This window comes from Malus domestica, chromosome 15 (genome assembly GCF_042453785.1).
Source record: "Malus domestica chromosome 15, GDT2T_hap1".
Classification (NCBI taxonomy): domain Eukaryota; kingdom Viridiplantae; phylum Streptophyta; class Magnoliopsida; order Rosales; family Rosaceae; genus Malus; species Malus domestica.
The window spans coordinates 15392431-15453378 of NC_091675.1; the positions used below are offsets into that span (position 1 = coordinate 15392431).

At 35.1% G+C, this 60948-nt stretch overlaps 4 protein-coding genes across 8 annotated transcripts; all 4 read left to right on the plus strand.

The window, feature by feature from the left end:
- Positions 1-5176: 5176 nt before the first annotated feature.
- On the plus strand, positions 5177-5809 carry LOC103415848 (uncharacterized). Its single transcript, XM_008354132.3, has one exon. It carries the CDS (start codon positions 5177-5179, stop codon positions 5807-5809), a length of 633 nt encoding a protein of 210 aa, XP_008352354.1.
- A 15929-nt stretch (positions 5810-21738) lies between these two features.
- Positions 21739-27894, plus strand: LOC103400709 (golgin candidate 1-like). Of its 4 annotated transcripts, none has more exons than XM_008339373.4 (21): positions 21739-22089; positions 22821-22898; positions 23139-23191; positions 23287-23928; positions 24043-24105; positions 24343-24420; positions 24525-24728; positions 24924-24980; positions 25088-25162; positions 25259-25330; positions 25690-25752; positions 25852-25950; positions 26135-26212; positions 26322-26390; positions 26493-26540; positions 26619-26714; positions 26838-26914; positions 27044-27089; positions 27164-27262; positions 27366-27410; positions 27514-27894. In XM_008339373.4, the coding sequence occupies exons 1-21, from the start codon at positions 22062-22064 to the stop codon at positions 27583-27585; spliced, it is 2142 nt and encodes a 713-aa protein (XP_008337595.3). In that variant the 5' UTR covers positions 21739-22061; the 3' UTR covers positions 27586-27894. The 4 variants fall into 4 exon arrangements, with proteins under 4 accessions (XP_008337595.3, XP_028950097.2, XP_070669669.1 ...); XM_029094264.2 differs by having other exon boundaries at positions 21768-22089; positions 26472-26540; XM_070813568.1 differs by having other exon boundaries at positions 21768-22089; positions 26141-26212; positions 26472-26540.
- A 9630-nt stretch (positions 27895-37524) lies between these two features.
- Positions 37525-44030, plus strand: LOC103400708 (uncharacterized). The gene is made up of 4 exons (XM_070814917.1): positions 37525-38189; positions 38530-38652; positions 38765-38798; positions 43688-44030. Exons 1-4 carry the CDS (start codon positions 37673-37675, stop codon positions 43818-43820), a joined length of 807 nt encoding a protein of 268 aa, XP_070671018.1. The 5' UTR covers positions 37525-37672; the 3' UTR covers positions 43821-44030.
- Positions 43688-55737, plus strand: LOC139187730 (probable RNA-dependent RNA polymerase 5). Of its 2 annotated transcripts, XM_070814915.1 has the most exons (18): positions 43688-44032; positions 44147-44276; positions 44548-44622; positions 45137-45326; positions 45721-45919; positions 46017-46110; positions 46190-46329; positions 46441-46512; positions 46707-46813; positions 46982-47130; positions 47300-47525; positions 47848-48073; positions 48219-48373; positions 48741-48897; positions 49179-49227; positions 54767-54856; positions 54959-55128; positions 55219-55737. In XM_070814915.1, exons 8-18 carry the CDS (start codon positions 46450-46452, stop codon positions 55450-55452), a joined length of 1626 nt encoding a protein of 541 aa, XP_070671016.1. In that variant the 5' UTR covers positions 43688-44032; positions 44147-44276; positions 44548-44622; positions 45137-45326; positions 45721-45919; positions 46017-46110; positions 46190-46329; positions 46441-46449; the 3' UTR covers positions 55453-55737. The 2 variants fall into 2 exon arrangements, with proteins under 2 accessions (XP_070671016.1, XP_070671017.1); XM_070814916.1 differs by lacking the exons at positions 43688-44032; positions 44147-44276; positions 44548-44622; ... (2 more) ...; positions 46017-46110; positions 46190-46329 and having other exon boundaries at positions 46494-46512; positions 46707-46833.
- The last annotated feature ends 5211 nt before the right edge of the window (positions 55738-60948 follow it).

A 60948-nucleotide genomic window follows, 5' to 3' on the forward strand; every position in this document is an offset into this window, starting at 1 on the left:
AACCTTTTGACCAACTAAAAAGAAGAAAATATCTTGACCTTCTATTATCCGATGCATACCAAATGTTGGAATATGATAAAATTTTTGCAATATATACTCTCAAAAGTAAATAAAATAATTTTAGTAAAGTGCAATATCCTTCAAACGATAAAAAAAAAAATTAATGGAAACTTAATTATACAAGTTACATCCACGACTAATTCAACTTAAATTGTATGAGGCCAAAAGGGAATTTCGAACTTAAAAACTGACAATATAAGTCGCGCGAAATATACTAGAGATGAAAATAGTTTGCTTCAAACATCCCCATGAATATGACATTGACCCCCAAACCCCACAAAAAAATATCAAAACAAAACACTGCATCAATGAGCACGTCGGCACGATGATCATAAAAAGCCTTCCAATCAAATTAAACAACCAATAGTACCAGTAGTTGACAGATGGCATTAGCAATCAGGTCCACGCGGTTTAGGATTCCTTCATTGTTACTTGCTACTGTTGATTGGTGTGATTCAAGGGGGAAAACAAGGGTTTTGAAAAAGCTTTTGTGTTAGTCGGTCGTGGTGTAACCAGAAAAGAAACTTCACTGAGGGCCATAAAAATTAATTTTTCATGTTAATTCTTTTCTAAAGTCATACAGCCTTTCTTTTCTTACTTTTTTCTTTTGAATGTAAAGTTATATATACGTTAGATGAGTCGGAGTAAGAATGTGGATCAATCGTGACCACAAATCACAACCGATTATGGCTTATAGTTCTAGAAGCTATGCATATCCATGTCATTGTTTTTGTTTTAAGCAAACGTGTTTGTGTTTGCGATCACGTTGTGTAGATGGTTTGATGTGTGTTTATTATCGGTCTGGACATATTTATTGATGCATTTCTTTTGGTATGATATCTGTATAGGGGTTTAATTATCTTTGTTGTTTGTGCGAATTTATTTTTAGATTAAGAATTTAGTCACTAATTAAAAATGAAAGATTAGAACTCGAAACCTTAAATTTATGAATAAATACTCAATACACTGAGTTAGAAGCTCATGCTTCCATATTATTGGTTCGAATCAATATTTTTGTGTCATCTGCTTTTCCTTTGCATGCATATATATGTAGAATTCGGCTGGGTCCAATCATTTTCAAAAATACAAATTCCTGAAAGAGAAAGAAGTTGTGCGATGAAAACCAGTAATAAAGGGTGTGTATAATGAGCTTCACTTCAAAGAAGGGAGATTATATTCACACACTTTAAATTATTTATTTCATTTTTTTTACTTTTTAATGTTTTCCTATCAAGTGTTAGTGGTATGTAGAAAATATTAAAAAATTAAAAAGTTATGGGAGAAGTAATTTGGGATGTGTGAATATAATATCTCTCAAAGAACTAGGGAAAATACATATGCCCAAATTGCATTTAATCACTAAACATAATTAACACATGCTTAATCTGCATTAAAACGATGAGGGTAAATCTTAAAGATTTAATGTGGAGCCTAAAATAATCCCAAAAATTCTAGAGGCAACACGTGGACTTTTGCCTTAGAAATACAAGATTGCTTTCAATAAATGGGCGGCTGCTCAGATACTCCTACGTGCAGCTCACACGCTTGAAGGTCCCAGCAACTGAATACGACTGCCCACGATTCACATGCCCTTAACAAGGAAATGTCAAAGCATTAAAGATAAAAATTAATTATCCAAATCATATCTTTAATACATTCCCAATTGAAGATTGATTTCATTCAAGTAAGTAATCCCAATTTATAAATTAGGGATAATTACTCCATTATCTCAAGATATTATTTCATATTTAATATCTTGAGAATATTTCTTCATAAACATTTGTCAATAGGATGCTACCACGTGTAGGGTAAAACCCTAACACTATGGCTGGTCCTTTCCTCCTATATATACCCCATATTCTACCAAATTTCAAAGGTTCTTGCTAACCTAAAAAGCCCTAAACACTTTACTCTCCTTAGAGAAACTAACTTAGGCATCGAAGATTCATTGTCCTAACCCCCCCCCCCCACCTCGTGTGCGCGTGAGGCTTAGGTCTTTGATCAAAAGTGTTTATTGTTTTGCATGTGCATTTTCGTCAAGACTGAACGATGGAATTTGCATCGACATTTAACACATCATCGTGTGTTATACAATTGATTAATATCGTTGATGAGTATGAGTCAATCACACAATAATTCTCTTACACGTATAGTCTGTAGTCATCTACCTACATGTAAATAATTGTCTATTACAATATGTATATCTTATTACACACATAAACAACTTATAACTAGTTTTTTTTTTTTTAGTACATCGATATTTTTACACTGAGAGGAATGAGAGTTCGGCAAAGTCACACAATGGACAGTCTAATTTGGTATCGAATTCGTCATCCATAAGATTTGAACCTAAAACCTCTCACTTCTAAATAAAGAAGAATATTACTATATCGTAGTACTGAATAACAACTCATAACTAGTTACAGTCGAACATTTATTTATGCAAATCTCGCAACGAGTCTTGCACAAATCAACAACTGAAAGTCGTCCACCTTGAAAGCAAACCTCAAAACATGGTACGCGAGCACACAAACCAAAGTAGTTTTGCACAAGTGCATTTCCTAGCAGTTTGGTTGGTGGTGGTCGATCGTGAAAGGAAAAGCATAATGTTTGGAGTTGAAAAAAGGAAAAGCATTTCCTAGCAATATGGGGGCCGGCTACTATTATGCTTTTCTTGATCAGGTTGGACAATGTGTTATTAAGCATTTTCATCATGAAGACATGTATATTTTAATAGGTTAGCTACTTCAGGTGGGTATAAAAGGATCTAATTTATTGACCAAACCAATCTCCTTAGAGGAGAAGGAAAATAAAAATACAACAATAAAATTTGACCAAAAACAAAATACAACAATAAAAATAAAATTTGATTAGGGTTTAGAGGTCCCCAGAGTGTATTGCTTTGTTTATCTGAACGTCCAATTTTAGGGTTTTCGTATATGCGTGTACGGTGAAAGATTCATTTGGGGCCTTAAATCAGATGGCCACGTGTTCAGAGTAGGTGCCTCTTATTCAATCCTGTCAACCTTGTCAGGCTGGCTTGGTTCCACCCAGTCTCTCTCATGAGAGCTGTAGCAACCAAGATTTTCCACGCCATTGTCCAATGTCTGCTGCTTGAAATTGAAAGAACAAGGAAAAACCATTCAGTTTAGAGAGATCCGATGTTAATTGGATAAATTAGAATTGACATTAACAATTAACAACTAATCATAATTGAGTAAAGATTTGACATATATAATAATTAACAACTAATCATAATCGAGTATAGAAGGTAGCATTTTTACTTTGACTCATTAATTAAACAATAACGCTTTTAAGATTGTTGATCATCAAATCACTAAAGATTGATCGAGTCAAGAAATTTTTTAGAAAACTATACACCACCACATTGTATTATTAGCAGTCATGTTATGAATGTGAAACCCTTGTATTATTAGCATAGTCATTCTATGAATGTGAAACTCTTAGCTACTCATCAGATTATAAAATTTGAAAATTTTCTCTGCAAAGTGAGTTGTGCAGTCAAGTTTCTTTTACTCTTCTGCTTAAAATAAAGCGTACCTTACCTGAATTGTAATGGCAATGTCAACATGGAGTCAAATTGACCTTAACTTCATGCATGTTAATTAGGGAACTCAATTAATTTTAAAAGAAAGGAACTCAATTATTTCATGTTACCCCTACAACATTGATTAACTTATAGTACAAACTTGATTAGACTTGCTAACTAAGAATTATACTTTGGGTAAAATAACAAGTCAAATTTTGATCGAGCTCACAAACGGCATTTTACCACAATGATAGAAAGCAATTATATCTATATATTCTAATACGGGTTAGATATCCACTGATTTTCCTTCCCGCTAACAACTAACTATTTAACTTACTAATCAAATAAACTCCATCGAGTTGACTACTGACAACCGGCCTGTAAAGCATAGCAAACATTGGGAGAGAGTCTTCAAGTCTATAGCCTAATATGCATACAATTTTGATCTGCTAGCCACCTCTTTAATGTCCTCAACTTGATATTTGCGCACGTTGTAATCAAAGACTAGTTGGTTTTCGTAATTTCATTTTTTATTTTTAGAGTTATTCATTGAGAAATTAAAGAAGGAAGAAATCATGATTTACCTTTATCGTCTTGAACCATTTAATCATATGCTCAATTGGCCTGACTTTCGGGTGTGTTGAAGGATGTTTTTGAAAATGTCATAGTTGCTTTTGTCTAAAGAGAGCTTTATTCAAGTACTGGATATTTAAGCAGTACTCCATATATCATAATTCAAGTGGAAGAAATGATATATTTTTTCTTATCTTTCCCTTTGTTTTATAACACGTATAGCACCCACTTTAATACTGGACACTTAGAAAAAACTCTTTTCTCTATTTAAATTTTGTGCATGCGATAAAAACACACTTAAACAAACCATTACTAGCTATGATCACTATGATCATTTCAAGGATATGACGGATCTTGCACATCTCCTAAGCAAATTTGATCTTTCTATAAGTCATCGTTTAGTTTGGTTTGAGAATCCTTGTAATATTATATAGAATGTACTCAATGAGGACTATATTTGAATTCCTTTTAATCAATGATAATGCAATTGGTTTCTATCAAAGGGACCTTTTAGTAATCTGCAGAAGCCAATCATATAAACCATGAAACAAAAAAAAAACAAAAAAATCATATAAAAGCACTAACAAAAAAAAAAATCAATCAAACAACAAATAATTAGAAATTCTCACCAATTCCTATCCCTTTGGAAATGCCATCCAAACCGCGTGAAACAAACTCTCCCACTTTATTTTGCATTTCTTGACCTTTCTCTTAAGATTGTAACACTCACTCGACATAGAAGAGAATGATATAAATCTCTACCACTTTATAATTATCAACTTAATCTTTATTATTAAATATTAATTTCCAACCCCTTTATATACCTCCTTCCCCTTCCCCTCATAGGCTCGAACCAACAAAAACAAATCTTCTAAATTTCAATCATCTCTCTCTCTCTCTCTCTCTCTCTCTCTCACACACACACACAGCCAAAAAAACCTCTCTCTCTCTAGACAAAAAAACCCTATCTTTCTCTATCATCCAATTATACAAATGGAAGTAGAACCAAGCCCGCCAGTTGTGGCAAAGAAATTGTGGAACTTAGTACGCATAATGTTCTTCATGTTGCGCAAAGGCTTATCCAAGAGCAAGCTTATTGTCGACCTCCATTTGATGCTCAAACGTGGCAAGCTAGCAAGCAAGGCAATAGCCAACAACCTCATGCTCCACCACACCTCCGCCTTCAGCTGCCGCTCAAACGACGCTGTCTCCTTCGTCACTCCCCGAGAGTATGAGTTCAGCTGCAGCAACAGCCCCGCCATTTACAACCCTTTTCATTTCAACAAGCGCAACAAACACCACCACCACTATTTTCCCAAATCAACCAGTGCGTACCAATACGACGACGTTAGCACTATGAGTGCAGTTCAGAAGGTGCTTGAGATGTTGAACAATGAGATGGCGGTGGAGGCCTCGCCGCTTGTGACATTGCCAGGGTTTGGGAAGAGCCCTATGGTGAGGCAGCTGAGGATAACGGACTCCCCGTTTCCGTTAAAGGACGAAGGTGATAGCCAGGTGGACAAGGAAGCTGAGGAGTTTATTAAGAGATTTTACAAGGATCTCAAGTTGCAAAAACGATCGGCTGCCCTCGAATCTCCGTCATACCGTGCCATGCGCGGTCGATGAGAGAATGGACACAAAATTTAATTTCAACTCGGTTAATTAATTCCCTTGAGTACTGCATGGTTAATTTGTTTTTGAGCTATCAGCTTTGTCATTTGCACATAAAGGGTAATATTTCCACACATACACACACTGAATTTTTGTATATGTGCCGGTTATTATGTAACATCGCTCAATTTATACATGTATGACTGAAGTCTGAATGCATATCGTGGGGAAGAAGTTTTATATATCACGGGTGCATATTATTATATAAGTTTCACACACGCTAAGTATCAACTTTTTTTTATTTTTTATGAAGGCTTTTTAGTCAAAATGGTTCCTGAGATTTGCATAAAACATCACTTTGGTCCCTGAGATTGAAAATCAATAGAAATGGTCCCTGAGTTTGTCCACCATCCATTATTTTGGTCATTCTATTAAAAACTCCGTTAAGTGTCCCCGAGCTCTTGGCAGGAAGTTTGGGCAATTTTCAAAACTTCGTAACTTAATTGTTTCTTAACCAAATTCGACCCATAATATATCAAAATGAAGATAGGAGAGTGTAGAACAAGATTATACCTATTTGGAAGCCCATTGGTTGCCGAAGATGATCGGAAAATAGCATAAAAGGTGTCTGGTCCGCAGGAAAACTGGAAAACTCGCCGGAAACTGGGTAAACTTTAAACGTTCATAACTTCTTCAATACTCAACGAAATCGAGTGATTCAAAAAATAAAAATCATACTTCTTGATGAGACAAAGAGAATGGTACCTTTCTCAACAGCTTACTTACCGTGGTTTGGCCGGAAAATTGGTCGGAAGTGGCTAACTCAACTACCAAGACAGCTACTTTCAAGACATTTTCCGGCCAAACCACGACAGGTTAGCCTTCGAGAAAGGTACCATTCTCTTGTTCTCGTTGAGAAGTATGATTTTCGTTATTGAATCACTCGATTTTGTTGAGTATTGAAGAAGTTATGAATGTTTAAACTTTACCCTGTTTCCGACGAGTTTTTCAGTTTTCAAGCTGACCAGTCACTTTTCAGGCTATTTTCCAGCCATCTCTGGCAACCATTGGGCTTCCAAATAGGTATAATCTTGTTCTACACTTTCCTATCTTCATTTTGATATATTATGGGTCGAATTTGGTTAAGAATGATCGAAGCTTTGAAAATTGCCCAAACTTCCGGCCAAAAGCTCCGGGACACTTAACGGAGTTTTTAACATAATGACCAAAATAATGGATGATGGACAATCTTAGGGATCATTTCTATTGATTTTCAATCTCAATGATCAAAGTGATGTGTTATGCAAATCTCAAGGACCATTTTAAGATAAAAAACCTTTTATGAAAAACATATAATTATTGGGAAATTGGGTGTTAGTTTGCTTTACGTGGATATGTACTGGTTGCTTTTGGACTTTTAGATTTAGATGAAACCAAGGCTCTCCCTTTGGAGAGCAATAATTTTGATTCTTGTATTTTCCGTCCCACCATGTATCCTTTTACGCTTTTTGTTGTCAACGTGTTTGCTTGTAATAAAAGAGAAAAAGCAAAAGGGTGCATATACACATACATAGGTGATACCAGAGAGATTATTTTTTAATCATATTTTGTAGATCATATGATATGAAAGTTAATGATTGAATTTATTCTTTAAATCATTAAAAAAGAAATTCAATTATCAATCATCATATCATATTGTTTACAAAATATGATCTAAAAGAACGGTGTCCCTAACATTTTTCATATGCATATGTGCGTGTGTGAATCTCTCTCTTCTTTTTGCAAAACTATGGCCTTGTACCTATTGCGACCAGTTGCATGGTAAAGAAGCTTTAAAAAGAGCGTTATGTTTGTCATGGTCTCTCGTGTGTGTGGGGATTTTTCAGGTTGGTGAGTAGGAGCTTTGGATTTATAAGGGTTTAGGGTTTTTGTCTGTCTAGTCCTCTGCTTGTGATGGTGACACTAGTGGTTGATCTGGTCCAAATTTTGGTTACGTGGTTAGAAGGTCACTGCCAATTTGCCATGAACTGAAAATTAAAGATAGCCACAAATTTTCAGATCTAGCTACACTACCATTTCGATCAGTTTGTCCAGATTTTTGGTTATATACTTTTGTATATTTTAGCTCCTTGTTCTTTTCGTTTTTAGGTTAGTGAATGATTCGAGGGAGAGCTATATTGGTTAATAAAATTATGGCTGTGGTTTTAATTAGAAATATTGAAGCTGACAGCAACGTCTTTGTCGTTAATTACGCTCAGCGAATACTATGAGCTCTTGTGATAGATTTTCAGTCCACAAGTTGGGGCAGGTTAGTGGTAATTATGACATATGGGGCATCAGTAGATCGACATCTTCCTTCATTTAAAGGAAACAAGTACAATAATTTTGAGAGAGAAGAAAATTATTAAATAGGCAAAGCTATTGTGATGGGACCATGGGAAGGAACGTTGTAATCATCGATTTTATTGTGTGTTATATAAATAATCAAAAGCTGTAACCATTATATATTGCGTACATATGATATGAAAGACGGGGCCTATGGTTCAAAATAAGCTCAAATTGTAACAAATATAATGCTTGAAACCAAGTTGGTAAGACCATCTCCAACCGAAATGCTAAATATAGTCCCATCCAAAATTAAAGTTCTGCAAAAAATTATTTTTAAATGAACTGTGTCAGACTATACTCATATACCATCTCCAACCGAAATGAGCTAAATATAGTTCCCTCAATAACTTTTTAATTTTAAGTTTATACTTTAAATTTATTGGTTATTTTAGTTAAACTACATTTGGATGTTTTCAAATATAATCGTTGAATTTGAATCAATCATTGCAACTGAAGAGCTGGGCTAAAAAACAAAAAGCTACGAGAGGGGCAGCATTTGGCCAGCCTAGTGCCCCTTTGAACAAATAATGGTCTGGTGGGCTCCATAGAATTATAGCCTAACTACTGGTTGGAGATGAATTTTTTAACAAATCAGATCATTTTTTTTTGCTTTTGGACCTTTAGCTCTCTCCATTTGCAATATATGAAGTAGCCACTACTTATAAGCACATGCAAGAACTCTTTTTTCTTCAATGTGGATTCATAATCTCAATATTGTGAGGATGTAAAGATAAAAAAGTCTTACATTGGTAAAAGGAAAAACCTTGTAAGGGCTTATAAAAGGTTGGGCTAGCTACTCCTCATATTACTAATTGGTTTTATGGTAGAATCTCAACTTTCTTCATAGTATTAGAGCAAGTTAACCCACATGTGAAGCCCAACGACCATATATGCATGCTCCACATCACCCAATTCGTGTTGTCCACATGTTTGGCTTGAAAATTTGTCACACATGAGGGGGTGTGTGAGGATGTAAAGGTAAAAGAGTCTCACATTTGTAAAAGTATAAACCTTGCAATAGCTAATAAGAGGTTGGGCTACTCCCATGTTACTAATTAGTTTTATGGTGGACTCTTAATTTTTTTTGAGGTTTCTCATATCACTGATGTTAGACTCTTTTACATTCACATCCTCACAAACATGTGCCTTCACTTATGACGAATTTTTGAACCTAACACGTGGGCAACAAGAATGACTCACATGTGGTCGTTGGGCATCACATGTGAGATAATCTGGTTGTGATACCACGAAAAAATAAAAGTTCTGCCATAAAACCAATTGGTAACTGCTTATAAACACATTCAAAGTCCTTTTTCTGATACAGGGGATCCAAACTCTACCGTGCAATTTAATTGATTTTAGGCATATTAATATTGGACTTTTTAATTAAAATGGTCCCTGTGATTTGCATAACTTCTCACTTTAGTCCCTGAGATTTGAAATTAATAAAGTAGTCCCTGAGTTTATCAACCATCACATTTTGGTCATTCCATGAACAATTTCCATTAAATAAGGCTAAAATGATAAAAATACCATCAATATTTGTCAATTCATTTGGCCCATTGTTTATTAAATTGATAGTGGTCCTTATTTAATATAAATTTTCCTTGAATGACGAAAATAATTGATAGTAGACAAACTCAGGGACCACTTCTATTGATTTCAAATCTTAAAGACTAAAGTAATGTGTTATGCAAATCTCAATGATCATTTTGGCTAAAAAGCCTTAATATTTTGATATAAAGTCATTGCTTTACCATACCATGGTTTGTGGTAAACTTATAAGTGATGAATAATGATGGAAGCTTGCACTAACATGCACATAGTACTCTTTTAATCATCACTTTATGCACACTAAATAATATATTTATGTATTTGTGTATGTATCATTGTATGCTTAATAATCGACTTCAATGATCGACTCTGATTCTAACTTTTCTTTTCCTTCCCAATATATATTCTCCTTTATTTATTTCAGCTATATTTAATTTGTCTGGTAGAAGCTGAAGTGTCCATCTCACTTTTTCTTTAATTGCAGGTTTTGATCACTTCTCCTGTAAACCATCTGAGGTTATTGAAGGAAAGAATTATACAGAAGCAAGAAGGAAGAAAGAGATAGAAAGAGAAGAAGAATATCGAAGATATTAGAGAGAGAAAACTATTGAGAACTGCTGTTTCTTTTCTTATTAGTTACAATGAATTGTTACAAGCTTTATATTCTAACACTTTGTAGCTTACACTCTAAGTAACAATATAACCACCTTAACTATCTTCATGATCTTTTGACACTTGTCCATTTCCTACCCATTGGATCTTAATACTCCTAACATCCCCCCCCCTCCCACAAGCTCAGGGGCAAAGAATGTGAGCATGAGATTGGCACAATGAGTCTGAAAGAGAGGAGAAGATAAGCCTTTGGTAAGTATATCAGCAAACTGCTCGGTGGAAGAGACAAAATGCACATGCAGTTGCTGTTTTGCTACTCGCTCGCGAACAAAATGCACATCAACCTCTATGTGTTTTGTACGTTGATGCTAAATAGGATTTAAGGTCAGTGTTATAGCAGATAAGTTGTCACATAAGAGAATTGGCTTTTCGATAATTGGAACCTGCAGAAAATGTAACAATTGTTGAATCCAATCAAGTTCAGCAGTTGTAGTAGATAAAGCCTGATACTCAGCTTCTGTGGATGAGTGAGAAACAATTTGTTACTTCTTAGATGACCATGAAATAGGATTAGATCCAAAAAATACAACCATTCTAGTAGTCGATCTCCTATCATTAGGATCCTCAACCCAATCTGTATCACTATATGCAGTAATATCCAGTGAACTCTTGACATAATGAATGTGAGCATGAGATTGGCACAATGAGTCTGAAAAGAGAGGAGAAGATAAGCCTTTGGTAAGTATATCAGCAAACTGCTCGGTGGAAGAGACAAAATGCACATGCAGTTGCTGTTTTGCTACTCGCTCGCGAACAAAATGCACATCAACCTCTATGTGTTTTGTACGTTGATGCTAAATAGGATTTAAGGTCAGTGTTATAGCAGATAAGTTGTCACATAAGAGAATTGGCTTTTCGACAATTGGAACCTGCAGAAAATGTAACAATTGTTGAATCCAATCAAGTTCAGCAGTTGTAGTAGATAAAGCCTGATACTCAACTTCTGTGGATGAGTGAGAAACAGTTTGTTACTTCTTAGATGACCATGAAATAGGATTAGATCCCAAAAATACAACCATTCTAGTAGTCGATCTCCTATCATTAGGATCCCCAACCCAATCTGTATCACTATATGCAGTAATATCCAGTGAACTCTTGACATAATGAATGCCACAGCCTTGAGTAGCTTTTATGTACCTAAGAATTCGTTTCACTGCCATGAAATGTGACTCCATAGGATTTTGCATAAACTGACAAACCTGATGCACTGCAAAAGCAATGTCAGGTCGAGTGAATGTTAAGTACTGTAATGCGCTAACTAAACTCCGATAAAGGGCAGGATTATTATAAGGTTTGCCATCATCTTTGAGCAACATGTTGTATGGCAAACAGGGAGTTGCACATGGTTTAGACAGTAGCATATCAGCCTTAGTTAGCAAATCTGTAACATACTTGTGTTGAAAGAGAAATAAACCATCATTCTTCTGCAAAATCTGAATCCCCAGGAAATAGTGGAGGGGTCCCAAATCTTTGATATCAAACTCTCGTGTAAGGGAATGAATGACCTTAGTAATTGCTTGTGTGCCACTGCCAGTAATAATAATGTCATCCACATATAAGAGTAAAATCACCACAGAGCTGTCAACAACTTTTACAAATAGTGAAGAATCTGCATATGTGGATTTGAATCCCAAGGATGGTAGAAATCAAGTAAACCTCTCATTCCAGGCCCTTGGTGCCTATTTTAATCCATATAACGATTTATGCAACCTACACACATAATCTTCATGCTTTAAATCAACAAATCCAGGTGGTTGAGTCATGTATACTTCCTCTTGCAAGATACCGTCGAGAAAAGCATTTTTCACATCTAATTGCCGCAATGGCCAACCAAAATATGCAAATAGAGCTAGAATTAGTTTTACTGTTGTAGGCTTCATAACCGGACTAAAGGTTTCCCCAAAATCAATACCTTCTTCTTGATTAAACCCTTTAGCTACGAGGCGAGCCTTTTACGTCCTAATAGAACCATCAGCATTATTTTTTATCTTAAAGAGCCATTTACAGCCTACTAAGTTTTTATGTCTTGGTAGAGGTACCAGAGACCATGTACCTTGATGATGCAATGCTGAAATCTCATCTTTCATAGCCTCATGTCATGTCGGGAACTTTAATGCAAACTTATATGTGGCAGACTCAACTTGATTCAGATCAACCCCTCCATGTTCATGTATAGCAGCTAAAAAAGCAATTTTGTTAAAGATACCACTCTTTGACCGTGTCTACATAGGGTGAAGATTCATTGGTGGGATAGATAGAACCACTTGTAGGTGTTCAGGTTGGAATTCAGGGACCACGGGAAGTGTAGGAGGCAAGGGCTGTGTAATTACTGCACCAATGGATTGATTAGAGACTGATTCTGCTGAGTGTGAACTTGTATTTGCAGCTGGATGGAATGGAGCTCAGGAGAGACTTGATGCATATCAGTATTTGACAGATGACTTATTGTAGCATTGGAACTTGGGTATGGAGAATCAAGGGATGGACCAAAGGTGGATGGATTCTGAGTAGGTGGTAAAACAAGAACACTATTTTGATCAGGTATTGGAATAGTTGATGGGATGAGTGATGGTGGTGTAGAAGTAACCAATTTATATTTGAGAACCAAAGATTTGTAACGAAACTCAGTTTCATCAAAAATTACATGTCTTGACACATAAACTTTCTTTCTAGACACATCATAGCAGAGATACCCTTTATACTTATAAGCATAGCTCAAGAAGGCACATTTTGTTGTTCTAGGTTCTAATTTTGTGCTAGTGTATGGTCTTAACCAAGGATAGCAGGAACACCCAAAAACTTTCAAGTGTTGGATCTCAGGGAAAGTATGATGCAGCAACTCAAATGGTGATTTATGATCTAATGTGGATTAAGGCATTCTATTAATCAAATATACTGATGTTTGACAGGCAAATGACCAAAACAGGGATGGTAATGAAGCAGTTTGTAACAAGGTAGTGGATGTTTCAATTATGTGTCTATGTTTTCTCTCTGCAACGCCATTTTGTTCTGGTGTATGAGGGCAAGACATCTGGTGACTTACTCCTTTATCAAGAAGAAACTTTTGAAATGCCTTACTTATATGCTCGCCACCACCATCACTTTGAAGAACTTTTATGGATGTATGAAACTGATTGAAAATAAAATTGTAGAATGACACAAAAGTTGGGAAGACATCACTTTTATTGCAGATTGGAAAAAGCCAACAACACTTGGTACAATGATCAATGAAAGTCACATAATACTTGAATCCCTCTAAAGACACATAAGGAGCAGGGCCCCACACATCACTATGAACAATATCAAATGGGTTTACAGACTTTGGAACTAAATGAGAGAATGGTAGTTTACTAAACTTACCCTCTAGACAAGTTTGACACAGGGAAGGAATACTATCAGCAACACAAGAAATTTTGGAATTGCTTAACATCTGAGAAACTATTGTATTTGAAGGGTGACCGAGCCTCTTATGCCAAATACTGACAGTGACTTGTTTGCCAAGAAATGCTACAGGTTGTCCTTTATTGTTGACTGGAAGGGAGCACGATGAGATGATGGGATACAATCCATTGTTACACGGCCTTTTGTAGAAAGTCCTCCCTATGGCTTTGTCCCGAATCCAAAATGAAAATGCATCGAAAATCAACCAACAGTTATTATCCAAACAGATTCCATGTACAGACAGCAAGTTTTGTGATAGTTTCGGAACATATAAAACAGAATTGAGCTTTATTGGCTGCATTGGAGTTGTTAAGAGAGAGAGGAACCAATGTGAGAGATAGCTAAACCTTCACCATTAGCGGTCTGGATTACTTCATTTGCAGGATATGTGGTAGCTAAAGAAAGATTGCTCAACTCGGAAGTTATATGATTATTTGCACCTGAATCAGTAAGTCAAACTTGTTGCTGTGTAGGTGCAGATGGCACTGAAAATGGAGAACTAGCAGCATGCATTGCATTCATTTGTGAGTTAGAATTCTTCTGAAAACAAGTTTCTGCACTATGATGAGGATTGCCACAAATCTGACAGCTTGAAGAAGCAACTACATTCCTATATCTGCAGGTATCAGCAAAGTGATTGTTTTTACCACAAATTTGACAACCTTGAAATGTGGTTGTATTCCTAAACCGACAAGTAGAAGCCAAATGATTATTCTTCCCACAAATCTGACATGGTTGATTTTGAACACCATTGTTTTGAGCCCTTGGTGGAGATGTACCAAGAATTCCAAGGGCATAGTTTGGATGAAAAGTTTTGTTGTTGCCAAAATTCGGAGTAAAGTTGGAATTGAACCAATTTCTACCCTTATTGTTGTAGTTGAATGCCTTGTAGCCAGTAGAATTAGAACTACTATGATTAGTACCAGAACCAGAGAAAGACTTATTCTTGGAAGGAAAACTATTGCTTTATGCCATGAATACAGATAACACAGGTGAATTAGAGCCATTCTCAAGTAAATTTTCTTCAGCAAGTAATTGAGATCGAAGATCTTTCAATGATATCACAGTTTCACGGCCCCTAATCACAGAACTTATGGTATTGAATTCAGCAAGTAGCCCATTTAATGTAAGAATCACAATGTCATCATCATCAAAAAATACACCAGCAGCAGACAATAAATCTCTTGCTTCTTTAATTTTCTGCAAATATAATGTAACAGAATCATTACCCTTCTTAATTGTCTGAAGCTCAAATTTGAGTTGAAAGATACTTGCTCCTGTGACTGTAGAAAATTGGTCTTTGAGGCGATTCCACAGTTCTTTAGAGCTAGTACTTCCAATTACACAAGAAACTGCAGCATGAGACAAGGTTGCAGTAATTAATTGCATTAAAGCTTTATCATGCATCTTCCATATCTTGTAATCATCAATTGGAACCCTTGTAGAAGAATCACCAGACAAAATTGCTGAACCATCAGAGGAATCTTGACTGAATTGAGCAGGACAGAGCATTGAACCATCAACAAAACCAATTATGCTATGACCTTCAAGAAGGAGCTACATTTGAAAATGCCAAGCTAAATAGTTCGTCTCATCCAATTTCACATTGACCGAACTTGAAACAGATGAAATCAAAGAAGTAATCGGAGATTGTAAGATCTGTAACTGAGCAGTTGTCACCATTGTTGCAAATTGTAGAGAAATCACACGAAATCTTGACAGAAACCAAACCACAAACAGTTGGTAGGCACGTTTTGAAGATTGGAGAACCAGACTGAGAAGTGCACAGAAAATACCCCAAATATCATAAAAGAATCAAAGCCCATCAAAATATACTAATATACCAGAAACCAATCACAATAGCGGAAGCAATCATAACCAAGATCAACAAATCCGTCAAGCGTTTATGCTTGTTCCGGCAATGATACCATGTAAACCATCTAAGGTTATTGAAGGAAAGAATTATAAAGAAGCGAGAAGGAAGAAAGAGATAGAGAGAGAAGAAGAATATCAAAGATATTAGAGAGAGAAAACTGTTGAGAACTGTTGTTTCTTTTCTTATTAGTTACAATGAATTGTTACAAGCTATATATTCTAACACTTTATAGCTTACACTCTAAGTAACAATATAACCACCTTAACTATCTTCATGATCTTTTGACACTTGTCCATTTCCTACCCATTGGATCTTAATACTCCGAACATCTCCAATGCAAATCTTACCAAAGAAAAATCCGAAAAAGTTACCTTTGCAATACATAGAGAACATAGTAGGTATTCTTGAAAAGAAAACACAAAAGTAGCTTTAGTCCGCTGAAGATAATTAATTAGGTGACTACATGCAAAAATATTTATTATATACCCAGTTTCTACTTATGATGAACTAACTAATCCGCTGAACAAATTAACTACCGTTTACTATTCAATAAACTCGTCTATACATATCATTACTATTAGTATTATTACATTTTGAAAAACTGAAATAACATTACAAATAGGATGCCTCCACGGATCCTAAAAGCATACAAATTAAACTTTAACTTAAGCAAAATTACATTTGGAAGGTTATCAAATTAGATACGTAGTTATGACCTAAAGAAGCAAACTCATATGCTATTATATTAGCTTCTTAATAAATATGATTAAGGGTATAATTTAGAATTTGCTAAAGTTGTCAAATATCTTGTAAAATATACATATGATTCTATTTATAATTGACATGTAATCACAAAAATTCATTAAAAAATATGCATATTTATATCCAAAATGATACTCTTGCTATCTATTTTTTCATTTCTATTAGAAAAATGGTACAAATAGATAGTAAGAACAACACTACTCTATTTATATCCGATTAAAGTTTCTCCAAAGTATATAAAGTTCCATACTTTTCAAACTATATGTACAGAGCTACTTAAGTGAGAGATTGTCGGCTTTATAGATATTGAGGAAGAAAAAATGGGACTAACGGAAAGCTTCTGGTACTGTTTATTTTAACAAAAAACCACATTTTTACACTAAAAAGTCAATCTTGATACTATTTATTTTATCCTTTATTTTGTTTTTATTGTTAAAACTTAAAATTTTCAAACGTTTTTCATTAGTTTTCCTTAGAAAAAAATGGTAAAAAAAAAAAGAAGGGGAGAAAACGACTAAATTATATGGTGGGTGAAAGATTGCGATGTATGGTTGCATGATTGAAGAAAAGTCTCTCTCAAGCAGTAAAGAGCCTCCTTCTTTGTCTTGAATCGATGCTTTCATTCCATGGTCATCTTCCAATTGCATACAACTATATTGGTTCATCATCATAATATATTATCAATATTCACGGCTACAGCTTTTTTTTTTTGGTTTAATAGCTGAAATTCTGAACGGTTAATGCCACGGGAGATTTTTTAATGTGATCGGTACATTAGGTGATACACCATGTATTACTATACAAATTATGGGATATATGTGCTAAAAAGTTAATAACTTAAAAAATAAAATTTCTCACCACTTCTATTAAAACATATGGTGTACCATTTGTATTCCTGTCACAATAAAAAAATTTTCCAATTCCACAGCCCCCCTTGTAGACGCGTGCCATGCGTGCATGCATGATTATTTGATATGGACTTTGATTTAGACAAATTAAATTTTAAGCACTTTCTCTTTCAATCTTCATATTTGATCTAACCTGTAATTAATTAATGTCGGTTGATCTTGATCAATCAGCAAAGTTTTCATAATGGCTTTTGATTTAAGCAATTTTGTTTGGGTTTCTTCTATATGTAGGAACACTATTGTACTCATAAGCGCTTTTGTTAAACCTGAAATTATTATTATTAGGCTTTTTTTATTAGCATCTTAAACAATGTTGAATACACCCCACATTTTAAATAACTTATAAATCCTAATATGTAATGACAATTTTGACCTAATTAAATATACAAATAGAGCACCACCATAAATGGAAGACATGGTCGGCCACCACCAGTTAACACCACCCTATCTGGATGGGAATGAACAAAGCTTCCCATTTGGGGATTAAGATCACTTGACCATCTCGTATTGCGTTGAACCTCGCAAGTGTTTGTTATAGCAATAGAAGCAAGGGCAAGTATGATGGTGAAACAATATATTATGTGGGTAAAGCCCAATGTATAAAATATCGATGATATCGAAAATATCGGTAGTCCAAAAACACGGAAATATCGATGGAAATATTGGGATATTATCGATATCGATAAAAATTGAATAAAAATCACGGAAATTGTAAGAAAAACATGGAAATTTTTATTGAAACTTTGCAGGATGTTTATTTAGTCAATTATCTATTAGTTTATCACAAAAAATTGGAAGGAAATGCATTGCATGGTGATTTAACTAATTTAAGTTGATTATATAACGAGCTGGCAAACATTGTGAGTGTATTTGGAACTATCAAATTAGTCATTTATCCTAATTAAATCTGAACTCTATATCTGGATTTCGAAACCCTCTCAGGCTGCCACATGGCAGCCCCCAGCACTCCTCACGTTTCTCTCTCTCTCTCCCCTACCCCGAGACCCCATTTCCTTCTCTCACTCACTTCGACTCTCTCTCTCTCTCTTCTCTGCATTGTCTCTCTCTCGAAACCTTCTTGCCTCTCTCCCTCTCTTGTCGTGACCACACACACACACGCAGCAGCACCATCTACTCGACTCGAGCAGCTCAAGGACACCACCATCATCACACATCATCAGTCTTCTCTTTCCCGCCTCTGCGAGAATGGCGGAGCCCATAAACTCTCCGGCGAGTCTTCTTTGATTTTCCGGTTAGGTAAGTCTCGGATCTCTCTCTCCGTGTTAGTGTGAAGCTCCAATTAGTTCGATTTGCTGCACTGCACAGCAGAGAAGTCCTTTGTTCACCACCGCAGAAAGGACAGACAGGGAGCGAGCGAGCGGAGGGGAGACACACCACACCCACCCCACCATGACCTCCACCACAGTGGCGCACACTCCGGCGAACACCATCACCACCTGTGAGAGGCGCAGATCTTGGCAGCTGCGACGACGGAGCTCGGCTGCCGTTCCGACGACGGAGAGAAAGAGCGATATTATCGATATTATTAATATTATCGATAATATCGTAATATTTTGACGAAAACCAATTGGATAACCATTAAAATATCGGTAACGTGAAAAACCGATAATATCGGCAAAATATCGCCGATATTATTGGCATTTAAGACCTTGGTAAAGCCCATATTGATCATGATTGTTTTCAGCATAATGTCTAGAAAAGTATGGAAGCGACGGTTGCTCGTATTGCCTAGGAAAGGGATGAGGAGCTCCATTGTGCATGCGGGACCCAAAAGGATCGCCATATCTAAGATAATTGTTTGAATTATGCACATAACAGTGTGGATTGTCTGTATAAAATGTGGAGTTTATGTTGAGAGTGTAGTGTGTGAGGATATTATTGGAAGTAATGTTGGGTGTATTAAGATAAATTTTAATTGAAAAAGTAAATATGGGGTGTATTCAACAATATATGGGGTGTTAATAAAATAACCCTTATTATTATTATTTAAAAAAAAAAGTGATTTTCAAAGCATTTGAAAGTGCTTATGAAGAGAGCGCTAAAATGCTTTTAAATAATCTACAAGCTCTTTTAAGTTTTTCTTCTAAATATATTGCCAAAAGTGTTTTGATCATTTTATAATTCGTGCCAAACAAGCTCGATCTGAGTATTAGTTTTAAAATTCTTAAAAAGTTCATTGCCAAAAATTCTTATTAAAATTTGGTGCCACATTTATAGATTCTAAATGGATTAACTTGGCTCCACAAAAATTATGAAGGAATTTTACCTTAAATTACTACGTAGCCAAAATTCTTTTTAAAATTTGGTCCCACATTTATAGATTCTGAATGGATTAACTTGGCTCCACAAAAATTATGAAGGAAATTTATTACTACGTGGCCGAATCATGGAATATCGTATATATGACCAAAAATGTTTATACTATAAATAGTTATGTAAAAATTTTCATCTATGTAGAAAATCATAAAATATAAGATATTTAGTCATCAAATTGTTTCAAAGCAGATGGTTAGAATCAATAAAAGTATTACAAACAATATATTTTTAGTTGATTTTTTGCAAAGACAACATTCACAGAATAATTAATAATATGAAGTAATTTAAAGTACAATTTCTTCACAATTTTGTGGAACCAAACACTTATTCTTCTTTGTGTGTATAATAAAAAAAGGCATAATGTTGCAAACTGTTTGTTTCGGAAAACGAAACTAAATTTCACTACATATATACATAACTTAGTATTTAAAATCATTCTTTTATTAACCAAAAAAAAACACCCTAAAATTATTTTGAGAATAGAAAGAAGAAAAACGAAAGAGAAAAACTAAGAGCATCTTCAAAAGATATGTCAAAAAGTTCACATCATCTAACGGTAAAAAAAGACAACACTAGTGTTTTCCAACCGAAATGTCAATTCCTATGTGGCATGACATGGGATAACAGCAGAGGAAGTTGCTGTCAAATTTGACAACAGCTTCAAATCTATTTTTAGTGGTAATAAATGCTTTTTATAATTTTTTTTGTTTTAAAAATACTAATTACAATTATGAAAAATAAAAAATACAATTAATAATAGTTTAAATTTGACATATGGGTAGAGAACAAAATTTCCAAAAAAAAATCAATGTACCACATAAGTCTTCTACTCGAGCTAGATAGGAGACCACGTGAGAGAAACGGGGGTAGCATCGCCATTTAGAAAATTTCAGTAAAGGCCTCAATGCCTTTTGGAAATATGATTTGTACAGAAGCACAAGTGAAACCAGCGAAAATGCTGCTTTTCAACTCGAGGGTTAATTCAACTTCCTCCCACCACAGTCTAACCAAACACACCATACCCGTATGCATTCAATTATTATTTTTTTTTTGAAAAAGCAGCAGCAGCTCCTGAACAGGGCAGTTACCATTTTCCAACAAAATCAAGCACCCATAATTCGTCCAATAAAAAAAGAATAAATTGTAGCAAAAATTCTTGATTTATACCACGCTTTTTAATTTTCGTTCCTGAACTCTACTAATAGTTTCTCCCATTCTTGAATTACGTCATTTGTTGTACTAATTTTCCTTTGCATTAACTTCGTCAACTTATCCAACTTATCCGTTAAGCTGAGGATAAAATAGAAATTTCATCTAAAAAATAAGAACTTTTTTTTTAAGAAAAAGACTTGTCCCTCAAGGATTGAGGAGGAACTCCTTAAAATACATCGTGACCTATTCATAAAACTTCTTACTTATGATCAGAAGTTCTTAAGGGTTGACTAAACGACCTTAGTTTTAAATGTTTTTCTTTTTTTTTTTGCAGAAATGATCTTTACATAGTAATTTATAATATAAACGCTTTCGAGCATAAATATGAAATTTTGTAAATAGGCCACAAAGTATTTTTGAGGGGGAACTCCTCCTTTAACTCTAAGGAGTCAAGCTCTTCTCTTTTTAAAATAAGTGAGATTTTTTGTATGAAAAATCACTATACCTTAAATTTGATGGAAAAGAAGACTATCTTTAAAGGTACACTATCTCATGCAACACAGGGTTAAGTTAGAGGACTGGATAAACTAATATGTAAATTCATGTACGAAAACTAAACATAGGGTAAAGTTCAGATACATTTGCTATCAAGCACAAAGAAAAAGAATATCTGTCAAAATATTACAGGCCCGTATAAACTTGGGCCTAGGTTTTAACATTGAACAAGATGTGATGGGCTATGATTTAAACTGAATTATCTTTTAAATTAATTGGTCCAAAAGCCCAATCAATCCCAGACCAGACAACGTCACAACGTTGTCCCTACGCATTAGCCACGTGGCACATAAGCGTCTAAATAAGGATACGGTGGTCGCGATCTCACCTGAACAACCTTGTCTCTGTTTCTTCAGTTTTACTCGTTAACGCAGAAACCTTCCTCCCTACTAACGAGTCACGAGTCACACGAGTTGCGACTGCCTTGACGACCCCCCGAGAGAGTTGAGAGGAGGACCCATTTCACGCAGATCGCAGGAAGCTTTTACGTTCTCGAATTCGAGCTATTCCGACGCCAAACCACGCCGTTTGGGTAATCTCCCCCATTTCTTCCATGGAAGCTGCTCCATTGGTCAGTCTCTAAGCCGCAGTGGTTGCAAGATCTGAATTTGGTTTCATAACAATGGCTGCGTGGCTCAAAGCTGCTGAAGGTTCGGATCCTCGATTTATTTTTCTATTAATTTGTTGCTTTAGTTAATTAATTTGGTTTGCATTTTGGATTTTGGATTTGAAATGTGTTTTAGGGTTGATCTTATGCTTAATCAGTAATTTTAATTTTTTGAGGTGTTTTATGGATAATCTGGTAGCGATAATCGGGTTACGTTGGATTTGCATGTTTGATGATCTTCATGTCATTGGCATTGGTTATTTCTTTATTGAATTGTGTTTCGGAGTTCGTATTACAATGAAAATTTAGTTTGGACACGCTATAAACCGAAAAACTGTGAGGTAGGATTCCGCATTTCATGAATTGTCTGGAAATGACATGAAATGAAAGTGAGCTAGAGAAATTTGGTTGGTTATTCGTTTTAGTGTGTGGGCAATAGATAGCTGCAGGTTAGTGATGCATTATCGGTGGAGGAACTTGTTCTTCTTGGTATCAAACCGGTATTGTCAGCTCGGTTTAGGTCCATAGGATAATACTGCTGGTTAAGCAGTTAAAAGTAATAGGTTAGGCTCAAGACTGAGTTTTTATCACAAAAGAAAAGAGGTTGTATCATAATCCCAGTTCTTGCACCTGCACCACCCATCTTATACTATATATGATTGTTTACTATATAGATCATCCCTGTAGGAGCTCCACATCATGGTTCCTTGTATTATTGCGCCATCTCTTGTGACCTTGATGTGTAAAGTTTATAACTTTTTTCATTGGCCTCAGATTTGTTTGAAGTTGTTGATCGAAGGGCAAAGCTGGTTGTCAGTGAGTTGGATGATCAGTCGCCTTCCCAGTCACCAGGTATTATCTTCAAATTGTCCTGTTTTTTTTTTTATTTTTATTTTTTTTTTATATTTTTGTTTTGGTTTGGAGTCGGGATGCTGCCACCAGATGTTACCCACTAATGAGTTGGTGCCTTGATAATGGGTCCTAGAATATGCATCCGTTAGCTCTTACTTTATCAAGTTACTGTCTGTCTTTTAGATACCTTGAAAACCACCAAAATTGTTTCCAATTTTAATTCTGGTTCCTTTTCTGAAGCTTCTAATGGGCAAGAATCTCAAGCTAATAAGAGGAAAAAGTCGAAGACCAAGGTATTGCCAGATTACTAATGAAAATACAGCGTAAATATTCCACACACGCATGGACATTTATAAAGGTTTTGGTCTCACGCATTGGATATTTGCAGGCTCAAAAGAGGCAGTCCATGCATCATTCTCAGAAAATAAGTGATTCTGCACGTGAACAGATCAGTACGTTGGCATCACAAGCAGATGTGACACCTGAAATAGACAGTGATGTTCGTTTAAATGAAAATGACGGGACACCCTCTGCAGATCCGACAAGTCGAATCATCAATGAGCAGCAACAAAATCTTGACAAAGATACCACAATAAGCATTCCCTTAACAGAGACACGGGCATTTGAAGTAGATGAGAGTAATGTTGAACAAGCAGAAGCTTCAACAACTATTACTGATAGGGAAGCTATTACATCAACTTCTAATGGTAAGATTGTCAATGAGATTGCCTCAGATGGTTGTGAAGAACATCCTTTGCCGCCATCTGCCAAAGAAGTTGAGGTTGTGGATGAAAACCATCAGGTTGGATCAGTTGATGCTGGCCAAGATAACAAATCTAGAGCTCCTGATGTTCATCCAGAAATTGACCAAGGGAGATCAGAATCTACCACTGATTCCATCAGTAACAGCGAAACTCAATTGAAAGTCACTGATGGCAATGAAGAACCAGTTGTTGAGAAAAATAAGCAACTTGAGCATAAATCTGGCAGCTCTTCAGTGAAAGTACAGGAACAGGATCAAATTGAGGAGGTTAGTTATTTACTACAGGGTGAATATCTTGTGTACTTCATTCCTATTTTGCTTTGAATCTTGTTAACTTGCCATCTAGGCTATTATTGAATAGTTTCTTTAGTTGGTGTACAGGCTCAAGGATTGCTTAAAACCGCTGTTTCCACTGGTCAGTCTAAAGAGGCAAGGCTAGCGAGGGTAAGCTGTACTATTTTCTGTTTTTCTTTATTGTTAGTGTAATCTACAGCCCCAAGTCGTTGAAGTAGGAATGCGACTTTTCTTTCAGTCAGTCTCTTGGAAAAGGTCACCATATATCGAATGAGCCTGTTTCACATATACTTTAATAAGCCTTATGCCCCCATGAGAAATTTCTTATTGGTTTTAAGTTTTCTGTTTGAGTTCTTTGTTAATCTTTTGGTTATGATTGATTATTAGGTTTGTGCTGGACTTTCATCTCGACTTCAAGAATACAAATCTGAAAATGCACAGCTAGAGGAACTTCTCGTGTCAGAGGTGAGACACATCCTGTTTTATATTTCAGGGGTCAAGTGAAGTTCAACCTTTGTGGCATATGATCTATTGCTATTGGTATTACATGCTGAATACTATTTTGATAGAGAGAGCTGAGCAAGTCATATGAGGCTCGCATAAAGCAACTACAAAAAGATTTGTCCACGTCCAAAAGTGAAGTGACAAGAATAGAGTCAAATATGGTTGAGGCCTTGGCGGCTAAGAATTCTGAAATTGAGGCCCTTGCCAGTTCCATGGATGGAATTAAGAAACAGGCTGCCGTATCTGAAGGGAATCTGGCTTCACTGCAGGTTCATTACACTTGCACATTTAATTATTGATGCATAAATTATATTTCTCTCTCTCTCTCTAAGGACTTGCTTGCGTGAAGTACCTAGATCACCTTTTTTCATTACTCTATTCATGCAATTATGAATGTTCCCAACTTGGATTTTTGACCAGTTGAGGCTTTAATAATAGTTTGATTATTATTATTTTCCAAACAGGCAAACATGGAGTCTATGATGAGAAATAGGGAGCTGACAGAGACAAGGATGATGCAGGTTAGAGTTCATGATTTTTCTTCTCTGCATGTATTTGGACCCTTAGCATACACTTGCATATGGTGTTTTTATCATTTGACCCTGAAATAGTAGGAAATTTTCTTCAGGCTCTTCGAGAGGAGTTGTCTTCAGTAGAACGTAGAGCAGACGAGGAGCATTCCGCACATAATGCTACCAAAATGGTGTGTATCTACAACAATAGTATTATCAATTTATCAGTAATTTCTGTATCTTTGGTTATTTCCTTACACTCCGATAATCACTTCCTGGTAAAACAGGCTGCCATGGAAAGGGAAGTAGAACTGGAACACAGAGCCCTTGAGGCATCCACAGCCCTTGCAAGGATCCAGGTAGAGTGAGCGCTTCTTAAGTTTGTGACTCTTTGCCTTAAGTAATGCACCATTACTTGATAAAAAAATGTATATACCATTATTTCTTAATCAGCTTTTATTCTCTCGTCTCTATAGAAACTTATGATTACTGACATTCTTAGTTTCCTTTATATGCATGAACCATATAATAGTGCTTGCAGATTATATTTTTATTTCTAATGAACATTTTACAAACTTTTGAAGATTTTGCAAATTTTGTTTCTTCCATGAGCTTTTATCCAGGATTTGTATCTATTATTCCATGTTCTGTCTATGAAGATGTTGCATTTTCATGCTTTTCCTAATTATATGAACGTTGTAAATGCTTCTCTATCCAGAGAATAGCAGATGAGAGGACTGCAAAGGCTTCAGAGCTTGAGCAGAAGTTGGCATTGCTTGAGGTAGAACATTATATATTATTTTCTACTAATGCGTTTGTTCAATTTTTGGAAAAAATACTGTTTTAAGATTCTTGGATAATTAGCACTATATGCCTTCAGGTTGAATGTGCCAATTTAAATCAAGAGCTGCAAGATATGGAAGCTAAAGTTCGGCGTGGGCAAAAGAAGTCACCAGAAGAGGCAAATCAAGCAATTCAGGTATTCCTTGTGATATGATGGATATTTACTCATTTTATTATAGTTTGAACTTCTAGTGTGATTTCTTTTACTAGGTAGTATCATTTCATTGTCACATGGGCGCCCAGCCCAACCCAAATTAGTTGAGGATATTTAAATCTTCACCATGGTATTATAGTACTCACTTACAGTTGTGAATACCAAGGTGCAGGCATGGCAGGAAGAAGTGGACCGTGCACGCCAAGGTCAGAGGGATGCAGAGGGCAAGCTTTCTTCTTTGGAGGTAAGTGTCCCTTGTTTATTGCCCAACAGTGTTGTTATTATCAATTTGTAGCTTTGCGTTCTGAATTTTTTGCCTTGTCAAACAACCTTCTTGAAATGCTTGATTTCAGGCCGAAGTCCAAAAAATGAGAGTTGAGATGGCTTCCATGAAGAGGGATGCAGAACATTACTCACGCCAGGTGATATCTGCTTTCTCTCTTTTTGTATATCTTCATATGAATAGTTTTACTAGGTTATATTGAGCACTAAGTTATTTATAGGCTATATTTTCCATTTTGCAGGAACACATGGAGCTAGAGAAGCGCTATCGTGAACTCACTGATCTACTGGTAATGTCACTCAATAACACTTATTTACATGGTCAGATATCGCATCTTTATGACATGTCTTGTTCCATCTGTTTTCAGTACTACAAGCAAACACAATTAGAAACCATGGCTAGTGAAAAGGCCGCGGCAGAGTTCCACTTGGAAAAAGAAATGAAGCGTATCCAAGAAGCACAGGTCTGATCCTAGGTTTTTTATGCTGCTGACTTGATAGTTTTATAATAGATTTTAGAGTCCAGTTACTTTTTATTTTTTAATCTCATTTATTGCTTGCTCTATGCGAATTCACATTATGTACAGGTGGAGGCCGAAAGAAGTAGGGTTTCTCGCCGGGCATCAGCTTCCTGGGAAGAGGACGCTGAAATGAAGGCACTTGAGTACGTTGACTCTTTAAAAGGACCTTGTGCATGATGTCCCTACATTCTTTTGGCATCTTGCTAAGTACTATGAAATATGTTATAATTGTTTGGCTTTGGATGGGACTTATTAAAATATAATACGTGCAGGCCTCTTCCGTTGCATCACCGTCATATGGCTGGGGCAAGCATTCAGGTAGAGCTCTTTCTTACCTATCACAACTCTAGATCTCCGTTTCTTACTCTTAAGTTTCACCTCATCTCATGCAGTTGCAGAAGGCAGCTAAACTATTAGATTCAGGAGCTGTCAGAGCCACAAGATTTCTGTGGCAGTATCCAACAGCCCGACTTATCTTGCTTTTCTACCTGGTAAAATAGTTCAACATGCACTTTAAGAGTCTAAATATGCATGCACATATGTGCATTGTGGAGTCAATTAAATCAGAAAGTAACGAGAATAAATCATATACAGGTATTTGTGCATCTCTTCTTGATGTATTTGCTGCATCGCCTTCAGGTACAGATGCTACTTAATCGTTACAATTTGTATGAGAAGCCAACATTCGGTCATGATACCAAATGTCTTATGCATCTCTCCTAAACGTGTATTCTATGCGCAGGCTCAAGCAGAAAATTTTTCGGCTAGAGAAGTTGCAGAGTCTATGGGACTTGGTAACACTAACTTACCATGATTCAGTAGCTTGCTACACGCGAGACGCTACTTGGCTAAAATCTTCAAGTTTGACAGTCATAGAATGCGTCGAGCGTGATACATCCAATGATGTAGTGTAGTAGGAAATGAAGAAGGCTTTGATTGTAGGGTGAGGGTGAAAGTATATAGTTGGTTTTATCTCCATTCTTTATAGGAGATAGAATCCTACTCAAAAAAACGTTTTTAATTTTACAATTGTGTCATGAAAGGACTCACTTTGGTGAACAACTTTGCTTTCTTTAACCCCCAAAATCAAAAAGAAAAAAGGAAAGTGGACTACAGTCGGTCATTCCTTGCCTCCACCTTCATAAAAAAAAACAAAAAATGTTAATAGTGCTAAGGAGGTTAAATTTTTAAATTAAATTTATAAAATATACAATGTGTTGTGGCTCACTTTTATTAGGCTTTTATATTTAGCTTTGCTTTTCCCTTATCATTTTTATTACGGGTTCTAAATTTTATACTGTTAATTTATATATTATACATAGTTGCAATGTGATGGGCTTTTCTAGGCTCCATACGTGTGCTACATCAAGCCACTAACGGAACTTTTAACAAAATCAAACTGTGAGAACTGAATTGATGACTCAACCAATAAATAAAAGATGAAATTGATGAGTTTGAAACATAAAAAACTAAACTGGCATAACGTTAAAGGCTTAAAAAAGCATCAAGATCATTAGTGATAAAATCTTTATATGTTATTGGTGCTTGAAAAGTCTTTCCTAGTCAAAATCCTATCGGAGAATCTTAAAAGGTACTTGGAAAGTATCTTCTAATGTGTGATTAGCAAAAGCTAGAAGAGAAAAGAGAAATATGAGCTGTCTAATATAAGAACAACTTATATGAAACAGGTTTTTCACTATATGGTATCTTAATTTACTAAAATTATAGTAGTTTTAAAAAACTTATACATATGATTGTTTTATTGAAACGTAACTCTGTAGTGGTTATGAACTCGCATTTATTGAATGCGTGATCTAGGCTTTTGAACATCAAAGCTAAAAAAGCCTACATGAAAAGAAAGAGTTGAAAATGGAAGATAAACTTGGTGACAAAGGTAACCTTGTCAAGGAAGCCATCAGTGCTGATTGGCTTTTCGTGAGAAGCATTTTCTTACTCAGCAACAATATTTTCTTATTAAATTCTTGCCAAGGGGCGTTCTTGTTAAAACACATTTAGCTATTCTACAAACACTTGGGCTTTATTTGAAACTGCTTTTTCATAAATACTTATTAGCTATTTTAGAAACCTTTTAGCTTTCTATGAAAGTGCTTTTTCATAAATGCTTATTCTCAAAGACTATGGTTAGAAATGATTACGCTGCAATTGGAATTGTTTTTCCACAAAACTCTTGCACTCGTAATCACTTTTATTAAAAACAAGTTGAAATGTTTATTAAGAATTCAAGTGTTTTATTAAAAAATATTTGATAAACATTTCTTCAAAAAAACACTTTTATGATCCAAAAGAAGTTTAAGTATTTCTTGAGAAGGTATTTATATGACACATAACATAAATAGAAACAACTTTTGTCAAAAAATAGAGCGAGATTCTCTTCCCTCCTATTTTCATCCCATTCCCTTCTCTCTTCTCACATTTTTTATTTTGTCTTTCTTTCTCTATACAAAATTAATATAAAATGTTGACGTGATTTAACTGTAACCGTTCAAATAAAATAGGAGATAAGGAGAGGAAAAATAGGAGGGAAAGAATATGGGAGGGAAGGAGAGGAAAAATATGAGGAGATATAGAATCCTACTAAAAAAAACGTTTTTAATTTTACAATTGTGTCATGAGGACTCACCTTTGTGAACAACTTTGCTTTCTTTAACCCCCAACGTCAAAAAGAAAAAAAGAAAGTGGACTAGTGTCAGTCGGTCAGTCCTTGCCTGCGTCTTCATAAAAAAATGTTAATAATGCTAAGCAAACTAAAATTTTAAATTAAATTTATAAAATATATAATGTGCTATGGCTCACTTTTATTAGGCTTTTATATTTAGCTTTGATTTTTCTTTATCATTTTTATTACGGGTTCTAAATTTTAAACTGTTATTTTTATATTATGCATGGGTGCAATGTGATGGTTTTTTCTAGGCTTCATACGTGTGCTACATCAAGCCACTAAGGGAACTTTTAACAAAATCAAACAGTGAGGACGGAATTGATGACTCACCCAATAAATAAAAGATGAAATTGATGAGTCTGAAACATAAAAAGCTAAACTGGCATCCCGTTAAAGGCTTAAAAGCATAAGGATAATTAGTGATAAAATCGTATATGTTATTGGTGCTTGAAAAGTCTTTCCTAGGCAAAATCCTATCCGAGAATCTTAAAAGGTACTTGGAAAGTATCTCCTAGTGTGTGATTAGCAAAAGGTAGAAGAGAAAAGAGAAATATGAGTTGTCTAATATAAGAACAACTTATATGAAATTAGTTTTTCACTATATGATATGTTAATTTACTAAAACTATAATAGTTTTAAAAAACTTATACATATGATTGTTTTATTGAAACGTAACTCTGTAATGGTGGTGAACTTGCATTTATTGAACGGGTGATTTAGGCTTTTGAACATCAAAGCTAAAAAAGCCAACAAGAAAAGAGAGTTGAAAATGCAAGATAAACTTGGTGACAAGGGTAATCTTGTCAAGGAAGCCATCAGTGCTGATTGGCTTTTCATGAAAAGCATTTTCTCACTCAACAACAATATTTTCTTATTAAATTCTTGCCAAGGGGCATTCTTGATTGTTATAACACATTTAGCTATTCTACAAACACTTGGGCTTTATTTGAAACTGCTTTTTCATAAATACTTATTTAGCTATTTTAGAAACACTTTAGCTTTCTTTGAAAGTGCTTTTTCATAAATGCTTATTCTCAAAGACTATGGTTAGAAATGATTACGCTGCAATTGGAATTGTTTTTCTATAAAACTCTTGCACTCATAATCACTTTTATTAAAAACATGTTGAAATGTTTATTAAGAATTCAAGTGTTTTATTAAAAAATATTTGATAAACATTTCTTCAAAAAAACATTTTTATGATCCAAAAGAAGTTTAAGTATTTCTTGAGAAGGTATTTATAAGACACATAATATAAACAGAAACAACTTTAGTTGTAAAAAAACAGAGCGAGATTCTCTTCCTTCCTATTCTCATCCTCTTCCTTCCTCTCTTCTCACATTTTTTATTTTGTATGAGATTCTCTATACAAATTAATATAAAATGTTGACGTGGTTTACCCGTGACCGTTCAAATAAAAAGGGAGAGAAGGGGAGGAAAAATAGAAGGGGAAATGATGTGGGAGGGAAGGAGAGGAAAAATATGAGGAGATAGAATCCTACTAAAAAAAAAGTTTTTAATTTTACAATTGTGTCACGAAAGGACTCACTTTTGTGAACAACTTTGCTTTCTTTAACCCCCAAAGTCCAAAAGAAAAAACAGAAAGTGGACTGCTGTCAATCAACTAGTCTTTGCCTGCGCCTTCATAAAAAAAAATTGTCAAAATAGTGATAAGGAGATTAAATTTTTAAATTAAATTTATAAAATTTATAATGTGTTATTATGGCTCATTTTTATTAGGCTTTTATATTTAGCTTTGCTTTTCCCTTATCATTTTTATTACGGGTTCTAAATTTTAAACTGTTAATTTTTATATTATACATGGGCGCAATGTGATGGGTTTTTATAGGCTCCACAGTGTGCTACAACAAGCCACTAACAGAACTTTTAACAAAATCAAACTGTGAGGACTAAATAAAAGGTGAAATTGATGAGTTTGAAACATAAAAAACTAAACTAGCATCCCATTAAAGGCTTAAAAGCGTAAAGATCATTGGTGATAAGGGCATTGTTATTGACACTTCAAAAATCTCATTCTACACTCCAAACTTTCTATATTTGAAAAGAAAAATACACTTGTGAGAAGTGTAGAATAAGATTTTTGGAGTACCAATAACATTTTCCTAGTGATAAAATCTTTATATGTTATTGGTGCTTGAAAAGTCTTTCCTAGTCAAAATCCTATCCGAGAATCTTAAAAAGTATTTGGAAAGTATCTCCTAATGTGTGATTAGCAAAAGCTAGAAGAGAAAAGAGAAATATGAGCTGTCTAATACAAGAACAACTTATATGAAACATGTTTTTTACTATAATGAATCTTAATTTACTAAAATTATAATAATTTAAAAAAAATTATACATATGATTGTTTTATTGAAACGTAACTCTGTAGTGGTGATGAACTCACATTTATTAAACGGGGGATTTAGGCTTTTGAACATCAAAGTTAAAAAAGCCAACATGAAAAGAAAAAGTTGAAAATGAAAAATAAACTTGGTGATGAAAGTATTGTAAACTGTGAAGTTACAATCTTGTCAAGGAAGCCATCAATGCTGATTGGCTTTTCGTGAAAAGCATTTTCTTACTTAGCAACAATATTTTCTTATGAAATTCTTGCCAAGGGGCGTTCTTGATTGTTGCAACACATTTAGCTATTTTACAAACACTTGGCTTTATTTGAAACTGCTTTTTCATAAATACTTATTTAGCTATTTTAGAAACACTTTTGCTTTCTCTTTTTCATAAATGCTTATTCTCAAAGACTATGGTTAGAAATAATCACGTTAATAACTATTTAAATAATAAATCAATTATCAATAATCATGTCATGTAATTTATAAAATTTGGCTTACAAAGTTGATCTTGCATTGCTCATAGAAAAAATATATTTATAATAGGGTGAAATGCCGATTTAGTCCCTGAACTATCATCTCAGTGAAAATAAAATCCCTGAATTATTTTTTTCGGTAAAAGAAGTACCGGAATTTATTAAAAATCGCTAATTCCATCCCTACTATCATATTCAAAGCTATTTCATCTCATTTTTCATCCACTTAAGTCACTTGACACATTTTATAGCGTAATACCTTTTTTTTCTCGCCTATAAACCTTTAACATTTCACATAGATTGTGAATCTAATGTCTAATCTATCCTCCAAAGTTAACTATATACATTATTCTTTATGGAAAATTATCAATCTACCCTCAAATGTTATCACATACAAGTAACATGACTTGAATTGATAAAAAATTGAATATAGTAGCTTCAAATATAATATTAGGAATATAATTGATAGATTTTTAGAATTCAAGGATTGATTTTTTCTGAAAAAAAATTAATTTAAAGACCTAATTTTCGTTCAGATGATAATTCAGAAACTAAATTGGCAGTTTACCTTTTATAATATTGTCATGAAGAATGCATAATTGAAAATTTTGGATTTGAGATGAAAATCTAGAACCTTGAGGGACCATTTTTTTTTTTTTTTTTACGTTTTTTGCAGGAAACAAGAGGGTCACTGAAGGGGTTAAAAATCATTATCTTGGGGATGTTAAGGACCGCTCACGTAAACTTAATATTCGGAGACGCACATATCGAGTACGAAAACTAAATCATTTAAAGTATTTAAATATTCTTCGTTAAAAGGCAGGGATGATTGTAATTTCGGCCTTCGTGAAAAAGACCGAACGCAAATTCTTTGGTTTTGTTTGTGTCGAACAAATTGTTTGGTTGTGGAATCGATGATGGCTGCCAAGGAACCTTTCTTTATCCAAATCAATTGTCTCCCAATTCCCAAAACATATGTTATTCCATTCATAGAACTTATTACTTGTTCCCAAATCCCAAATATTATTTGGATTATTTCAAGTAACCAACAACGCGACAAAGATCAAAGTGTCTCCATCACCATAAATCCTTTATATGTTATATGCTAAGACTTTTTATCACAGATGGTTATGTATGTTAACAATTTATCAATTTATCCTTTATCTGTCAGGATCCATATTAATATCGTTCTTGCCGTTTAATCTGTCAAAATTTTGTTAGTATGTTAATGTGGCATACGTATGGAATCCCCAAAGCCAATGACATGATTTCATATGAATTAATGACCGACCCAATTGATAGAAGACTAAATTGATGAGCTTAAAATATGAATGATCATCATATGGATGACATGTTAAAACATAAAGAACCAATTGTTATAAAAATCTTGTATGTTATTGGTGCTTGAAAAGTATTTCCTAGTCAAAATTTTATCGGGTGAAACTTTTGAACATACGATATTATTTACACTAAGGGGAGGGAATGGACTTAGCCTCACAATATGCTAGCAATAATGTGGTTCAAACTCACATTTGGCGAGAATCGAACCTAAGACCTCTTATTTACAAGTGAAGAAGAATACCACTAGACCGCAGTATTAAGTGGCTTATTAGGAGAAACTTAAAGTGTGATTACTATTGACGACGCTTTAGCTTTTATGTGGAAATCATATTCTTATTCAGGAATGTTTTTGCTCACTGCCTTCTTACTCAGTGTGCTTTGTTAGTTTTCTATTAACACATTCAGCTATTCTATAAGGGATAGTACTTTGGTACTCACTAGTGAGTGCTCATTTTGATTTGTACAATCGTCTTTTAACGCATCTTTTCTTGTTTTGAAAAAAACTGGACATCTTATTAATTTTTGTTGGACTTTAAAAAACAAAGAATGTATGATAATTTTTATTAGGTTAAATCAGAAAGTGAGTACATAAGTATTATCTTTTTAGAAACACTTGAAAATTACTTGAGACTGTTTTTTCACAAATACTTATTCTCATAAACTATACTTAGAAGTGAGATTAAGCTTTAGTTGAATTGTTTTTTTTTCTTTCTAAATGCTCGCACTTATAATTACTTTCACTAAAAACATGTTGAAATGTTTATTAAGAATTTTCATGAAAATAAACATTTGACAAATGTTTATCTAAAAAACACTTCTATGGCTCGAAAAAAAATCTCAAGTGTTTCTTAAAAAGGTAATTACAAGATGCAAAATATAATATGAAACCTCGTTTAAAAACCTTTTTAAATGTCTTAAAGCTCTTTTATAAAATTAATTTTGAATTGCATAAAGCACTTAACGTGCTTTTCATATTTCATTTGAATTTATAGTTTAAAAAAAATTCATCAAAATTACTTGCAAAAATAAAATCATTTTCAAATGAACAACTTTGTTTTCTTCAATTCCAAAATAAAAAAGAAAAAAAAAGGGGGAAATTTTATTGGAACCTATTCAACCTGTTTCTACACTCAATATAAAAAATATTTTCTTAAAATTCCTAACTCACCCTTTGATTAAAACTGAAAAAAAAAAAAGAAATAAACAAAACTGAAGTCTCTTTCCACACCTAGTGGTTCTCTTCCACCTCAAACCCCAAGAAAGATTCACCGGCGATTCTCATGGCAACTTCAATTCAATTTATTTTAGCGTCACAACCACCTTATATGGCACACCATTTAGTTTCCACAAGTTTTGACTTCGAACTGTTCATACAAGATAAATGATCCCTCTTCGACTTAACTCCTTCCTCGTCCACGACTTCACCATCCCTTCTCGGCATAGACATTTGTGGTTATCCGCATTGTCGGCTCTGTACCACTCAGAAACTTGTAACTAGAGAGGAAGTTCTACACCAGGGTTTTCTCAATCTGCTTATCCTCTGCATTATCAAGCACTGTGCTTCGGCTTCTTGCTCTTGATCTTCACGTCTTTGACTGTTTGAATGAGTTGCGGCAAACGTTGAGCAGAAGCACCACACTTATCGACGTACGACTTTTGGTCTCCATTTGTACGGACTCGACGATGTATGCCAAACGCCCTGACATGGAAGTTGCATAAATGAGCTCCTTCTTAGCCAAGGACTACTATGACACACCACTTGTGCAAGTTTCAATCGAAGAAGCGGTCCTAGGCATGTTTTCTGGCGCAGGGAGGGGCGGCTGCCACTCATCGTCCTCACGTAGCTTTGACTATGCTTGTAGGCCTCTGATGCCGACGTTATGATTGAAGAGTGTGAGAAATAAAGGAGGGAGCAGGACAAATGAGGAGGCAGATAATACGAAATAGGAGGTGGTTAAGAGACGTCGGCGCACCGGCACCAGTGAAGAAGATGCCGAAAAGTGGTGGGCATATATGTGGGTTCATGTTCTTTTAATTTATTTTTACTTTATAATTAACGTCGGGGCAAAATGGAGAATTTAATGGCAACAATATTTAAGTTGGGTTTGAAGATAAGATAGTTGGGTTTAAATAAAATTTTCCAAAAAAATGAGAAAAATATGGAGGTAGATTCTCTGCCCTCCCACTTCTCATACCCTATTGTTTTGTGTGGTCACGGTTAAACCATGTTAACATTTTATATTATTATTTTTTATAAAGATAATAAGATAAAAATAAATAATAATATAAAATATTGATATGACTTAACCGTGACCACACAAATATGAAGTCACGGAAAATGAGAGGACAGAGAATCTGCCTTTGAAAAAAATTGGTTTTGCCAGAGGACAGTGACCTACTGTCAGTGACAGTCAGTCAGTCAGAGTCCTTTCCTTACCTTTATAATTTCAAGTGGAAAGTATCTCCATTAAAATCTGGTCCGATTCCAACAGGATCCTCCTCCTTGTCCTCTTCCGTTTTTTTATTTACGAGGTTAGAGCATTTATAAAAATACGTCAAATTTAAAATATTAAATTTAAATTTGATGGCTCACTTAATAATTTAAGATATTATTAATATTTTATATGTTAAAAATTTTTTTAAAATAAATATAATAAATTAATATTTAAATATACTAGCATTTAGGTAAGACAAGACAAGTGGAATGTTTTTAAAAATAGTAAAAATCAAATTTGAAGGCAGCTTCAAATTTGATATTTCTTTGTCTATGTTAGCTTAGTCATGTTTTTCATATCATCTTTGATATTTTGATAGGAGTAAATGATACGTCATTTGTTATAGTTATATGTCTATGTGATATTTTTAACATTTTCTTTGCAAAATGATTTTAATCTTATAATAAACTAATAATAATATAGTTAAAATTCGTCTTTGATAAAAATTAAACTTTCATTCACAATTAAAAAGAAGAGTAAACTGTCGGTTTACCCCCTGAACTTTCACCTCATTTTCGATTTCCCCCCTGAACTTTTCCATTGGAAAATTAAGGACTCAAACTAATTTTTTTAGCCAATTTGCCCCCTACCGTTAGTTTTTCATATATTCCATCCATATTTCCGTTAAGTGAGACCATGTGTACAACATGTGAGGGTAGTTAAGTTATTTCACTCTTAAAAATGATTAAAAAACTAAAAATAATAAAAAAAACAAAACTTTCCCTCTATTTTTTCCCGCTAATTCTTATCCTCGATTTTATTTTTCCCTCTCATTCCTATGCATGAGAAATAACATATGGTGTTATTGTCTACCATTTTTATTTTCTCTAACAAATTAATAATTTGACAAATGCTAATGGTGCTATTGTCTCCAAAGCAGTGCATTAATATAAGAAACCCTAGTCTTTTTTATGGACATGTTTCTTATATTAATGCACTGCTTTGGAGACAATAACACCATGAGCATTTGTCAAATTATTAATTTGTTAGAGAAAATAAAAATGGTAGTACATGCTTCAAAAAAAAGATTAACTTAGCTACTTATGAAGACAATAACACCATATGTTATTTCTCATGCATAGGAATGAGAGGGAAAATTAAAATTGAGGATAGGAATTAGCGGGAAAAAATAGAGGGAAAATTATTATTATTATTTATTTTCAGTTTTTAATCATTTTTAAATTGAAATGACTTAACTATCCTCACATGTTATGCACATGGTCTCACTTAACGGAAATATGGATGGAATATATGAAAAACTAACGGTAGGGGGCAAATTGGCTAAAAAAATTAGTTTGAGTCCTTAATTTTCCAATATAAAAGTTCATGGGGGAAATCGAAAGTGAGGTAAAAGTTCAGGGGGTAAACCGACAGTTTACCCTTAAAAAGAATACCAGTAACCCATAGTAAAGGGCACGTCAAGACTTTGTCCTCAATTCAACGTCCACAAAATCAATCAAAAGCCCAAAGCAGCATTAGTGCCGTAGTATTTGCATGCTCCAATTATTAGTGACGAAATCTTCATCTCCCACCAAAAAGAAGCAAGCTTGACAAACTCAATGGATCACCACCATCATCAGAACAACTGCAAAGTCAGTAACACAGAGTTCGCGGATGTTGATTTCGATGACCCCATCTTCTCAAATCCCATTCTTTCATCTCTCAACTTCCCCCAACGCACCACCACCGCCAGCGCCACAGTTGCGCTGGCCGACGCCGACTGCCCACAACCGCAACTGCACGTGCCGCTGCCGCCGAGGGTGCAGCAAAAACTGAACACCATATGCGAGGAAAAAGAGCAGCCGCAGCCTGACGCCGAGTTGAGAAGGAAGCTGGGTTTGCTGGGCGAGGAGAAGGCACTCGAACTCCTCGGTGAAATTTACAACACGAAAACAAAGATCAGAACCCTCAGTGGATACATCGGGTTCATGCTCCGCCAAGAAAAATACCAATGTGCACCTCATTCTCCTTCTCCTTCTCCTTCTCCTTCCCTTTCCCCTTCTAAGTCTGCCCCCGCTGCTTCTTGTCTTCTTCACAGCCCGTCTTCTGCTTCCTCCATCACTCCTGGTCGTCAAGGTCAGATTTTTACTTCATGGGTTGTTTTGTTTTGATTAACTAGTGATGGGTTTTCTTTGCTGATTATTTTCGAAACCGATCTCTGATGTTTTTGTCGAAGAATGCAAGAATCCCACGTCGGAAAATTGTCAATTGATAAAAGGAATTACAATATATAAGAATGGCTTCTAATAACGCTGATGTCTTTTATGATACACCCCTCGTTTGTTATAGAAAATAGATGCAAGTTGGGACAATATCGGTGTGATTAACAGTGAACTGTTATCATTAGTAGTGGACCGTTACGATTAGTAATTGACCGTCTCTTTGAAATAAATGAAACTCTCTATGTGATTTGCAGGGAATACTAGTGGAGGACAGAGGGAACTGTATTCCTGTTTGTCAACAACTCCATCCAAATCTGCTCCAACTTCTCTTTTCCAAGTCCCATCATCTGCTCCGCATAATACATCTGCTCATCAAGGTCGGATTTTACTTCAATTTCTTTCATGGTTGTTTCATTTCTGATTGATCAACGTCGTTGCTTTTCTTTTAAATAAATAATTGTTTGTGAACCCATTTTTGGTACTATACAGAGCACCTTGGGGACTGTGGAGGAGGGGTGAGGCCACTTTATTTTAGGCCTGGCAAACGGGTCGTGTCAGTCGTGTTCATGTCGTTTTCGTGTAACACCTGTTATCTTAACGGGTCGTGTCGTGTCACACCCGTTATCTTAACGGGTCCTTAACAGGTCGTGTCACTTTACCCAACGGGTAAAGTGACCCGACCCGTTATGACCCGTTAAGAAAAATATATATTTTTTCTTAAATTTGCACATACCACACATTACCACATAAATATTACTTCAAAACATTAAAATACATTTGTCGTTTAAGTACTACATCTACACTCGAAAATAAGAGCCTAATAAAAAAATAATACATACACTACTAATCTATTACAAATTTTAAATGTGCAAGGATATGCAAAATGAAACAGTTTTTGTTTTCAAGGTTGTGAAATCTTTCTCAAAAGTTTAAACCTCAATTTACAAAATCCTCGATTTACATCGATTATCATGAAATTGCATTGGAACTTTGGCTTGATCTATTGCCTTCAAGAGTTATGTTGATGATGTTTTCAGTAAGGTTTTCCACGTCATAACTCTCTTCTGCATAAACTAAGCATAGAAAAACCAAACATTAAAAATCATTCAAATTATGAGAAGTTTACCAAAATAATTATGAAAACAAATAAAACAATAGTACTATACCATACTTTTATTAAGTATAAACATAAGATTTTGTGGTATCCACTAGTGTAAATATTTTAAATTGAAGATCGAATTCAATCATTGTATTCATATAAGGTCAAGGAGTGTAGTTGTAAAAAATCATCAAAATCGGAGTTAAATTAACCGTTAAATCGTGATTTTTCGTTTATAACTGTCGAAAAGTTTTGTCCCGTTACTTGCTCTCTAAATGTTTGTTTTTTGCAATTTTTGGCGTATGTGATCTCGAAATATATACAAACATGTTTGACGGTTGGATCATTGAAACTAGTTTCGTAGAATGAGTATCCCATCAAAACAATAGATTCACTAATACTTAAGAGTTTATTCATACTTTTATTAAGTATAACATAAGATTTTGTGGTATCCACTAGTGTAAATATTTTAAATTGAAGATCGAATTCAATCATTGTATTCATATAGGGTCAAGGAGTGTAGTTGTAAAAAATCATCAAAATCGGAGTTAAAATGACCGTTAAATCGTGATTTTTCGTTTATAACCGTTGAAAACTTTTGTCCCATTACTTGATCTCTGAATGTTTGTTTTTTTCACTTTTTGGCGTATGCGATCTCGAAGTATATATAAACATGTTTGACGGTTGGATCATTGAAACTAGTTTCGTAGAATGAGTATCTCATCAAAACAATAGATTCACTAATACTTAATTGTTTATTCATACTTTTATTAAGTATAATATAAGATTTTGTGGTATCCACTAGTGTAAATATTTTAAATTGAAGATCGAATTCAATCGTTGTATTCATATATGATCAAGGAGTGTGGTTGTAAAAAATCATCAAAATCGGAGTTAAAATGACCGTTAAATCGTGATTTTTCGTTTATAACCGTCGAAAACCTTTGTCCCGTTACTTGATCTGTGAATGTTTGTTTTTTGTAATTTTTGACGTATGCGATCTCGAAGTATATACAAACATGTTTGACGGTTGGATCTTTGAAACTAGTTTCGCAGAATGAGTATCCCATCAAAATAATATATTCACAAATACTTAATAGTTTATTCATACTTTTATTAAGTATAACATAAGATTTTGTGGTATTCACCAGTGTAAATATTTTAAATTGAAGATCGAATTCAATCATTGTATTCATATATGATCAAGGAGTGTGGTTGTAAAAAATCATCAAAATCGGAGTTAAAATGACCGTTAAATCGTGATTTTTCGTTTATAACCGTCGAAAAGTTTTGTCCCGTTACTTGATCTCTGAATGTTTTTTTTTTGTAATTTTTGACGTAAGCGATCTCGAAGTATATACAAACATGTTTGACGGTTGGATCTTTGAAACTAGTTTCGCAGAAAGAGTATCTCATCAAAACAATATATTCACTAATACTTAATAGTTTATTCATACTTTTATTAAGTATAATATAAGATTTTGTGGTATCCACTATTGTAAATATTTTAAATTGAAGATCGAATTCAATCATTGTATTCATATAAGGTCAAGGAGTGTAGCTGCAAAAAATCATCAAAATTAGAGTTAAAATGACCGTTAAATCGTGATTTTTCTTTTTATAACCGTCGAAAAGTTTTGTCCCGTTACTTGCTCTCTAAATGTTTGTTTTTTTCAATTTTTGGCGTATGCGATCTCGAAATATATACAAACATGTTTGACGGTTGGATCATTGAAACTAGTTTCGTAGAATGAGTATCCCATCAAAACAATAGATTCACTAATACTTAAGAGTTTATTCATACTTTTATTAAGTATAACATAAGATTTTGTGGTATCCACTAGTGTAAATATTTTAAATTGAAGATCGAATTCAATCATTGTATTCATATAGGGTCAAGGAGTGTAGTTGTAAAAAATCATCAAAATCGGAGTTAAAATGACCGTTAAATCGTGATTTTTCGTTTATAACCGTCGAAAAGTTTTGTCCCGTTACTTGATCTCTGAATGTTTTCTTTTTGCAATTTTTGGCGTATACGATCTTGAAGTATATATAAACATGTTTGACGGTTGGATCATTGAAACTAGTTTCGTAGAATGAGTATCCCATCAAAACAATAGATTCACTAATACTTAATAGTTTATTCATACTTTTATTAAGTATAATATAAGATTTTGTGGTATCCACTAGTGTAAATATTTTAAATTGAAGATCAAATTCGATCATTGTATTCATATAAGGTCAAGGAGTGTAGCTGCAAAAAATCATCAAAATCAGAGTTAAAATGACCGTTAAATCGTGATTTTTCTTTTTATAACCGTCCAAAAGTTTTGTCCCGTTAACTGATCTCTGAATGTTTGTTTTTTGTAATTTTTGACGTATGCGATCTCGAAGTATATACAAACATGTTTGACGGTTGGATCTTTGAAACTAGTTTCGTAGAATGAGTATCCCATCAAAACAATAGATTCACTAATACTTAATAGTTTATTCATACTTTTATTAAGTATAACATAAGATTTTGTGGTATCCACTAGTGTAAATATTTTAAATTGAAGATCGAATTCATTACTTGTATTCATATAGGGTCAAGGAGTGTAGTTGTCAAAAATCATCAAAATCGGAGTTAAAATAACCGTTAAATCATGATTTTTCGTTTATAACCGTTGAAAACTTTTGTCCTGTTACTTGATCTCTGAATGTTTGTTTTTTGCAATTTTTGGCGTATGCGATCTCGAAGTATATACAAACATGTTTGACGGTTGGATCATTGAAACTAGTTTTGTAGAATGAGTATGCCATCAAAACAATAGATTCAGTAATACTTAAGAGTTTTTTCATACTTTTATTAAGTATAACATAAGATTTTGTGGTATCCACTAGTGTAAATATTTTAAATTGAAGATCGAATTCAATCATTGTATTCATATAGGGTCAAGGAGTGGGGTTGTAAAAAATCATCAAAATCGGAGTTAAAATGACCGTTAAATCATGATTTTTCGTTTATAACCGTCGAAAAGTTTTGTCCCGTTACTTGATCTCTGAATGTTTGTTTTTTGCAATTTTTGACGTATGCGATCTCGAAGTATATACAAACATGTTTGACGGTTGGATCTTTGAAACTAGTTTCGTAGAATGAGTATCCCATCAAAACAATAGATTCACTAATACTTAATAGTTTATTCATACTTTTATTAAGTATAACATAAGATTTTGTGGTATCTACTAGTGTAAATATTTTAAATTGAAGATCGAATTCATTATTTGTATTCATATAGGGTCAAGGAGTGTAGTTGTAAAAAATCATCAAAATCGGAGTTAAAATAACCGTTAAATCGTGATTTTTCGTTTATAACCGTCGAAAACTTTTGTCCCGTTACTTGATCTTTGAATGTTTGTTTTTTGCAATTTTTAGCGTATGCGATCTCGAAGTATATACAAACATGTTTGACGGTTGGATCATTGAAACTAGTTTTGTAGAATGAGTATCCCATCAAAACAATAGATTCACTAATACTTAAGAGTTTATTCATACTTTTATTAAGTATAACATAAGATTTTGTGGTATCCACTAGTGTAAATATTTTAAATTGAAGATCGAATTCAATCATTGTATTCATATAGGGTCAAGGAATGTGTTTGTAAAAAATCATCAAAATCGGAGTTAAAATGACCGTTAAATCGTGATTTTTCGTTTATAACCGTCGAAAAGTTTTGTCCCGTTACTTGATCTCTAAATGTTTGTTTTTTGCAATTTTTGATGTATGCGATCTCGAAGTATATACAAACATGTTTGACGGTTGGATCGTTGAAATTAGTTTCGTATAATTCGTATCCTATGAAGTTCAATGGTGTGTGTGTGTGTATATATGTATTTATTTATTAAGTAGATTTAAATCTATTTATTTTGTATGTATAATTATTATAGTTTTTAGGGGTATAAAATTTAATATATATATATATATATATAATTATTATAGTTAATATTTTGGGTATAATTATTATAGTTAATATAATATATATATATATATATATATAATTATTATAGTTTTTAGGGGTATAAAATTGTTAAATTAATATATATATATATAATTATTATAGTATTTTTTTAGGGTTATAAATTATTAAATTAATATTCTGCTTATCGTGTATCGTGTTACCCACGTGTATACCCGAACAAACCCGTTATCTTAACAGGTGCTTATCGGGTTACCCGATAACGACCCGTTTCGTTATCGTGTCGACTCGAACACCTGTTAATTTCGTGTCGTGTCGTGTCGGATTATCGGGTCGTGTCAGGAATTGCCAGGCCTACTTTATTCCTCCTATCCCTCGCATTCTCCTTCAAAAGCTGCCCGTACTTCTCTTTTTCAAGCCCCCTCTTCTGCTGCTCCTTCATCAACTGTTTATTTTTTTATTTTTTATTTATTTTTTTGTGATAACTGATAACTATATATATTTTTAGCCGTTTTTGTTATTGCTGGCCCAAACAATAGAGAACCCACGTATCTGTTAGAGTCTTGAGTGTGTGTTGGTGCAGGTGAGGCTCTCACTAATCGGTCCGCGGACCAACCCGGACACGATGGGCGGGCACAATTAGAAGCTCTAGGCGAGCTTGAATTCAGGAAACAGTTTCTAATATTAAATTATGCCGGAGGGTATGCGAAAGTTAGACTCTGCCTTATTTGGTTCTACTTGTGCATTTCCACTCTATTAAACCGTGTACTTACTTGCTTTTGTGCATCTTTGTTTGTGTACGTATTTTTTTTCAGAGAGAAGTTAGAAAATGTTATAGCGCCAGAAACTATTAGGAGTTGGAAAGGTATGCCGATGCAGCAGTTTGAGAAGACAGTTTGGGACGTTTTGGGTAGCAAATATACTCGAAAGGAAGACCGACAATGGGTGAGTATCACTCTCAAGGCTGGTTTATCTTTAAATGAGTGAATTACCATAATCTTTGCTGGTTCGTTTTCACTCTTGGCCTACTTGTTTTTCAAATTCCTGTAAAGAAAATTGGAATTTTAACTCTGCTCACTGCCACTGGCATCCCAAAATTTTCACTGCCACTGCCACTGGCTTCTTTAGTACTGGCATCAGCCAACCTTATATCCATTATTTTTAGTATATATGCCTAATGCCCTAATGCCCCTTTCATGTTTTCGGTGGGATGTAGACTTTGGATTGGGATTCTCGACAAGCATACGTCTACCATTGTGAAGTCGCTGTGGATGGGAGCTACAAATTCAAGGTTTTTACTCCTACCCCCAGTATATGTGTGATCGCCCACAAACATGTGTCTCCATGCTTGCACATGTATAATTGTATGTCCACAAGGAGAAAGTTGATAGGTTACTTAAAGAACCTGTAGTATAGGTAATCATAGTGTAAGATCCAATAATGAAATGTGGTACCGGTACACGATACCAATAATCTACGCCTGACGGGAGGAAACTTTCTTGTTATAACAGCTTAGAGTTCCGGTAATTTTGTTTCATTTCTTCAAGGATAAAGCTCCCACTGAAAATGGGTAATCAGCTGTTTGTAGTTCCTTTCTGGAAAATGCGTTTGCTTTTTATTGCTTGTTTTGATTTAGCCGGCTTGGCAACATGGGAAACCTAGTATGTATACTATCAATTAACCAATTTCCACTGGATCCTATTGATTCAATTTAATCTAATGGCACTACTTTTATGTTTCCGTTGGCAATGTTGACCACTTACTTTGCTGACGCTGAATAAGTGATACACTGTTATTTTCTTCAGGGCCCCTATCAACACACCACAAAAAGAACTCTCTTACAGAAAATTTTAGGAGATGACAGCATTTTAATGGTGAAATTTGCTGATGCGGTGAATGACAAAGATCCCGGGAAGAAAATGGGCCTTTATGTTAATTATAGCAAGGTCGCAAGAGAAGGGATTCTTGTTGGTTTGCGCCGATATTGTTTCTTTGGTATGCCTTTAATACCTTCTTATGGTAAATTTTGAATTCACAATTTTGAAGATGTTTTTACTTCCTTAACCACTTATTTCTTTCGTGCACTTTTCCTGATTGGGCTCATAAGTGTAGTTACCTTAAATACAATTGTGAGCTTATTGCAACGCTTGAGTAAAAAAAAAAAAACGTTTGTTAAATCATCATAGTTGATTTACGTCCCATGGTTTAGACTTAGGATGAGAATGATCCCATGGTTTAGACTTAGGATTTATGTCCAGAAACTGCTTTTTATGTTATTTAGACCCCTTCTTCCTGGTGAAGTTTTAATATGCATTCGTTTTATTCAGTGTGTTGAGAATTCTAGTACAATTGATCGTTGTTTGTCTTTGTTAATATGGTTATGAATCAGTGTTCAAAGATGGTGGTAACAAAGAGAAGAAGAAAAACCCAACTTCATCACCTGTGAAGTGTTACTTTGTTCGTGTGGGCTCTAATGCCACAATTGACAGGGGTGGAGATTATATTATATCTAATAGAACAGCTCATAAAGCAAGATGCATTTTCATGCATCCACATACTGAGTCTAGTGTGAGCAACTATATGATTAGGTAGGTCATTGTTTATAACATAAGAAGTTTATTTTCAAATGTTGTATAGAAGCATTTTTCCTTCAGTTTCTAAACGATCATCTTTCTTGGGATTCAGGTTTTCACTCATTTTGTCGAAGACAGAGAGCTTAAAAGTAGAAAATTGGTCCCTTGTGAAGATTGACGACGACATTGATGATGATTATTGTCTAGTATGGTCCTCAAATCTTTTCCATGAAATCTTGCCCTTCCTAATTATACTTATATGCCCTTTCCTTTTGTTTTCTGTAGGATGAATATGGTAATCGTATCTATAGAGATGGAAAGGCTCTTATACATTCAGATGGAACTGGATTCATATCTGAGGATCTGGCTTTACTTTGTCCTAAGGAGTTACTGAAAAAAAAGAGTTCACCAGTGAATACTTTGAGGTTTGTGACTGTTTTGCAGCAGTTTTAAGTTTCGAGATTTTGAATCAAGTTCATGCAATATATTCTCATTTCCTTTGTGCTTTTGCTTTCCCCCTGCTTTCCCCCCTGTAGCCTTTGCTCATGCAGGTCCGACTTTTCTACGAGGGCCGTGCTGTGAAGGGAACCTTACTGGTCAATAAGAAGGTATGATTTCTTTCATTTTCTTATGGAATACCCTCGTCAGTACTGGTGTAAATTGAAATAATACAACCCCAATAACAGTTTCATGCATGATAATAATGAAAAATTTAGAGAATAGTTCTGTTAACAGTGTTTTCTTCCTTCTCTTATTTCCTAACATTGTATACTATTTAAATCTTCTATGTCCAACGTTGTAGCTGCCACCGAAAACAATCCAGATTCGACCATCAATGATTAAGGTTAAGACAGATCAACAGATGTTGGATGATAAACAAGTGAATTCGTTGGAGATAGTTGGAGTCAGGTACATCCATTATCAAGCATGTATGTTTGCATACTTTGTATTGCTTAATTTGCTTTTTCCACCTACAGTTGAGAATTTCAGATACAAGGCTAATCTTACATGTGCTTGGCTATTTTTAATGTTTATTATTGAATATGTAGTTTTTAAGTTGACGTTTTCATCTTGCAGTAAGAAACCTAGGAATACAAAATTTTCGAGGAATTTAATTGCCCTTCTGTGCCATGGAGGGGTGCCGAAAGAGTATTTCATGGAGTTGCTTATGAAAGATCTGGAAAATACTCGTGGTGTGTTCTGCAATAAGCGTGCAGCAGCCAAAGGTGGGAACCTGATATTTCTTTCTTTTCAATCCATTTGGGGTCAAATTGTTAGCCAAATTCTTGTTTTGATACATGTCCATGGGTCAAATAACATTCTATCAAATTCATTTTTCTTTCACTATTTCTAGTTCCTTGACAGGTTTCCTTCCTTCCTCTTCTGTATTTGCAGTTGCCCTTAACTACGGCGGGATGGACGATGATTACATATCGTTTAAGATGATCTCTTCTGGTATTCCTCTAGAAGAATCATATTTGCAACATCGTCTATCATTCCTGAAGAAAGAGGAAAACAAGAGTCTCAAAAAAGGGAAAATTTCTAGTCCTCAGAGTTATATGTTGATGGGGACAAGTGATCCAACGGGGATGCTGGAAAAAGATGAAGTTTGCGTTCTCCTGTATGTACAATTTCTGGCGTTTTTTATCTTCTCCTATTACACAAAATCCATTAAATAATTTCTGGAATTTTTTCCGTATTTCCTTGCTTTAAGAGTGGCACTAATGTATATTATGTTTCAATGGATTATGAACTAAAATTTCCATGTAGAACTGTTCTTAGTATATGTTATAATGTGGTACGATTTGGATTTGATTTCTTGTACCATTTGTACCCAAGGTGTTACTCTGCATTTCTTTCTTGATCCATGCGGATTTTAGTGTCAACAGATATGGTTCACTTATAGTTTGAGGGGCTCCTTTTCGGCCCAATGATATTTGCAGTGACAGCGGGCCAATTCAAGGAGAGGTGCTAGTGTACCGGCATCCGGGTTTACATTTTGGTGACGTTCATGTTTTGAAGGCCACCTATGTGGCGGAATTGAAAGAATTTGTTGGGAATAGTGGCTTCGCTATGTTCTTCTCTCGCAAGGGTTCACGTTCCATAGCTGATGAAATAGCTGGTGGAGATTTTGATGGCGATCTCTATTGGATCTCAAGAAACCCTCGGGTTGGCATTTACCTAAAGCATGATTACTTTGTCATTTTTTGAAACTTCAAAACATGCACAGCACAGACACTCTAGAGCTAGTTAACCAATTTATGCATGGGATGGAAATAATTTTGTTCATCACTAATTCTTGGAATTATTTCAGCTTTTAGAATGTTTCAAACAAAATAAACCTTGGATCGATACTTCATCAACTCGCAAGGCTGCCACCACCTCACCACCAGAACCAAGTGCGCTTTTGCCCGATCATATAGAGGATGCGCTCTTTAAACAATTCTTGACAACTAGGTTTGAACCGAGGTATGTTGACTCTGTATCTACACCCATTGTTGTAGTTACCATTTTCTCAATCGTTTATTGCTCTTAGCATAAGTAGAACCTTTGGATATTCTTTTGAATGCTTTAAGGAAGAATTTTCCTTATCAAAGTTTAGTAAGTGTTGACCGTTACAAAGCATCAAGTAATTGTTGAACCTCAATTTAATTTGGTTTCCATTCTGCTTAATATGATATTGGATGGTAGATCTCTCTCTATTTGTTGAAATTGAGATGGTACTCTCTGGCTACGGTTCAGACGTATTTGTATTAAATTTGTTTACAAATAGATCATGTCGTCCACTGCAAGTTTTATGTTTCTGGTGCTCAAAATAATTTCTGCTTTTTTTCAGTTTTGCAGTGGGTGCGGCTTCTGACTACTGGTTGGCTTATATGGATGAATATCTGACTCTGGGGGATGGTCATGAAAAAAGACTTAAGGAGGAAAAAATGCTGCGGTTAGTTGATTTATACTATGATGCTTTGGATGCACCGAAAAAAGATCGAACGGTTAGTTCTGTTTTTTCATGCTTCAGTCATGTTATTGGATGATATCAATAGGGCTTTATTATTATCTTTCTCTCCTGGTATGTAATACAAATGGAACTTCTTGTTTGTCTTCGATTACCCTTTGATTCGTTTGCGTATGGTGCAAGAACATTCTCACCCTCTTGCTGTTTTAAGTTCATATATTGGAATGGGAATTCAGTAGCTAGTTTTTGGTTATTTACTGATTGTATGATCCTTGATCTCCGATGATTTGAAGCTTGGATTTAACTTCTGAGTAACAGATCAAAATCCCCAATGATTTGAAACCAGAGTCGTTTCCTCATTACATGGGTAATGTTGTGCTAAGATAGCACCAAACCCGTTGGAACCAACTCAAGCTAACCCACAGGAAATTTATCAAATGAAATGCAAGAACAAAATATTAAAGACACCAAGATTTTAACGAGGTTCCTCAACAGTCAGTGTAACTGGAGTACGTCCTCGGAGCAGTAGGAGCTCACCCAATAATCCACTATCAACCAAATGGGAGTTTACAAAGTGTTGACAATCTCACAACCCAAAAGCCCAATACACCCAATAGCTCTCACACACCAAAGAAACAAATAGAGAGGGAAATATAGTGAATAAATTTCCTCTCTATACAAAGCTCAAAGCTAATACACAAATACAACTTTGATTGAGTGAGTACCAACAAAGAAAGAAAATCACCTTTCTTTCTTCTCTTCAAAATGGGGTTGCAGCACCTCTGTTTTTGCTCTATTTTTCTGCTACGTTTTTTCCTCTCTTATGGCTTCATTACTACACTTCATCAAAAATAGCAATTATTTCTCTTTCAAAGAACTCATCCGTGACTTCCCATGGACCAAGACAACTTTAGACCAATTCCCTTTTCTTTTCCCCAAAACAAGGAAGAGACATAATTATTTTGTCTTTTTTTTTCTTTTTGATTTGTTTAATTAAAAGGTGGCCACTTGGCCACATACTCCAACAATCTCCACCTTGGCCAAGTTCCGAAAAACGTCATGATAAGCCAACCAACACAATTAACACACAACATCACTCCCAAACACTAGCAAGAGAACAACTCATGCCGAGCCAAATACTCCAAAACTCCTACTGCTCAACGCCTTCTTTATATAGGCAAAATGTGAGCCAAGTTCAAACAGTGAACAAACTTGGCTACACCAACAACCTTAGTCAACATATCAGCGGGGTTGTCTTTAGTTAGAATCTTTTGGAGAATGATTTCCCCCTCACCAACAATTTCACGAACAAAGTGATAACGCACATCTATGTGCTTGGTCCTCGCATGATGAACCTGATACTTAGCCAAATAAATGGCACTCTGACTATCACAATGTACCTCCACCTGCTTCTGATCAACCCCCAAATCTCTAATCAGCCCATGTATCCAAATGGCCTCCTTTATAGCTTCAGCAACTGCCATATATTCAGCCTCTGTAGTAGACAAGGCAACAGACGACTGCAAAATGGACCTCCAACAAACTGGTCCTTTAGCCATAGTAAACACATAGCCTGTAGTAGACTTCCTTCCATCCAGATCACCTGCATAATCTGAATCAACATAACCAACTGCAAAATGACCAATACCAGAGTCATCCCTCTCAAAGCATAAACCAACATCTCGAGTACCATGGAGATACCTCAATATCCACTTAGCTGCTTGCCAATGCTCTTTACCTGGATTATGCATATATCGACTCACCATGCCAACTGCATGAGCAATATCCGGTCTAGAGTATACCATTGCATACATCAAACTACCAACCAAATTTGCATATGGTATATTTTTCATTTGCAGCTTCTCTTTATCAGTTTTAGGACATTGTAGAGAACTCAATTTAAAATGAGGAGCCAAAGGGGTACTAACCGGTTTGGTTGAATCATGAACTCCAAACTTCCGAATCAACTTCTCAAGGTATTGTTTTTGATTCAAACTGACGAAACCCTTTGCTCTATCTCTAGTGATCTCCATGCCAAGGATCTTCTTCGCTTCACCAAGATCCTTCATCTCAAACTCATTCTTCATTTGCTTCTTCAATTTCTCAATCTCTTCGACATTCTTTGAGGCAATCAACATATCATCAACATATATCAATAAATAAATGAAAGACCCATCTTGCAACTTCTTGAAGTACACACAATGATCATATTGACTTCTAGAATAATTTTGGCCTCTCATAAATTTATCAAACCTCAAATACCATTGCCTTGGAGATTGCTTCAAGCCATAAAGTGATTTCTTCAATTTGCAAAACAAATTTTCCTTCCCTTTCACTATATACCCATCCGGTTGACACATATAGATCTCTTCATTCAAATCACCATGTAGGAAAGCCGTCTTCACATCAAGTTGCACAAGCTCAAGATCATACTGTGCAACAAGAGCTAACATAATGCGAATTGAGGAGTGTTTCACAACCGGAGAAAAGATTTCATTGTAGTCAATGCCCTCCTTTTGTGCATACCCTTTATCAACTAATCTTGCTTTAAATCTCACATTGCTTTTCTCACCAGCATCTTCCTTCTTGGCATACACCCATTTGCAACCGATAGCTTTCTTGCCCTTAGGCAATTTAGCTAATTCCCAAGTCTTGTTCTTCAAGAGAGAATTCATCTCATCACCCATGGCATTGCACCACCTTTTCTTCTCCTCACTCTCAATAGCTTCCTCAAAATTGGATGGAATATCTTCAGTGATAATAGGAAGAGCAAAAGCAACATAGTCACTATATCGAGCTGGCTTGGTAATTTGTCTCTTTCCTCTATTCTTGGCAATAGACTCTTGAAGTGAAACTTGCTCTTCAACTTGAATAGAATCTTCAAGTTCAACTTCTTCAACATCCTCATGGTCTCTAACTTCTTCACTTGTAGTGGCTTCGACATCAGCGGAAATAGGATTTGAAGTATCAGAGGCAACTTTCTCAAGCTCCACCTGTTGGACATCTTTCACATTCTTCTCAGAGACTTTGTACATACTTTCTTCATCAAATGTCACATCTCTACTAATTACCAGTTTCTTCATCTCTGGACACCACAACCTGTAACCTTTGACACCACTACTAAAACCAAGAAAGATAGCCTTTTTGGCTCTAGGATCAAGTTTATTTTCAGTTACATGAAAATAAGCAGGTGAACCAAAAATACGAATATGATCATAATCAGAATAAGGTTTTCCAGTCCATACCTCCATTGGTGTCTTACCCTGAATAGCAGCTGAGGGTAACCGGTTGATGATGTGACATGCATAATTAACTGCCTCTGCCCAAAATGACTTGCTTAAACCCGACTGAGACAACATACATCTAACCTTCTCAAGCAAGGTTCGATTCAATCTTTCTGCAACTCCATTTTGTTGTGGAGTTCCCCGAACACTAAAATGTCTCACAATTCCTTATTCTTTGCAAACTTTAAAGAAAGGGTCGGATGTGTATTCACCACCATTATCCGATCTCAAAATCTTAATCTTTCTCCCAGTCTGGTTCTCAACCATTTTCTTCCATCCCAAGAAAATGCTTAACACCTCACTCTTGTGCTTCATAGTGTAAACCCAAGACCTTCTTGAATAATCATCAACAAAGGTCACGAACCAATGTCTACCACTCAAAGAGGGAGTCTTTGTAGGACCCCAAACATCCGAATGCACATAATCAAGAATGCCCTTCGTCTGATGTACAGCAGTACCAAACTTCACTCTAGTTTGCTTCCCCAAGACACAATGCTCGCAGAAATCAAGCTTACAAGTCGTGGCACCTTTTAGAAGACCTTTTTTCACAAGCCCTTGTAGAGCTTTCTCACCGGCATGGCCTAATCTCATATGCCACAGTCTAGTAGTATCTGAATCAGATGTGCCCATATTTTCAGAAACTACAGATGCTTCACCTGTCACAGTGCTTCCCTGCAATAAATACAAATGGCCACATCTAGGAGCTTTCATCACAACAAGTGCACCATAAGTAACTTTTAATGTCTGCCCATCTGAATGAAACCTGAAACCCTTGGATTCCAAAGTACCTAAAGAAATAAGATTTTTCTTCAAATTCGGTACATACCGAACACCTGTCAACTCTTTAACCATGCCATCATGCAACTTCAACCGAACTGTACCAATCCCTTTTGTTGTGCAAGGATTGTCATCTCCCATGAACACAACGCCACCATCAAACTCTTTCAAGCTTGAAAACCAATCCTTGTGAGGAGTCATATGATGAGTACAACCCGTATCCAACACCCACTTAGTAGCACAATCAAATGATGAGGAAGTGGTTAAAGCAAAATCAGAAAAATCTGTTTCAACCTCAGCAACATTAGCTTCAGAACTTTCTTTTCCTTTGGTCTTCAACTTAGGACAATCTTTCTTCCAATGGCCCTTATTATGACAAAAGGCACATTCATCCCTTTCTAAAGGTTTTCTACCTTTAGAGTTTCCTCTAGGTCGAGACTGTGATTTTTTCCTATTAGTAGAGGACCTCCTTTCCGATGATCTACCTCTAACAAATAAAGCTTCAGAGGTACTATCATGATTTTTATCTCTATGCCTCATTTCATAATTCATCAAGGCATTTGACACATCTTCAAATTTCACAGTTTCTTTACCATGCATAATAGTGGTAACAAAATGCTCATAAGAGTCCGGCAATGAATTCAACAATATTAAGGCCTTATCTTCATCCTTAATATCCTCATCTAAATTTAACAAGTCGGCAATCAACTTATTAAAAGCATCAAGGTGTCTAATCATTTTTGTACCTTCTTTGTATTGGAAGCGGTAGAGCTTTTTCTTCAAGTGTAGCCGGTTCTCTGCACTCTTTGTCATATACTTGTCTTCCAATTTTTGCCACAACACACTTGCCAATGTCTCCCGCATCACAAAATACTTCTGAGTTTTTGCAAGGCACAACCGAATTGAAGAGCAAGCCCACAAATTTAATTTCTCCCATTCCGGCTTCGACATAGCTTCCGGCTTCTCTCCCAAAGCGGCAAGTAGATCTTGTTGAGCCAACACATCTTTGACCTCACATTGCCACATCCCGAAGTTGTTTGTGCCATCAAACTTTTCCACTTCGAACTTTGCATTTTGCACCGTAGTTCTTGCAAACCCGGAGCTGCTTCCAAAAGGATTTTCATCTTGCCCGTCTGACATCTTTGGCAACTAGACAGTACCCAAGAGCAACCAGTGCTCTGATACCAATTGTTGTGCTAAGATAGCACCAAACCCGTTGGAACCAACTCAAGCTAACCCACAGGAAATTTATCAAATGAAATGCAAGAACAAAATATTAAAGACACCAAGATTTTAACGAGGTTCCTCAACAGTCAGTGTAACTGGAGTACGTCCTCGGAGCAGTAGGAGCTCACCCAATAATCCACTATCAACCAAATGGGAGTTTACAAAGTGTTGACAATCTCACAACCCAAAAGCCCAATACACCCAATAGCTCTCACACACCAAAGAAACAAATAGAGAGGGAAATATAGTGAATAATTTCCTCTCTATACAAAGCTCAAAGCTAATACACAAATACAACTTTGATTGAGTGAGTACCAACAAAGAAAGAAATTCACCTTTCTTTCTTCTCTTCAAAATGGGGCTGCAGCACCTCTGTTTTTGCTCTATTTTTCTGCTACGTTTTTTCCTCTCTTATGGCTTCATTACTACACTTCATCAAAAATAGCAATTATTTCTCTTTCAAAGAACTCATCCGTGACTTCCCATGGACCAAGACAACTTTAGACCAATTCCCTTTTCTTTTCCCCAAAACAAGGAAGAGACATAATTATTTTGTCTTTTTTTTTCTTTTTGATTTGTTTAATTAAAAGGTGGCCACTTGGCCACATACTCCAACAGGTAAGCCAAACTCATACAGATCGACTTCCATTTTGGGGTCAATTTATGACGCAGTGGAGGAATATCAACCGGAAGACACTTCAGACAAAGGTGATAACTGTATTTTTAATAGCTAGTCATATTATATACGTTGCTATCCATAGAAACACAAGAGTTTTGACTTTGCTCTTCTGTCTCTATACATTTATTCAGTAGCGGAAAAGCTTCCTTGTTTTGATGTTGAAGACCTCCCCAAGGAGTGCTTAAAGAAGTGGCACGAACTCTACAATAAGTACAGGAGTGAAATGAACTCTGTCTTGCAAAACGATGATAAAGACGGCAAGAATAAGGCTGCCGATAAGATCATAGGAAGGTATAAAGAGGTGAGATTAATGAACCAACATTTTGGGACTTGTTATATGATCCGGTGCCTGTTCTGCTCTCACTGTTTTTTTTCTCAAATATTTTTGTAGATTCTGTATGGTTGTGAGGACTTTGAGAAGAGCACAAGGCCCTTGGATGAAATATTTAACGAGGCACTCGCTATATATCGTTTCGCATATGACTACGCTTGGAAAGTAAACGATGTAAGAAAATGTGGGTTTGCTTGGAAAGTTGCAGGTTCAGCTCTCTGTAAGTATTACAAGACCATAAACGAGGACCGCACTTTTGAAGTCTCGTTCTCTGTTCTCAAGGACATCCTCTAATGAAAGGCGTACGGGGGCTCAAGATCCTCGGATGAAATATTCATCCGAGGCACCCGCTCACTATGTATCGTCTGTGTATCACTAACTTGTGAACGTACTTGGAGGCAAGAAGGTTTGCACTGCAGGTTCGGTTCTCTGCATAGTCTCACTCGCTGTTTTAAAGGGCAGATTATGTAATTTGGGTGTAGAATGATGTCCTTGGTTTTCGTCAAAGCAATGTGGTATTAATGTAATGTAACATTATTCATGAGTATATATAAAAACGAGTGACTTTTCTGTAGATTATTCTATCGTTTGTCGTAGGAAAAGAGTAACTTTACCAAATTCAGATTTGTAAAGATGTAGGTTTGTTTTCCTAAGAGTGACTTTCTCATGTCCAGATTATCATCCAAGTCGTTTTTTTCCTTGTATGATTTCTTAGGGGGTCAAGAGTTCGTTGTATGAATTCCTCTCTGAGCAACCATCATAATATATAACACATTTATTAGTAACACTATGTGATGATGTTTTGAATTAACAATACCGACTGAGCTGGATTGGGGATCAAAATTGTAAGAAAAGAAGAGAGAAAAAGGGTTCTTATATGTGTGAACAAAATTTATTGTGCTCTGAACAAGAATTTTTTAACTGCGACAACTTTGTTATTGTTGTAAATGGAGATGTGAATGTTCATGGTAATAGACAACCAAATATGACTTTACAATGTTGTTAGAAGAAAAAAGTTCTGGAAAGATTGTTAGGTTGAAAAACATGGTCAACCAAATAAGACTAAGAGAGAATGAAAACATCTATATAACGAGGTATTTGTATCATTTAAAAAAGGGTAAAAGACTGTTTACTACCCTCATATTTCATGGTTTTCAACATTTGGTACATCAAATTTTTTTCGTCCCAAAGTCATACCTAAAGTGTAAATTTTGGGACAGTCTCATACATCTGTTAGTCAAACTGTTAAGTTTTCTGTTAATTGATGACGTGGCGTCCATGTGGACAATGATTAGACGCCACGTGTCATTAAAAATATTAAAATATTAAAACTATTAATTTAAAAAAGAAAACCTTCTTCTTTCCTGCAACCTGTACCCTCCCTAGCTTCTTTTTTTTCCCTCTCTCTCTTCTTCTTCTTCCCATTCCCAGATTCGTTTTTTTTTTTTTTTTTCTTCTTCTTCCTTTTTTTTTTGTTTTTTTTCTTTTCTTCCTAGCTTCTATTTTTTTCCCTCTCTCTTCTTCTTCTTCTTCTTCCCTTTCCCAGATTCGTTTTTTTTCCTTTCTTTTTTTTTTCTTCCTCCTCCTCCTCCTCCTCCTCCTCCTCCTTCTTCTTCTTCCCATTCCCAGATTTTTTTTTTCTTTTCTTCTACTTCTTCTTCCCATTCCCAGATTCGTTTCTTTTTTGTTTTTTCTTCTCTTCTTCTTCCCATTCCCAGATTCGTTTTTTTTTGTTTTTTCTTCTCTTCTTCTTCTTCTTCCCATTCCCAGATTTTTTTTTTCTTCTTCTTCTTCTTCCCATTCCTAGATTCGTTTTTCTTTTTTGATTTTTCCGGGTTTCCTTCTTCTTCTTCTTCTTCTTCCCAGATTTGCTTTTTTTTTTTCCTTCTTCTTCTTCTTCCCAGATTCGTGTTCTTCTTCTTCTTCCCATTCCCAGATTCTTTTTTTCTTTTTTTTCTTCTTCTTCTTCTTCCCATTCCCAGATTCGTTTTTTTTTTGTTTTTTCTTCTCTTCTTCTTCTTCTTCCCATTCCCAGATTCGTTTTTCTTTTTTGTTTTTTCTTATCTTCTTCTTCTGGGTGTCCTTCTTCTTCTTCTTCTTCTTCCCAGATTCGTGTTTTTTTTTCCTTCTTCTTCATCTTCTTCCCAGATTCGGTTTTTTTTTTCTTTTCTTCTTCTTCTTCTTATTCGGTTTTTTTCTTCTTCCTCCTCATTCTTCTTCTTCTTCTTGCTGGGGGGTGGGTTTTTTTTTAATATTAATATTTTTAATGACACGTGGCGCCCAGTCATTGTCCACGTGGGTGCCACATCATCAGTTAACAGAAAACTTAACAGTTTGACTAACGGATGTATGAGATTGTCCCAAAATTTACACTTTAGGTATGACTCTGGGATGAAAAAAACTTGATGTACTAAATGTTGAAAACCACGAAACATGAGGGTAGTAAACAGTCTTTTACCCTTTAAAAAACGACACCACATTAATAGTGAAAAACATACAGATGAAAGGAAAAAAAAAAGAGGAAAGGAAGAGAGCAAAGAAAGAAGAGATGCAAAAGAAAATACCCGTGAACCAAGCTAGAGAGAAGAAACAAAATAGTGAGAGTTGTTTTGTACTCCCATGATTTCAGATAATGAAAGAAAGTTACTACTACCTTGATAACGTTAGCACACTTGCCGAACCTTGTAAATATTCTGTCTTATTTACTTTATATTCCACTGCATATATATCTTCAATTTCACAACAGTTATTATATTATTTGGATAATAAAAGGTGATCAAATTTTTTAAATAAAATTTCCAAACCAAATGACGTGATTATTAGAATTTAGTTTAAAATTTTAATGTATCTAACATTACTCATATTTTAAACTAAAAATCTTGTGATTAAAAAATTTAAAAAATTCGTACTCCAAATCACTATAAAGTTTCTAAATTAAAAAAAAAGGCGCAAAAATCATTTTCAAAATTAAACATAGCGACAATAATGTTGATGTCTGGAAAAAATCTAACAGTGGACTACCATGTCACTCTCACTCAAGTCAGTCAGACAGAATCCAGAAGAGATATATTGGACAAGGATTGTCTGCCTTTCTTTTTTTCATGCATTTTTGTTTATGTAGTCACGGTTAAACCACGTTAACATTTTATATTATCATTCATTTTTGTCTTATTATTTTTATAAAAAAATAATATAAAATGTTGACGTGACTTAACCGTGGCCACACAAAACAGAAAGGTATGGAAGGGCATGGAAAATGGGAGGGCATACAATCCTTGTCCAGATATATTTCCTTGTGTCAGGGAACGAACAGAACCACAATTTTAGAGCAATTCTAGCGTGTAAGGGCTCCCATGGCAATTGACAATTGAATTCCTTCTACTGAATAGTAATAGCCTTTAATGAACAGTAATTACATTTTTACATCTTCACCCCTAAACTAAATAGCCATGATAATAGGTAATAAAATATTAGTATTTTTTTATTTTATAAAATAATAAAAAAATAATTTTATTTGTAATTTTGAATAAGGATTTTTAACCGGTCTCGTTACACCACGTGTCATTATCCGAAAGTACAATTTTTGGTGATAGATTTCGATAAAAATTTTATCCATTTCCGTCGCACCACATGGTGTCACCTTTTTAGAATTGTTGAGGATAGATTTCCGATAAGATTTTTGACCAATCTCATCGCGCTATGTGTCACAATTTGTTTAGAATATTTGAGGATAGATTTCGATAAGATTTTTAATAAATCACGGCGTGCTACGTGACATTATCTACAACCTAATCTTTTCTTTTTTCTCCATATAACCCATCATTTATCCTAAGAAATCACACATCAAAATCAAAATCTCTCAAAATCTTTATCCTCATTCATATTTTCTCCTTCATTCTTACAATGTCTTCTTCAAGGATGTTGTGGGAAATCGATGAGCAAGAGAAAAAATTGTTTAAGCAAGAAAAATAAATGTTCAATCTCCAGGAGGGAGAAAATGAGATGGAAGAGGAAGAGGATGAGAAGCGTAGAATGAGAGATGACAAAGCAAGAAGCCAAAGAGCCTTCCATTCTCTTAGTTTATATAAAGTACCAAATTAAATCAAGATACTCTTAATTTAAATAAAGTAATAAATTAAATAAATACGAAATTACATAAAGTACTTAATTTTAATAAATACAAAATTACATAAAGTGCCAAATTAAATAAATACGAAATTACAACCTAAAGTGATTAGAAAATTATGGGCTCCGATTATACAACAAATTCCCTAGTCCTTGTGAATCGAAAATCATCACCTAACCAAAGCCTTCTCCTTTGTAATAAAATTATTCAATTAAATTAGAAAATAACGAGAATAAATCATATACAGGTATTTGTGCATCTCTTCTTGATGTATTTGCTGCATCGCCTTCAGGTACAGATACTACGTAATCGTCACAATTTGTATGAGAAGCCAATATTCGGTCATGATACCAAATGTCTTATGCATCTCTCCTAAATGTGTATTCTATATGCAGGCTCAAGTAGAAATTTTTTTGGCTAGAGAAGTTGCAGAGTCTATGGGACTTGGTAACACTAACTTACCATGATTCAGTAGCTTGCTCCACGAGAGACGCTACTCGGCTAAAATCTTCAAGTTTAACAGTCATACAATGCGTCGATGATGAAATTAAGGTTCCACCATAAAATCAATTGGCAATTGAGGTTCCACCATAAAACCAATTGACAATAGGAAGTAGCCCAATATCATATAAGCACATAGCAAACCTTATCTCTCACCGATATGGGACAACTTTCAACACGCCCCCCGCACGTGTGGCAGATTTTCAAGCCTACACATGGACAACAACTGGGTGACGTGGAACGCGTGTGGCCGTTTGACTTCACACGTGGACAACCTTGCTTTGATACCATGATGAAATTGAGGTTCCACCATAAAACCAATTGGCAATATAAGGAGTAGCCCAAGATCATATAAGCACATAGCAAACCTTGTCCCTTACCGATATGGGACAACTCTCAACAGTCGAGTGTGATACGCAATGAGATAGTGTAGTAGGAAATTATGAAGCTTTGATTACAGGTTGAAGTTATATAGTTGGTGTTGATGCACAAAACCGGAGGGGTCTTGGAACAACGTAAATCCGACCGTGAATCTGCAAGAAAGTAAATAACATAAGATGTATCATGGTTCACCCCAATGTTTGGGCTACGTCCACACTGATATTTGTATTTCTCTGTTTGTGAGAGGATTAAGAGGGAGAGAGAGCTTCCTTATGTGAGGATGAGCTTCTTTGAATATGAGAAGGGATGTAAGGCTCTTAAGGGTGGGAGTCAGGCCTAAGAATTGGCCTCTCCCTAATGAGGAGAGTGAGGAGTCATTTTATAGAATAAGGGCTCCCAACTTATTACATATTTGCCCCTTCATTTATTACATAACTACATTTAAGTCCCCCAAGTATTTATAAGAGATCTAAATTCGGATGCCCTAAGTATGGTACAAACAGTAATCCCCCAAGTCTTCAATCAAGATAGTCTTTTGGCTGGAGACTTGAAATTCAGTCAATGTGTGGGCCGAAGTAACTAGATGTCGTCTAGGACTGATACTTGATATGAGACAGTGCTCAATCTGAAATGATGCTCAACTAGAAGTAGCAGATGTTGCGAGGCTACTCGGCTTGTGGCTTATGTTACCTTGGTTGGCTCGGCTTGTGGCGTTGAAGGTGAGGGAGTCCCTTTTATAGAATAAGGGCTCGCTCCTCAATACATAAATGATGGGCTATAGT

Coding starts and splice junctions, on each gene's coding strand:
- LOC103415848 (XM_008354132.3), top strand. CDS start 5,177: ATGGAAGTAGAACCAAGCCCGCCAGTTGTGGCAAAGAAATTGTGGAAC.
- LOC103400709 (XM_029094264.2), top strand. CDS start 22,062: ATGGCTGCGTGGCTCAAAGCTGCTGAAG. Junction 22,090..22,820: donor GTGGCTCAAAGCTGCTGAAG/GTTCGGATCCTC, acceptor CATTGGCCTCAG/ATTTGTTTGAAGTTGTTGAT. Junction 27,411..27,513: donor ATTTGCTGCATCGCCTTCAG/GTACAGATGCTA, acceptor TTCTATGCGCAG/GCTCAAGCAGAAAATTTTTC.
- LOC103400708 (XM_070814917.1), top strand. CDS start 37,673: ATGGATCACCACCATCATCAGAACAACTGCAAAGTCAGTAACACAGAG. Junction 38,653..38,764: donor TAATACATCTGCTCATCAAG/GTCGGATTTTAC, acceptor GGTACTATACAG/AGCACCTTGGGGACTGTGGA. Junction 38,799..43,687: donor TGTGGAGGAGGGGTGAGGCC/ACTTTATTTTAG, acceptor ATTGCCAGGCCT/ACTTTATTCCTCCTATCCCT.
- LOC139187730 (XM_070814915.1), top strand. CDS start 46,450: ATGCAGGTCCGACTTTTCTACGAGGGCCGTGCTGTGAAGGGAACCTTA. Junction 46,814..46,981: donor TTGGAGATAGTTGGAGTCAG/GTACATCCATTA, acceptor TTCATCTTGCAG/TAAGAAACCTAGGAATACAA. Junction 48,898..49,178: donor CACCGAAAAAAGATCGAACG/GTTAGTTCTGTT, acceptor TCTGAGTAACAG/ATCAAAATCCCCAATGATTT.